A 72089-nucleotide genomic window follows, 5' to 3' on the forward strand; every position below is an offset into this window, starting at 1 on the left:
TATTAGACAATATTTAGATTATTTTGCAATAGAGAGATTCATATTTCCATACAGAAAAAAAGGCCAGGGGTTACCACTTTTCATAGAAACAATAAAATACAGTCTTTCTTCACATTAAATGGCACTCGTGGCAATATCTTGTCTAATGAATGACATTCACATGTTTATAAGTTTGAAAAAAGCCACTGAAAGTCCATCATGATTACATTTTTTTTTGCACATTTTATCAGATTTATTATATCACATGAGAGGCTCTCAGAGATATAACGCATTAAAGTCATTATCTGATTTTTACACCATGTTTTCATTCTTGCATTTTCAGTAACCAAGTATATTCCACATTCATGTGCGTGATCAAGGAAATATCCGAACCCATAGCCGTCAATAGTTTTATCCTAAAGATGCAAATTCGTTTTTTAAAGAGGTTCAGTAGATGCCCTTTCAGTTTGTGTCTCTGAAATGCTGAAACATACAGGACAGCAGGATGATTATAACACTCAATAAACCTAACATCGTTAATATTAAGCACAGTTCGCAGTTGCTTTACACTCAGTTCGCAATTGTAAAACAAGCAGTTTTTCCAAAACTCTACTCACAGTTCTCTACATTAGACACATCACTCAGAAATAACAGCTCTTGTGATTCATTTGGGAAACTGCCATTTAAATGCCATAATCATTTCCCGATTACCTACATCCAACGGGCATGTGTGAAACACTGATACCTTATTTGTTCAATAAATTTTGCCAGAGATGTGTGATGTTTTGCGTGTTTTTTGTGTGTAGAGTTTAGAGAAAAAGAGCCATAGTTTCAGAAATTGTAAGTCATTTTATCAAGCTGTAAAACTGGACTGTGTGATGGCTGTGGTGAAGCTGGAGCTTTCAGGATCATCAGAGAAACTTCCCGCTACATCATTGTGAATGTGGTAGTAATACAGGAAGAGGAAAAACCCTGGAAAAACCAAACAAACAAATGTAAGAGGAACATATTTAATGTAATTCACATACATCCAAGATATCATTAAAGTCATTTGTGTAATATTTTTAAAATGCGACTAAAAATAATCTTTAGGCCAAATGCTTTTGTTAAAATTAAAGGGTTAGTTCACCCAAAAATAATGTCATTTTTTACTCACCCTCATGTCGTTCCAAACATATTGTTGAAAAGTCGTTTTTTTTTTTTTTTTCTGGTGCACAAGAAATATTTGTGTCGCTTTATAATATTAAGATCGAACCACTGAACTCACATGAACTGTTTCAAATATGTTTATATTACCTTTATGGATCTTGAGATTTTGAATGACTTTGCTCTCTATAGAGGCCTCACTGAGCCATCGGATCTTATCAACAATATCTTAATTTGTGTTCTGAAGATGAAGTTCTTACGGGTGTGGGGCGACATGACGGTGAGTAATTAATGACATTATTTTCATTTTTTGGGTGAACTAACCCTTTAATTATTACAATAACCGCCATTATAACCCCTTATAATAATAAAATAAAATGGATACATTAATAAATGAATGGATGATTAAATATATAAATATATATATATTTTTTTTTAATGTAAAATTGTTTCAAATTTTTTTTTAAATTATATATATAAAATAAACAATTTTTCATTTAAAAAATCACTCCAAAAATATTTTGCTAAAATCTGTAGGAAAAACAAAACCAAAAGTTAGCATCACACACAATCATCCATGTAGGACTTGTGTGATTGTTTCTCACCCTGAAACGAGTTCAGCACAGTGAAGATGTAATATGAGGGAATGAGCATCGCTCCATAACTGAAGAACGCCACAGCCCACGTCAGGCCGAAGAGCAGGAACAAACTCAACACCATCATGAGCTGCTTTCTGAACGTCTTTCTCTTGCCGTCAGCTGCTTTTATGTGTCGGGCTTGGACAATCTTAGTGACGATCATGATGAAGATTCCTGTCGTGAAGAAGAAAACTAAAGCGTAGTAGCCAACGTTCACTATGTAGTGAATTAAAGGATCTGTAATCCAACACCTATAATTAGAAGAAAACAGACAATGTTGACATGATGACACTTTAAAACTTCATTAAAGAGGACCTATTATGCTCTTTTACAGAGTCTTGATGTTCTTTTTGTGCTCTACTAGAACAGGTTTTCCTGTTCGAATGTTGATTATTTTCCTCATATTCTCTATTGTTGCAGTTCCTCTCTTCCCAGTCTGTCAGTAACGCTCTGTTTAGTTCCTGTCTCTATGAAGCCCCTCCTACTGAAAAGTTCAGTGTGCTCTGATTGGTCAGCTGGAGAAGTGTGTTCTGATTGGTGTTTGGGAAATGTCCCGCCCCTTACCATAACTGCCAGTTTCAACACACTACTAACTAACTCAACTTATTATGTCTATGAATTATTTAAATGAGGAATATTGTGAAGAAAACTCAAAACTACAATGGAGTTCAGAAACACTGACACTGATATAGAGAAGAACTCCGGCTAGAAGGACTTTGGAACTTTGCAGAGCTTTTTCATGGATTACACACTAGTTGAACATGAAAAAAAGAACAGGTCCTCTTTAATTCATGCATTTGTAACATCAAAGCAACTTACATTTGTGTAGTTTTTCCAGACGTTGAGTTTATAATCATTGTTTTATATCCTCCTACAGAAATAACAGCTATGACTATCGGAGTCGGAAACACTGAAAACACACGAGACCAGGGTTATTGTAGTTTACCAAAACCATAAAAATTGTTACTGTAAATAAATGTTAACTGAACAAAACATATAAAACATACTTAATTTGTTACCAAGGCAACAAAGAACTAAAACGAAAGTAAAAATTAATTTAAAAAAAATATATATATATATAGACATTCTTTTTAAAAATCCAAAAACTGAAAAAAAATTACACCAATATATAAATATTTAAAACGAATACAATACTTTAAACTTCAACTACAATTAAAATGAAAACTTAACATATGAAATTACATTTAAACATTCAAAATATGAATAACAACTAGAATAAAATATTAAGTAACACTGACGGAAATAAATTGATTTTAAGTTTTCAGATGCTCTTAACAGCTCAAGAAAAGGACAAAAACACCATAATATAATTTTTTTTTTTTCCCCTCTCAGGTGAACTCGAGTTTACAGTCTGACTTGCTGGTCTTTGCCGTTCTTAAAGTATCAATATAACAGATGTTTTGTTGATGTAACTCACTCCAGCCGAACACGGTGATCTTCCTCATGTAGTTTGTGATGGTGACGTTCTGTCTGATGAGCCATAAGTACATATGAAGAGCTTGAATGAAGAACCAGGTGAATGTAGTCAGCATGGAGTAATGCATGAGCAGCGCTATGAAGACACACGCAGCCTTGACTTCTGTGTTGGCGACGCTCTCGTTTGACAAAAAAGATAAATTCAGGAGAAACAAAGCCACAAACATGTTGATCAAGATCTTCGTGGCCTGATTTGATTTGGCTTTCCTGTTCAAATATAAAAACAACCTGTATTTAGCAGATGCTTTTATCCAAAAGATGAACAAAAGCAATTGGTCAAAGTTCAAAGAACTTTGAACTTCAATTCTTTAATTACTATGTAGGGAAAACACCCTAGGAAGTAAAATTAGCTCAAATGAAATATTTAGGGAATTATAAAGAGTTGTTTAGATTACGACCGAGCAACTGATTCGTCCAGCGTTCATTTGCTCGAGCCGTAATAAGCTCTTGTAACGGATATAAATATCCAACAATCGTGAAAACACTGATTAGAGCACGGTAACTTGATCACAGTTTAAGACATTAAATCATAAAGCACATAATACAAGACACTTTCCTTTTAAAATCTACAAGAGATTTTATTTATTCTAACACAAACTAATCTAACACAAAGGCACGCACACACACACATTCATACGCGTTGCAGTAAGAAGGAAATGAGAGAGAAAGAGTTTTGAAAGAGAGAGAGAGAGAGAGAGAGAGAGAGAGAGAGAGAGAGTGAGAGTGAGTATCTGATTAACCGAATTCCTATCAATGCATTTCAAGGACCAGAACGAACCATGAATCATTCATTTATGCACCAGTTCAGTTTTGGTCTGGAGGTACTTGCTTGCGTTGACTTAAAGGTGAATCTCCTCGTCGTGCAGAGAGGGGTTTCCCAAGTCGATGATTGGTCCAGATCAGGTCCGTGTGGAACAATGAAGGAAGTCTCTTTGTCGCTGGAGTTGAAGCGGCAAAAGTCGTTGGTTGAACTTTGCGGCGAAACTTAGGACACGAGACTTTCAGCGGTAAAGGAAAATTAAGTAAAGAAAAGGAAAGTGAGTGAAGGTGGGATGGCTTGAATGAGCGGCTGGTCTGTTCTTCTTGTTACTCCATTGTTCTTGGTACTCTGGTCATGGTTTCTCTTACCAGAACTAACCAACTCCAGTTCGTTTACTAACCAACTTCTCTCCCTTCACTATCTTGCAATATGATCATTTAAACTTAGTTGTTTGTCACACCTCTGAGGAGTCTTGGCCAATCAGACATTGTCCTGTTTCAAGAGGGCCTTCCTCTGCCCCCAATAAAACATAAGTGTCACATCCTGGTCTGTCTCTGCTTTAGCAGATTGCCATTTTAACCTAATTGCTGTTAAATGGGATACAATACATTTTAAACAGATTTCATTCAAGTCAGGATATAGGAAAGGGGGAAAGAATCAAATTAAGTCCAAATAAGGCATACTTTCAATCATTCAGTCAAGAGTTAACACATTTAAATGAATTGTGAGTGTTTCTAAAGCCTAACTGTTTACAGGTAGTACTTGTGGACACATAATGCAAAATGTATGTAGTTAAAAGATGTTTGATAAGTCTGTTAAAATTGTTGGAACAATTTTGAAGCAGATTTATTTGTTCAACAGTCTCTTTGGCTTTCCTGTGAAGTAAGGAAACAAAAGGGGTCTGGATTGTCTCTCTGTCTTCTTGGGTGACCCTTTGGTATGTCGCTTCTGCTATCAGGAAGCATGTGTCGTAAAAGTAATCAGCCTGGCTTTATCTGCAGACGGTTCGGAGCCGGAACCTCAATTCTGAATTAGAATTATGTTTTGAAAGAATCATCTAAATGATTCATTTGTCTGGTTCGTCCACAGTTCTTACATATCCCCCCTTGGTTCGGCGATGTGTTGAGATGAAGACATCGGCGAACACTGTAGAAAAATGGACACGAAGCAGACACACACAAAGCAACAACAAAACAACACCTCCATGATTGACCACTATACTGGTGCAGGGCATTAGATTATCTGAGTACTGATGGATTAAGTTCAATTTTGGGAGTGTTATTCTACATTGTGTGATTAAATTGTTAGTTTCCATCTCTTCTAACTTATTCTAGGTTGTCTGGTGACATCATTTGTGGTAAAAATGATGTGACCCATCATGGAGCTCTCTCGGGCTCACATTCGAATTTTCAAATGGCTTTCAGACCTTAGGCGTGGTGCGTCAATCCTAATGTCATGACCTTGACCCTTTATGGGGCAGACAGGTATTTTACCTTATAAAGAAGAAGGGAAAGAGAGGAAGAGGAAAAAAAAAACAAAATAAAACACTTAAGTGTTTCCTGGTATGGCTAACACTACTGCGTGCATCTAAGATGTCATGTACCAGCTTAATGAAAGGTGTTCTACTTGTTGGGCAGATGGTTGCATGTTTCTTATGGTGAATGTAGCTAAGTCGATGTTGAGCTAGGTTCTGACACTAATATCTGTCTGTAGGAAGAGCATGTTGGTGAGTATGTTAATGTAGTGTAGTGTAAAATGTAATGTAGTGCAGTGTAGGTATGGTCAGATCTGGTTCAGTCTGTCTTGCTCCCCCTTTTCTTGAAGGGCTTAGATGAAGATTGGCTCTTTGCATCTTGGACTTGGGATGAGAGATCATCCCTAATTTGATGGGAGTCAGTCCAGTGAGGCAGGAAGTTCTTTGGCAGAAGGTAGGAGGAAGTCTGACATGGCTGTGTTGAGCTGTGGTGCAAAACTTTGTCTCCTACGTTGCATTCCTTTTGTAATGCCTTCTGGTTGTGACAGACTGTCTGACCTTCTGTGCTTACTGTTGTTACTGTTGCACAAGCATGGTTCTTGAGATGGGAACTCGTTGGGTTTATTGGTGGGTGATGAGTAACCAGAACTGTGTTCTCTGGTACTATTGAGTTTCCAGCGGTGTTTGGCTGCAAGAGACCGCTTCGTTCTGTGCTGTTGTAGAACAGATGGCAGTCATCTCCATTTGGAAGGTGGATCAGGTGATCACTGACCTTCCGTTCCGTCTCTAGTCATAACGAGGGTGACTGATCCTTGTGATCGTCGCTGTTTATGTTGTTTGCAAAGAACGCTGTAATTTGCCTCATCAGTTGTTCCATGTCTTCTGAGGTGGAACTGTCTTGTTCTTGGGCGTTCTTGTTCTCAGTGCTTTGTTTAACTGAGTGATGCAGAGGTGGGTTCCGCCGTCGCTTACCCACAGTGGATGCATTTGAATGTGTTGGTTGGTGGACTTTGGCTGTCCAGTTTGGATCCCAGATGTTTCTTTCTGGTGGGTTTCTTGAGAAGTGTGGCTGGTCCCATGGCATTTTCCAGCTGTCGGTGTGGAAGCTGTCAGTGGCATGGGATCACGTTCTCCGTGTCCTTTATGACAGGCTGTGGCATTGTCATGCCACTGGCTGTCTTGCAGTGCACGGCTTGAGTCTTGGCTGCCGGAGTTTGAAATTGTGGCTGTTTTCAAACCTTTCTTTGAGTTCATCTTCTGTTTGATGTAGGCCTTGTGTGTCAAGTCACGTAGCTGTTGGATTGACATTGTGCTTGGGCAGGCCATTACGCCAAGATGGTGACTTAGTCCAGGGTGCAGGTTTCTCAGGAAGAGGGTTTTGAAGTTCACATCCTCTTCAAGTTCAGGTTCGTGATGTGCACCTAAGTAGGCTTGTCGAAAACGGTGGTAGTAGGCTTGAGGAGTCTCTTGCCGACCTTGCTTAGTTTCCAAAGCGATTAACACACCATGTTCCGACTCTGGGCCTGTGAATTCTTTAATCAGTGTCTCACATAATAGCTGGTAGTTGTGCTTAACGTGAACAGGTTGTCGATCTAAGAAGCTTCGTACCTCTGGGCTGGATGTGGACCTGAGGAGATACAACCTGTCTCTGTCAGTCACATTGGGTCTCACCTCTAGGTAGAAGTCAATATCTCGGAGGTAAGTCTGGATGTTGTGGTTCTCCATGGAGTTCGGGTTGAACTGTGTGATGTTCTTAGCCAGCTTGTTAAGGTCTTTAAGGGTCATCTTGTGTGCAAATTTGGGGTCTGCATGGATGAGCTCTCTTTGGTTGACAGGGAAGAAATCTGTAGTGAAGGCCGGTGATGTTGTGGGTTGTGGCCACTCACTTCTTCCGTTGCATGGCAGTTCTTGGATGGGGACTCTGTTGTGCTCAGCTGTGGTGATGCTGAGGAGGCCCCTCCTTCTTGACTCTAGTTTCTGGGTGTGAACATGTTTAAGTTCATTTCTGACCATGTAGAGCTTGCCGTTGGCATCGTCTAATTGTTGGTTTAGATGGTCCATTTCAGTGCTGTACCATTTCAAATGGTCTTCCAGAGCATTGATTTTAAAGTTCTTATCTTTAATGTCAGAATTGGCATTTTCTAGTTGGTTTACCAGGTGACATTGGACAGTCTTTAATTCTTGCTTGTCACGTTCCGCAACTGCAAGGGCTTCTTGGAGCTTGTCAACTTGTTCCTTTGTTTCTTGCTCCACAAGTTTGTCTTGAGCTTTCACCTTGTGCTGGTCTGCGCAGCGCTGGATGTGCATCAGCTCTCTCAGGAACTCAGTGGTCTGACGTTTGAAGTCGTCTTGGACTTTCACTTCCAGCTTGTCTATGCGGCTCTGGGCACGTGTCAGCTCCTCCTGTAGGTGGGTGATGTGCTTGTCGCTTAGTTTCAGCTGGGCTGTGAAGGCAATGCTTAGAGAATTGGTTATCTTGCCTAGTTCAGTGTGGTCTTGGTTCTGGCTTGAATCATGCGTCGGGAATCTTCTCAGAATTATGATTATTATTAAAAATAATAACAGTTCAATTGTCTTTGGCATGAGGCAGTTTGTAATGCCGCTGAGCCAGGCGTCCACATCTTGGGCAGTGGGGTTTTCCGTCTGCGACATGTTGGCACGCTGGGGAGAAGAGACTGACACAGATCTGTGTGGGGTGCAAGCCTATATGTGGTGGAACAGCTAAGTGTCGTTCAGTGAATGTACACCAATCGTGAAGTGTGATGGCTACGTGTTGGTCTCAGAGTGTAGACAGGTAGGCTAGTGATGAGAAGGCTTTGTCACTCAACTGAGTAAGAGAGAGAAAAAGTTAAAACAAATTTCAATAGATGAAATTTTTCTATAAATATTTTCTATTAATGAAAAACTGTTTTCAACTCGTGATGTGAGGACTTTGTCACTCAACTGAGAAAGGGAAAAGAGAGAAAATGTTAAAACAAATTGTAAGTTTTTTTTTTCAATTTAGAGAAATATTTATTTCAAATAAATATTTTCTATTAATGAAAGCTGTTTCTAAAGCAAAAGAAAAGAAAATATATATATTATTGTTTATGTTCGCAAGGACAATAATACAATAATAATGCTGATACCTCTTTTCTTAGTTTGACAGGATTGACACCACACACCTTCAGTTGAACTGCTTACCAGGGATGCTGTGAAGGCAACGGTTGCTCAACACTTGTCTCTGTTAAATGTTCTTGGAGGAAATGTCAAAATTTAAATTGCGTTTACAAATGCAGGGAGTATGGAGAACACAAAAGGGTTTGATTAAAATCAAAAACCTAATGAATTGTTTCTTTGGAAAGATTGTGTTTTTCTTTCTTTAGAATTGATTGATGGTTCGTCCAAGCTTGATCCCTACAAATCTGAAGAATAAGATGGAAGAAAGGAGGATAGAACAGGAAAGACGTGAGGAAAAGGGAAGGGGAGGAGACCAGATCCACAAATGGCTCTGAAGCCTTTGTCTAATTACGAGTATAGAATTGGTAGTTGATGAACAACTAAACACATGAGAATAACATTTTTAGTAAAGAGAGGGTTGTCTCTGATTGATTTGAAACTCGTAAGATATCAATGTCTCCTATTGAGGCTCAGGTGTGTCGTTCCTAAGCTAGAATACGAAGAGGAAAGGAAAACGGTAAGAAAGAGAAAACAAATGACAATAATGGGATGAGATAAGAAAAAGGGAATTAAACAAAGAGGTAAATGAATAAATAAAGTAGAGTGGCTAAGTGTATAACCAAGAAAAGGAAAAGAAAGATATAACGCAATAAAATAATGAACAAATGTGAGTCAAAATTAGGAAAACTTTGGTGGAATAAGTTTGCTTAAACTTTTAAAGTTCAAGGCTTATTCATACCTGAAGTATAGATCTAAAATATAATTTTAGTTATGAAATTAGAAATAATGGAAATTTGGAAATGTAGAAATCATTTAAAATTACTTTCTAGAAAAATAGGGTTTCAATTTAAATTTAATTAGTTTTATTAAATTCAAATTTGACAATTAAAATTGTAAGCCAGTATTTCTTTTTCAAGTCAAATGCAGGTAAAACGATTAATAATTGTAAACCAATATTTTTCTTTTCAAGTAAAATATAGGTAAAGTAATAAGTGAGAAAGTAAAGGGGAAAATAAGAAGGAAAGACCAACAAGTGTACATAAAATTTAAGTGTTTTAGGTGGTTAAATCACTTTATAGTTGCTCACACAGACACTGCTTTCTCACAATGATGTTAACTAGCTTAGCTTCGAGGCTAAAGGCTTTAGCATATGAACTTCAATGTAAACAACTGCAGAGGTTAGCTTAGCAACACCGTGCGGTTTGTTTACAATGACGCTTTTCCGGAAGTGTTGGTTAAGACTTCCGTGCCACGACTGTAACTATGGCGACCAAACAAAATGATAGTGGCGAACATGTGAATTACATCAAATACATGTAACTGTACAAATGAAAGACACATGCACGTACAATCAAGCGTTACGTGAAATGTCGGCGCGTTTCAACTCTATAAATAAGAGACACCACTCGTAGCTGTTTTACGACGTGGGGCTTAGACTTAAAGTGATAGCTTTCTGCTGTAATAGATGGAAAAATCGCGACCTCGGCGGGTCTCTATTTGCACGCAAAATATAACAGTTTCAAATCACTTAAATTGCGCTCGGACACACGTGTTACACGAGCTCAAACAAGCAAGCGTATAGCGTTTAGCAAAAAGGGAGAATATAGCAGATTGAGTACAGTGGAACACGCACTATAATCAGTTTAGCTATAAATATAAAACAAGCAAGCGTATAGCGTTACTGTTTTACAAAGGGGAAAATAGCAGATTGAGTACAGTGGAACACGCACTATAACCAGTTTAGCTATAAATATAAAACAAGCAAGCGTATAGCGTTATTGTTTTACAAAGGGGAAAATAGCAGATTGAGTACAGTGGAACACGCACTATAATCAGTTTAGCTATAAATATAAAACAAGCAAGCGTATAGCGTTACTGTTTTACAAAGGGGAAAATAGCAGATTGAGTACAGTGGAACACGCACTATAACCAGTTTAGCTATAAATATAAAACAAGCAAGCGTATAGCGTTACTGTTTTACAAAGGGGAAAATAGCAGATTGAGTACAGTGGAACACGCACTATAACCAGTTTAGCTATAAATATAAAACAAGCAAGCGTATAGCGTTACTGTTTTACAAAGGGAGAATATAGCAGATTGAGTACAGTGGAACACGCACTGACACTTTAGCTATAAATATATAGTTTTAGAAACAGATCGAGGAACACGCTCGATCTTGCCGTTCTGTGAGGAGAGTATTCGTCCTGCACAGACTATTTTAACTAAATGCAGTTTAGTTTCAATTCAGCTCTCTGACACACAATAACGTTATTATAGCTATTTGAATGACGCTGGAACACGCAGACATCAGGATAGCTATAAACAAGGCATTCTAGAATTTAAGGAACACGCTTAGTTCTTACCTTATAGTATGTGTTATATAGATCTAAATTTACTGCAGACTGGAGTTTAGAGACAAGACAGCAGACTGGGGTTACAGCTCTCACTCATTCAAGCACTCGTTCAAACGGACCGCGCCGTGCGCGCTGCATACGTCACACAAACACTGAGGGGTTTAATAATTTGCGTTGATAAAAAGAAAAATGACTTGATATGTGCTCCAAATTTAGATTAAACTGCCCGAATTATACTCCACCATTACTGTAGGGAAAACACCCTAGGAAGTAAAATTAGCTCAAATGAAATATTTAGGGAATTATAAAGAGTTGTTTAGATTACGACCGAGCAACTGATTCGTCCAGCGTTCATTTGCTCGAGCCGTAATAAGCTCTTGTAACGGATATAAATATCCAACAATCGTGAAAACACTGATTAGAGCACGGTAACTTGATCACAGTTTAAGACATTAAATCATAAAGCACATAATACAAGACACTTTCCTTTTAAAATCTACAAGAGATTTTATTTATTCTAACACAAACTAATCTAACACAAAGGCACGCACACACACACATTCATACGCGTTGCAGTAAGAAGGAAATGAGAGAGAAAGAGTTTTGAAAGAGAGAGAGAGAGAGAGAGAGAGAGAGAGAGAGAGAGAGAGTGAGAGTGAGTATCTGATTAACCGAATTCCTATCAATGCATTTCAAGGACCAGAACGAACCATGAATCATTCATTTATGCACCAGTTCAGTTTTGGTCTGGAGGTACTTGCTTGCGTTGACTTAAAGGTGAATCTCCCTCGTCGTGCAGAGAGGGGTTTCCCAAGTCGATGATTGGTCCAGATCAGGTCCGTGTGGAACAATGAAGGAAGTCTCTTTGTCGCTGGAGTTGAAGCGGCAAAAGTCGTTGGTTGAACTTTGCGGCGAAACTTAGGACACGAGACTTTCAGCGGTAAAGGAAAATTAAGTAAAGAAAAGGAAAGTGAGTGAAGGTGGGATGGCTTGAATGAGCGGCTGGTCTGTTCTTCTTGTTACTCCATTGTTCTTGGTACTCTGGTCATGGTTTCTCTTACCAGAACTAACCAACTCCAGTTCGTTTACTAACCAACTTCTCTCCCTTCACTATCTTGCAATATGATCATTTAAACTTAGTTGTTTGTCACACCTCTGAGGAGTCTTGGCCAATCAGACATTGTCCTGTTTCAAGAGGGCCTTCCTCTGCCCCCAATAAAACATAAGTGTCACATCCTGGTCTGTCTCTGCTTTAGCAGATTGCCATTTTAACCTAATTGCTGTTAAATGGGATACAATACATTTTAAACAGATTTCATTCAAGTCAGGATATAGGAAAGGGGGAAAGAATCAAATTAAGTCCAAATAAGGCATACTTTCAATCATTCAGTCAAGAGTTAACACATTTAAATGAATTGTGAGTGTTTCTAAAGCCTAACTGTTTACAGGTAGTACTTGTGGACACATAATGCAAAATGTATGTAGTTAAAAGATGTTTGATAAGTCCGTTAAAATTGTTGGAACAATTTTGAAGCAGATTTATTTGTTCAACAGTCTCTTTGGCTCTCCTGTGAAGTAAGGAAACAAAAGGGGTCTGGATTGTCTCTCTGTCTTCTTGGGTGACCCTTTGGTATGTCGCTTCTGCTATCAGGAAGCATGTGTCGTAAAAGTAATCAGCCTGGCTTTATCTGCAGACGGTTCGGAGCCGGAACCTCAATTCTGAATTAGAATTATGTTTTGAAAGAATCATCTAAATGATTCATTTGTCTGGTTCGTCCACAGTTCTTACAACTAACAGGGCAAACTAGATTTTAAACTTTAAAATACTCTACCGTAACAGGAAATGCATGAACAGAGCGACGGACAGAAAAAACATGGAGATGCCGCAGCCGATAGAAGTGATGAAGCTCAATGAATCCACATACTGTGCTGTGATGTTTGCATTTGCATCTGGAGCAGACTGAGAGATCAGAGAAACACAACAGAAACAACCCTTTTAAAACTGATTCTTGTTTATTAGCAAGAATCAGATCTTTCAGTTTTAAATGCATTTTATTTGTATGACTTTAGTCATCTTTTACAAGGTCACTAGCTAAAAGACTCTGATATTGATTTCATGGGGTCTTTAAATGAAACTCTGAGAAGCTTCTCACCATCAGCACTGCAAAGAATGTCAGATGTGAACACGAGCACTTTATGGTATTAATGTTGATTTTTTCTGTCTCACAGCCGGACGTCGTCCATGTAAGATTTCCTTTGATGAAAAGAGAGTGACGAACGAAATTAATTATATAAAATTGATGGGAACTGATCAATACAGCCATAAATGAATTTACCTTTTCCATCCCAAGAACTGCAGGACGCCTCACCGACCTGTAAGAACATGTTTGATTTTTATTTTGTTTTCACAGTGTCTGATTATTATAACAAAATAAGATTCACAACAAAACCTTCATTACCAGATCTTTCTGTGTAAAGAACATTTCTATATTGTTGGTAAGGTTGGTGATATTGGCTCTCATCGTTATTCCATAAACCTCATTGTTCAAAACAGTGTATTTTTTAGTTTCATCCTAAATAAAATATAGAGCAAATCAAATAAAAATGTGTGAATACAATAGATAAAAAAAAAACTAAATTAAAAGAAAAGTTCACTCAAAAATGTCTCTCATGCTGTTATACTTTTTAAAAACTCTTTTCAAGCAACAATTCATAATTGACCCAACGTAAAGACCCCCTCCCCCCACTCCTGACTACTTTGTCGGACAAAATGGCGGATTCGGCGTTCTGATTGGTTAGATTGGTGAAGGGTCAATTGCAAAGAGGATTAAAACACCTTAGAAGCATCATAATAATAGTGAATATGACAGTGTACTTATGTCCAGCTCTTCTGAGATCAAGACATTTGTGCCATTATATTTGCATTTCACTTAATGTAATAATAACACAATTGTAATTTTTTGAGTGAACTCTCTAGTAAACATTCCTTAAAATGTTAAAACATGGAATTTTATTTTTATTTTTATTTTATTTTTTTGAGTACCTTTCCCATGTTTTTGAACCGTAGAACTCCAAGTAACGCCCTGCCATTGTTTTCCCGTCTTGATTTATTAAAGGCCTCACTGGGAATCTTTACAGACCAGGGAATGTCTGTCTTCAGGTCACTTTGACAGTCAACAACCTATGAAAAAAAAAAAAAAAGAATTAGCATAATAAATGAGAAATCATACAATCCTTTTATTGTTTCTCAAGTCTTACGTCTATCCTGTTTGGATCTGAAGAGTAGCACATGTCTCTGGTCTCTGTGTTATTGGCTTGTGCGTGAAGAAGACCAATAACATCCCCTTTGATGATCTGTGTGTTGCTTGTATTGTTTTTTCCCATCTGCTCCATTAGAGACTCCAGTTTGTCTAAGATGTCTCTGCAAAATTGATTTCATCACTTTGTATTCAGTAATGGAGTTTTAATTTTAAAAGTCACTTGTGAACCACACACTTACGATGCTTTTGATGGATCTGTTATCTCAGATGGTGTGAAACTTGCAGTTGGATTGTTAGTTGTCACAGTTGGTTCGAAACTGGTAGTTGGATTGTTAGTTGTCTCAGATGGTTTGAAACTGGTAGTTGGATCGTTAGTTGTCTCAGATGGTTTTAAGTTCATACTTGGATTGTTAGTTGTCTCAGGTGGTTCGAAACTGTTAGTTTGATTGTTAGTTGTCTCAGATGGTTTGAAACTGTTAGTTTGATTGTTAGTTGTCTCAGATGGTTTGAAACTGGTAGTTGGATTGTTAGTTGTCTCAGATGGTTTTAAGTTCATACTTGGATTGTTAGTTGTCTCAGGTGGTTCGAAACTGTTAGTTTGATTGTTAGTTGTCTCAGATGGTTTGAAACTGTTAGTTTGATTGTTAGTTGTCTCAGATGGTTCGAAACTGTTAGTTTGATTGTTAGTTGTCTCAGATGGTTTGAAACTGGTAGTTGGATTGTTAGTTGTCTCAGATGGTTTGAAACTGGTAGTTGGATTGTTAGTTGTCTCAGATGGTTTTAAGTTCATACTTGGATTGTTAGTTGTCTCAGGTGGTTCGAAACTGTTAGTTTGATTGTTAGTTGTCTCAGATGGTTTGAAACTGGTAGTTGGATTGTTAGTTGTCTCAGATGGTTTTAAGTTCATACTTGGATTGTTAGTTGTCTCAGGTGGTTCGAAACTGTTAGTTTGATTGTTAGTTGTCTCAGATGGTTTGAAACTGGTAGTTGGATTGTTAGTTGTCTCAGTTGGTTCGAAACTGGTAGTTGGATCGTTAGTTGTCTCAGATGGTTTTAAGTTCATACTTGGATTGTTAGTTGTCTCAGGTGGTTCGAAACTGTTAGTTTGATTGTTAGTTGTCTCAGATGGTTTGAAACTGGTAGTTGGATTGTTAGTTGTCTCAGATGGTTTTAAGTTCATACTTGGATTGTTAGTTGTCTCAGGTGGTTCGAAACTGTTAGTTTGATTGTTAGTTGTCTCAGATGGTTTGAAACTGGTAGTTGGATTGTTAGTTGTCTCAGTTGGTTCGAAACTGGTAGTTGGATCGTTAGTTGTCTCAGATGGTTTTAAGTTCATACTTGGATTGTTAGTTGTCTCAGGTGGTTCGAAACTGTTAGTTTGATTGTTAGTTGTCTCAGATGGTTTGAAACTGGTAGTTGGATTGTTAGTTGTCTCAGATGGTTTTAAGTTCATACTTGGATTGTTAGTTGTCTCAGGTGGTTCGAAACTGTTAGTTTGATTGTTAGTTGTCTCAGATGGTTTGAAACTGGTAGTTGGATTGTTAGTTGTCTCAGATGGTTTTAAGTTCATACTTGGATTGTTAGTTGTCTCAGGTGGTTCGAAACTGTTAGTTTGATTGTTAGTTGTCTCAGATGGTTTGAAACTGGTAGTTGGATTGTTAGTTGTCTCAGTTGGTTCGAAACTGGTAGTTGGATCGTTATTTTTCTCAGATGGTTTTAAGTTCATACTTGGATTGTTAGTTGTCTCAGATGGTTTGAAACTGGTAGTTTGATTGTTAGTTGTCTCAGATGGTTTGAAACTGGTAGTTTGATTGTTAGTTGTCTCAGGTGGTTCGAAACTGTTAGTTTGATTGTTAGTTGTCTCAGGTGGTTCGAAACTGTTAGTTTGATTGTTAGTTGTCTCAGATGGTTTGAAACTGGTAGTTGGATCGTTAGTTGTCTCAGATGGTTTTAAGTTCATACTTGGATTGTTAGTTGTCTCAGGTGGTTCGAAACTGTTAGTTTGATTGTTAGTTGTCTCAGGTGGTTCGAAACTGTTAGTTTGATTGTTAGTTGTCTCAGATGGTTTGAAACTGGTAGTTGGATCGTTAGTTGTCTCAGATGGTTTTAAGTTCATACTTGGATTGTTAGTTGTCTCAGGTGGTTCGAAACTGTTAGTTTGATTGTTAGTTGTCTCAGATGGTTTTAAGTTCATACTTGGATTGTTAGTTGTCTCAGTTGGTTCGAAACTGGTAGTTGGATCGTTAGTTGTCTCAGATGGTGTGAAACTGGTAGTTGGATTGTTAGTTGTCTCAGATGGTTTTAAGTTCATACTTGGATTGTTAGTTGTCTCAGGTGGTTCGAAACTGTTAGTTTGATTGTTAGTTGTCTCAGATGGTTTGAAACTGGTAGTTGGATTGTTAGTTGTCTCAGATGGTTTTAAGTTCATACTTGGATTGTTAGTTGTCTCAGGTGGTTCGAAACTGTTAGTTTGATTGTTAGTTGTCTCAGATGGTTTGAAACTGGTAGTTGGATTGTTAGTTGTCTCAGTTGGTTCGAAACTGGTAGTTGGATCGTTAGTTGTCTCAGATGGTTTTAAGTTCATACTTGGATTGTTAGTTGTCTCAGGTGGTTCGAAACTGTTAGTTTGATTGTTAGTTGTCTCAGATGGTTTGAAACTGGTAGTTGGATTGTTAGTTGTCTCAGATGGTTTTAAGTTCATACTTGGATTGTTAGTTGTCTCAGGTGGTTCGAAACTGTTAGTTTGATTGTTAGTTGTCTCAGATGGTTTGAAACTGGTAGTTGGATTGTTAGTTGTCTCAGTTGGTTCGAAACTGGTAGTTGGATCGTTAGTTGTCTCAGATGGTTTTAAGTTCATACTTGGATTGTTAGTTGTCTCAGGTGGTTCGAAACTGTTAGTTTGATTGTTAGTTGTCTCAGATGGTTTGAAACTGGTAGTTGGATTGTTAGTTGTCTCAGATGGTTTTAAGTTCATACTTGGATTGTTAGTTGTCTCAGGTGGTTCGAAACTGTTAGTTTGATTGTTAGTTGTCTCAGATGGTTTGAAACTGGTAGTTGGATTGTTAGTTGTCTCAGATGGTTTTAAGTTCATACTTGGATTGTTAGTTGTCTCAGGTGGTTCGAAACTGTTAGTTTGATTGTTAGTTGTCTCAGATGGTTTGAAACTGGTAGTTGGATTGTTAGTTGTCTCAGTTGGTTCGAAACTGGTAGTTGGATCGTTAGTTGTCTCAGATGGTTTTAAGTTCATACTTGGATTGTTAGTTGTCTCAGGTGGTTCGAAACTGTTAGTTTGATTGTTAGTTGTCTCAGATGGTTTGAAACTGGTAGTTGGATTGTTAGTTGTCTCAGATGGTTTTAAGTTCATACTTGGATTGTTAGTTGTCTCAGGTGGTTCGAAACTGTTAGTTTGATTGTTAGTTGTCTCAGATGGTTTGAAACTGGTAGTTGGATTGTTAGTTGTCTCAGATGGTTTTAAGTTCATACTTGGATTGTTAGTTGTCTCAGGTGGTTCGAAACTGTTAGTTTGATTGTTAGTTGTCTCAGATGGTTTGAAACTGGTAGTTGGATTGTTAGTTGTCTCAGTTGGTTCGAAACTGGTAGTTGGATCGTTATTTTTCTCAGATGGTTTTAAGTTCATACTTGGATTGTTAGTTGTCTCAGATGGTTTGAAACTGGTAGTTTGATTGTTAGTTGTCTCAGATGGTTTGAAACTGGTAGTTTGATTGTTAGTTGTCTCAGATGGTTCGAAACTGGCAGTTGGTTTGTTAGTCATCAAAGATGGTTTGAAACTGGTAGCTGGATTGTTAGTTGTCTCAGATGGTGTGAAACGTGTAGTTGGATTGTTAATCGTCTCAGATGGTGTGAAACTTGTAGTTAGATTGTTAGTTTCCTCAGATGGTTTGAAACTGGTAGTTGGATTGTTAGTTGTCTCAGTTGGTTCGAAACTGGTAGTTTGATTGTTAGTTGTCTCAGATGGTTCGAAACTGGTAGTTTGATTGTTAGTTGTCTCAGATGGTTCGAAACTGGTAGTTGGATTGTTAGTTGTCACAGTTGGTTCGAAACTGGTAGTTTGATTGTTAGTTGTCTCAGATGGTTTGAAACTGGTAGTTGGATTGTTAGTTGTCTCAGATGGTTTGAAACTGATAGTTGGATTTTTAGTTGTCACAGTTGGTTCAAAACTGGTAGTTTGATTGTTAGTTGTTTCAGATGGTTTGAAACTGGTAGTTGGATTGTTAGTTGTCACAGTTGGTTCAAAACTGGTAGTTTGATTGTTAGTTGTTTCAGATGGTTTGAAACTGGTAGTTGGATTGTTAGTTGTCTCAGATGGTTTGAAACTGGTAGTTGGATTGTTAGTTGTCACAGTTGGTTCAAAACTGGTAGTTTGATTGTTAGTTGTTTCAGATGGTTTGAAACTGGTAGTTGGATTGTTAGTTGTCACAGTTGGTTCAAAACTGGTAGTTTGATTGTTAGTTGTTTCAGATGGTTTGAAACTGGTAGTTGGATTGTTAGTTGTCACAGTTGGTTCAAAACTGGTAGTTTGATTGTTAGTTGTTTCAGATGGTTTGAAACTGGTAGTTGGATTGTTAGTTGTCACACTTGGTTCGAAACTGGTAGTTGGATTGTTAGTTGTCTCAGATGGTGTGAAACTGGTAGTTTGATTGTAAGTTGTTTCAGATGGTTTGAAAGTGGTAGCTGGATTGATAGTTGTTTCAGTTGGTTCGATGCTGGTGGCTGGATTGTTAGTTGTCTCAGTTGGTTTGAAACTACTAGTTGGATTATTAGTTGTCTCAGTTGGTTCAAAACTGGTAGTTGGATTGTTAGTTGTCTCAGATGGTGTGAAACTGGTAGTTTGATTGTTAGTTGTCACAGATGGTTTGAAACTGGTAGCTGGATTGATAGTTGTCTCAGATGGTTTGAAATGGCTAGTTGGATTGTTAGTTGTCTCAGATGGTTCGAAAATGGTAGTTGGATTGTTAGTTGTCACAGATAGTTTGAAGCTCGTACTTGGATTGTTAGTTGTCTCAGTTTGTTCAAAACTGGTAGTTGGATTGTTAGTTTTCTCATTTGTTTCGAAACTGGTAGTTGGATTCTTAGTTGTCTCAGATGGTTCGAAACTGGCAGTTAGATTGTTAGTTGTCTCAGTTGGTGTGAAACTTGTAGTTGGATTTTTATTTGCCTCAGATCCTTTGAAACTAGTTGTTGGTTTGTTAGTCATCAAAGATGGTTTGAAACTGGTAGCTGGATTGTTAGTTGTCTCAGATGGTGTGAAACTTGTACTTGACTCAGTTTGTTCGAAGCTGCTAGTTGGATTGTTAGTTGTCTCAGATGGTTCGAAGCTGGTAGCTGGATTGTTAGTTGTCCCAGTTGGTTTGAAACTAGTAGTTGGATTGTTAGTTGTCTCAGTTGGTTCAAAACTGGTAGTTTGATTGTTAGATGTCTCAGTTGGTTCGAAACTGGTAGTTGGATTGTTTGTTGTCTCAGATGGTGTGAAACTGGTAGTTTGATTGTTAGTTGTCACAGATGGTTTGAAACTTGTAGTTGGATTTTTATTTGCCTCAGATCCTTTGAAATTAGTTGTTGGTTTGTTAGTCATCAAAGATGGTGTGAAACTTGTAGTTGGATTGATAGCTTCCTCAGATGGTTTGAAACTAGTTGTTAGATTGTTAGTCATCACAGATGGTTTGAAACTGGTAGTTGGATTGTTAGTTGTTTCAGTTGGTTCGAAGCTGGTAGCTGGATTGTTAGTTGTCTCAGTTGGTTTGAAACTAGTAGTTTGATTGTTTGTTGTCTCAGATGCTTCGAAACTGGTAGTTGGATTGTTAGTTGTTTCAGTTGGTTTGAAGCTCGTACTTAGATTGTCAGTTGTCTCAGTTGGTTCAAAACTGGTAGTTGGATTGTTAGATGTCTCAGTTGGTTCGAAGCTGGTAGCTGGATTGTTAGTTGTCTCAGTTGGTTTGAAACTAGTAGTTGGATTGTTAGTTGTCTCAGTTGGTTCAAAACTGGTAGTTGGATTGTTAGTTGTCTCAGATGGCTTGAAGCTCGTACTTAGATTGTCAGTTGTCTCAGTTGGTTCAAAACTGGTAGTTGGATTGTTTGTTGTCTCAGATGGTGTGAAACTGGTAGTTTGATTGTAAGTTGTCACAGATGGTTTGAAACTGGTAGCTGGATTGATAGCTGACTCAGTTTGTTCGAAGCTGCTAGTTGGATTGTTAGTTGTCTCAGATGGTTCGAAAATGGTAGTTGGATAGTTAGTTGTCATAGATAGTTTGAAGCTCGTACTTGGATTGTTAGTTGTCTCAGTTGGTTCGAAACGGGTAGTTGGATTCTTAGTTGTCTCAGATGGTTCGAAACTGGCAGTTGGATTGTTAGTTGTCTCAGTTGGTGTGAAACTTGTAGTTGGATTTTTATTTGCCTCAAATCCTTTGAAACTAGTTGTTGGTTTGTTAGTCATCAAAGATGGTTTGAAACTGGTAGCTGGATTGTTAGTTGTCTCAGATGGTGTGAAACTTGTAGTTAGATTGTTAGTTTCCTCAGATGGTTTGAAACTAGTTGTTAGATTTTTAGTCATCACAGATGGTTTGAAACTGATAGTTGGATTGTTAGTTGTCTCAGATGGTTCGATGCTGGTAGTTGGATTGTTAGTTGTCTCAGTTGGTTTGAAACTAGTAGTTGGATTGTTAGTTGTCTCAGTTGGTTCAAAACTGGTAGTTTGATTGTTTGTTGTCTCAGATGCTTCGAAACTGATAGTTGGATTGTTAGTTGTTTCAGTTGGTTCGAAGCTGGTAGCTGGATTGTTAGTTGTCTCAGTTGGTTTGAAACTAGTAGTTGGATTGTTAGTTGTTTCAGATGGTTCGAAGCTGGTAGCTGGATTATTAGTTGTCTCAGTTGGTTTGAAACTAGTAGTTGGATTGTTAGTTGTCTCAGTTGGTTCGAAACTGGTAGTTGGATTGTTTGTTGTCTCAGTTGTTTCGAAACTGGTAGTTGTAATGTTAGTGATGGTGTTTGACAGTGGTGTGACAGTGGTTGATCTTTCATCAACACAGATGACACACATCCATGCATTCCCATTAAAATGCAGAACGTATTTGCTTCCTACATTCCCTTTAAGACAAGGAAATAAATAAGACATGGGTTTTAGTAATATATCTTTGTAACTGAGTCTCAAAGTTTAAGGTGATCTAATATATTGTTGTTAATTTATAAACCTATAAATGTATTGTAATTTCAGCATGCATGTTCATCTTCTTTCACAAATCTATTATTGACATACTCCACTCATGTATGAATAATGAGTCCTACAATAAAGATGACAACTGAGAAGTATAAGCAGATTGTGTTCACCTGTCTATTTATTTAGTCAAGAAATAACAATAAAGAATGTGAGATTATCAGTGTGCATTAAGCGAGAACATGCAGGAGCAAAGTCATTGTAAGCAAGAGCTGGAGAACATGTAGAATTAAAATAGTTGTAATGTTGTGTTAAGTTTGCTGGGTGTGAAACAGGCAACTGAAACAACTGATAAAATTTGAGACAGACTTACATTTGCATATATCTTCATCATATGTAGTGTTTGTACATATCTTTCCAGGATCAACAGAAGGGATTTTCAGACAACCTCAAGAGAACATGACAACACACAATTCAATATTAATATCAAATCATACAGCTAATTTTAAGTTAATTTTAACGTAAGAACTGTGTGACCTTGTGTAGCGAGATAAATATTACAAATAAATAATAGTTCAAGATAAATCCTAGATCGCAATACTAGACTATGAACTGCAATTGATGAAAAGACTCCATAAGTAATCCAGGCATGGAGGGTGTTTTATCGGGATAGGGAGGGTACTACAAATAGTAATTGGATGGTGCTAGAAAATAGAAAACGAACAAAAAATTCCAGCTTTGAGTACAAAGTACAGACAGTGAGAGAGAAAACAGTATAACCAGAAGAAAAAAAGAGGGGTTTAAAGTACTGTAACATTTTACTTTTGTATCAGTGAGGGTAATAAACTGCTTAAAATGACCAAAGCACTGGTAAGAAATGATAGGAAAGACAAAAAGGACAAGCAATCATTTATCAGTTTACATAATATAAATGATTATATTATGATTTTAATTGGGTGGAGGAAATTCAGCCATTAACAACTGTAATCTGCGCAGACTTGTATTCTGTTTTAACAAGTTTAAGTGGCATGTCTACATCTAGATAAAATATACTGTATGAGATTCTACAAAGTGTATTTAAAATTGACCAGTGTGGATTAACCGTATTGTTCTCATGGATTAACCGTATCGTTCTCAAGACACTAAAACACACAAAGGTGAGTAAAGATTGAGTAAAGCTGAAATTAAGATGTGTAGAATTAAGTCTTCTAGACTAAATGTGAGCAGGCATGTATTCATCTCACTTGTACAAAAACAGATTCAGTATTCCTCAAAAATGAACAAAAACAGTTACACTTTATTTTGATGCTTTCATGATCCCCTTTATACATTCTGTTGACTATAAGTAATGTTGCACCTATATGCCAACTAACTCTCATTAGAGTATTAGTAGAATTTTAGGGTTAGGGTTTAGTATTATAAGTTGACATTGTAAACCATGGACGTGATTAAAATGCATTAGGCATCATAAAATCCTTTCTTTTCTTTCCCCTTTTGTTCAAACTAAGTCACCAGCTCCAAAGAGTTGTGAAACCAGTTCTCTTCAAAGGCCATTATCACTTCAGCTCCCATGAAGGACCTTAGCAGAGACAGTGTCTGGAGCTCTTTGCAAGCATCAAGGACAGAAGGTGATTCCCTCTCCCCCGTCATCAGACAGTGCCAGCCATTTGCCCAAAAACTAGAGACATTGGAAAAAGGACATCGACTCCATTTTCACCCACAACCAAACTGTCACAACTTTATGTAGTATTTCTCCCTGTGTTTTATGTGTCCTTATGTTATATTAGCCTGCTTATGATTCTTTAGTTATGTTAAAGTAACTTCAAATTCTGATATCCAAGTGTATATGTCACTGCTTTAAAGGGTTAGTTCACCCAAAAATAAAAATTCTGTCATTTATTACTCACCCTCATGCCGTTCCACACCCTTAAGACCTTTGTTCATCTAAAGAACACAAATTATATTTTTGATCAAATCCTGCTGTGCAGCCAAAATAATGTACCAGTTATCACTGTAAAGCTGCTTTGACACAATCTACAGTACATTGTAAAAAGCGCTATGTAAATAAAGGTGACTTGACTTGACTTGACTCAGTGAGGCCTCCACTGACAGCAGGCAAAACACTTTCAGATGCCCAGAAAGGTACTAAAGAAATATTTTAAAAAATTCATGTGACTTCAGTGGTTCAAGCTATAAAGCGTTGAGAATACATTTTGTGCGCCAAAAAAACTACTTTATTCAACAATATCTAGTGATAGGCGATTTCAAAACACTGCTTCATGAAGTTTCGAAGCTTAACAAATCTTTTGTTTTGATCAGTGGTTCGGAGCATGTATCAAACTCCCAAAGCTTTTCTAAAATCACGTGACTTTATCACTTCGAACCACTGATTTGAAACAAAAGATTCGTAAAGCTTCATGAAGCAGTGTTTTGAAATCGCTCATCACTAGATATTGTTGAATAAAGTCGTTATTTTGGGGGTTTCTTGGCACATAAAAAGTATTCTCTTCACTTCATAACATCAAGGTTGAACCACTGTAGTCACATAAACTATTTTAAATATGTCTTTAGTACAGTGGTCTCAAACTGCCAGCCCGCGGGCCATTTACGGCCCGCCCTTCCCCTCTATCCAGCCCGCAACTCAGCTCAAAAATAAAACATAAAACTGGCCCGCTAAATTATTATTATTTTTTATTCTCTAGTACCTATCTGATATGCAAAGAAAAAGTTGTCGTTCTATGGGGCATTCACGTATCGCGTCAAATTAGCGTCTGCGCCGCATTCTCCTTCTTTCCAATGCGCTTTCCCTCCAGTGGCGTCTGTCGTTGCTATGCAACCATGAGCCGCGCTCTCAACCGCGTCGCTTCTATTATGAGCGCGCTTGCCGAAATTACAGTAAAAGCACTCGACTTTAAGTCACGAGCGTCGATTTAAACCACTGAAACGCGTCCAATGCTACCATGTCAAGAAACAGAAGAGTGTACAAATGTATTCAAGGATTGTATTTGTTCTGTACAGTGTAGTTCAGTGCAAGATTTTAATGTTATTTAAGCTAACATAAAGTAAGGGAAAATACTTCCACTAAATGTTAAAAACTAATAATGTATCTAACAATGAGAGATTTTTATTTTTTGGCTAAATAAAGTTGATATATATAGCTCCAGTTTTTTTGTTTATTTCTGACCCCTCAAGTTTCTGACGCCAAAAGTGTTGCTGGTTTTGTTCCTAAATTACTTTTTTTTTTATTCCATGCACCTTGTTGGATGTGAGAAGTTGCACCAATTAATTATTGCAATTAATAGTGTTATATTAGTAGTATTATAGCCTATTAGAAGGCATATATTAGTAATATTACATCAATAATAGTATTATATAATTATATTACACTCTGTAACAATGAGAGAGACACTGCTGTTTACATTTAGTATGGTAAATAAAATATTTATAGTATAGGTATAAAAATATTTTAGTAGGCCTAATGAAATTTAGAGTAAATGAGAAATAATGCAAAGGAAAGAAAAATTTCTGAAATGTTGCGCTTTCTTGCACTTGAATGTTAATATGGCCCTCCTATGAGGTGTCAATCACAGAAACGGCCCCCCGCCAATTTGAGTTTGAGACCCCTGCTTTAGTAGCTTTCTGGGCATCTGAAAGTGTTAATTATCCTGCTGTCAATGCAGGCCTCACTGAGCCATCAGATTTCATCAAAAATATATTTATTTGTGTTCTGAAGATGAACGAAGGTCTTATGGGTGTGGAACAACATGAAGGTGAGTAAAAAATTACAGAATTTAAATTTCTGGGTGAACTAACCCTTTAATGCCTTCATGCCTTTCTTGGTATCAAAAGAATCCTCTCTTCATTTCATAATTAATGGTGCATAGTATGCTATGATCAAATGCATCATAATATTTTTACCATGCTTTTGTGTAAAACTGCACAAATTCTCCAGACCAACATAGACATGCAAATAGGGTGACAAGATTGAACAAAGACTTTCTCCTGGTCATCTTTGATTGCTCACCTCACCGAAATTGGTGTGAACTGATAGGCATTTAAGAGTCCTTAGATCAGGTACATCTTTGCTCAATCTCTTTTGAGACACCATCGTTTCCTGTCTCCTTCTGGCAACTAAGTTAACTTCGATGGATTTAACATGGACGACCCAAAAGAACCCAAACGAACGCTTCAGCGCACTCCTGACAAGAATCTACCGCATCTGGACTTATTCAGCAACCAAAGTCAATGCAAGCACATGTTTGCAGCCTTTCTAAGTTATTGTGCCCCTTCTTTGATGTTTCTCATAGGTTGTGGTTAACTAATTGTAATCTTGCCATTCTCTTCTCTCTTTCTCTCTCTTTCTTTACAAACAGTGAAATGCAAACTCAGAATGTTATGCAAACCTCCCAAAATTAAACATTAAATAACACAAATATACTTTCCCTCGGTTTTACAAAAAAGGGCTAAGCCTAGTTTTAGATAAAAATGCATGTTTGAGATGTTTTAACTAAACGCAACTTACAGTGACATATCTTATTCAGTGTCATTGTTATCTCAGGATTTTTTTTTCTAAAGCACATTTTTAAAACCTACTGAAATGTGCATATTGAATTACGATTTAATCTATGCCCTGTCTGTTCATTTTTTAACTACTGTCTTTGCTGCTGGCATTTAGTGATATAATTCAACCATACCAATAATCAAAAATACTTTAGATAAGCATTCATGTTTTGTTTTTATTGCTGAAGTAAGTGTGTTATCTTTTCTTATCCTGCATTTGTTTGAAATGTTTGTTTGAGTTGTGCCCTCTACTGTACATATATGAATTTGCATTTCTTTCAGCCTGCGAGGCTTATTTATTTTACTTTTGGTTTGAAAGAGCCTTTACATTTGCCAAAAGTAAAACTTTTTTTGTTATTAAAAGACAAACAAGCAAGCCCAGCAAAAGTAACACAAAAGTAACATAACGTAAAAGTACAGAAGTAACTAAGAAACAATTAGTTACTTTTTAAGGGAATAACACAATATTATAACGCATTACTTTTAAAAGTAACTTTCCCCAACACTGTAGTTACTTAGTTACTATAGTATAGCAGCTAATGTCTCTCTCGCACATTCAAAGAAAATGGCTTACTTCTGCTATTCTGAACAGTTGTGGGGCACCAATGACTTCCACTGTATTTTTTTCCCTATAATTTGGAAGTCAGTGGTGCCCCACAACTGTTTGGTTACCCATATTCTTCAAAATATCTTATATTGTGTTCAGCAAAAGAAAGAAATTCATACAGGTTTGGAGGTAAGTAAATGATGGCAGAAGTTTAATTTTTGGGTGAAATATTCTACAAGTTTTAGTGTTTTAGGATCTGTTTTTTGTTTTCATTGCCAACAGTGATGACAGCAGTGATCAATCATAGTGAAACACTAATTTTTTGGACTGTATATTTGTTCATATGTGAAAAAGAACAACCCAAACACACACAAAAAACCTCAAAACCTTCAACACTTCATCTGTTGTAGGGCAACACGTACCTGCCGCTGGTGTAGAAGTAACATCTAGTAATAACCACAGCTTTATGTCTGCAAACGTCTCATCTATGCTGACTTCACATTGCCCCTCATTGGTTGTATTGTTGCATTTGCACTGTCCTAAAACCAGAGACAACACTCTAAATTTGTTGCAAAAATACTTTTTAAGACCATTGAACTCAATAATGGTTTATAAATAAAAATATTATTTTTTATTTACATTTTACATTTTCAAATCAACATACTTATCTGGTGTGAAGCACAACAGACGATCATCAGCCACAGCCAATTCTGCTTTTGCCGAGACATAATCCCCAAAAAATCCTGACTGAGGCACAAGTGTTGAATTTTCTTTTTAATAGATATTGGTAGTAAATTTTAAGAGCATTTTCTTATTACATTCTTGAAATGAAATGTCCACAGTCCAAGAAGAGAGAGAGAGTTTCATCCGTTTACATGTGAAGCTTTACGGTTATGATTCACCGCTCAGAGACACTGGAACAATGACATACTGTTCATTTGCATACATGAAAATCATGATTATTTTGTGCTTTAACTGTGAATTTCACTGTTCATTTACATTCAGGTCCAGTTTATCAAGTCAAATATTTTACAGAGAACTATATAAATATAGCAAATAAATTATTATATTATAGTTTATTATATAGTCTTTATTAGACAATATTTATATTATTTTGCTTAATATAGATTCATATTCTTATACAGAAAATGCCAGGTTTTACCTGTTTCCTGTACCTGTAACAATAAAATACAATATTTATTTACATTAAATGGCACTTGTGCCAATATCTTGTCTAACGGATGACATTCACATATTTGACAAAAGTGAATACATGTTTTTGGTCCACTGGAAGTCCATCATGATTAACGAATTTTATTTACACATTTTATTAGCTTCATTATAATCACATAAAAGGCTCTCATTGATGTAACACATTGCACATCCTGATATTGCGGAGTTAGATGTGTTCCTGGGTCAACATATTTTGTTGATCCTGGAACAACATTCTAGTCTGAAAATTTAGTCTTAACCCTATTCCTACCCCCAAACCTAATCCCACCCATAAGTTATCCCAAAAATCAGAGGGAAATGATAGATTAATAACACTGATGTAGAAGCACCAATTCATGATTTTAAGCCTAAACTTGACATAATCTGTAAACTCAGCAATATCAGGTTATGCTAACACATTAAACCACATTAAATAATGCAGAAGTGATTAGCTGATTTAGACACCATGTTTTCATGTCTTGAATTTTAATAACCAAATATGTTCCACATTCATGTGGCATGATCAAGCAAATATCTGAATCCGCAGGCGTGTCAAATTAGTTTCATTCTGAAGATGCAAATTTGTTTTCTAAAAGAGGTTCAGTATAGTTTGTGTCTGTCTGTCATCCATACGCTCAAACATACAGGACAGCAGGATGATTATATCACTCAATAAATCTAACATCACTAATATTCAGCACAATTCAGTCCTCTCACAATAACAGACGGTTTCGGTAACGATCATCACAGATATTTGTCTTTTATTTTGAGTGATTTCAGTAAAGTTTTAAAAATAATTTAATGTACATACATAATTTTAATAATTTCTCACTCATTCATTATTTTGATGAAAAATACACAGTTTACCCTTAAACAATGACTATACAAATCAGTTTAAGAAATATCTTTTTTTTTCCTTTTTTTTTTATTATGCAAACAAGGGATGTGCCATTATTTACATGTGATAAATATAAAACAACAGAGGCAAACAAATGTGTCCCGAATCATGTGGATGTGGATGGAGGTGTATAGTTGTGGTTGGTTTCAGGTCAGCAGATTCATGACTGTTGGAAGGGAATGAGAGATGACCGAGAGGGGTGTCTAGTTTGTTGTTTTGGATGGAAGTAGACAGGTTTTCCATGGAGATGTAGTCTATAAGTACGTTTTTACAAGATGCAATATGTATGGCTTTCCAGTTCATGAGGACAGTTTTCTTGGCGATAGTTAGTGCCACAAGGAGTTATTGACTGTTTATGTTGTTTAAATTGATTATGGATATGTCACCTAATAGGCTATACAGAGGTAGGGAGACACTGGGATGTGACATCCCACAAGTACAGTTAGTACTGATGTTTTTTCAGAATTTTTTAATTGGGGTGCAATGCCAAATGACGTGAACATGTGTCTAGGTTATTTTGTTTACAGTGTGATAAAGTTTCTTAAGTAAATCCCATTTTAAACTATTTCCATCCAGTTAGGTGAGATCTATTAAGTACCTTATACTATATGCAAGTTGGCATTTGGATATTTTTTCAGATTTGTGTCCAGAAATCGGCATCGGGAGCAATGGATAAGTCTGATTCACATTTAGCATTTGGTAAGCTTAATGTGTTATCTGCTTTTGATATTATTCTGTGTATTTTGGAGAGTATTTTTTTGAGGAAATTATGTTAATTAGCTCTGTGGTTGAAGGGGAGAGGTTCTAGATTAGTAGTTCGAATGTCGGTTTTTGATTGGATAGATTATTTGATATGTGGGTATTCCAAAAAACATTTACTCCTGATGCCATGTTTCTGGATCAAGTAGGAAAATGAGGCCTAGTCATTATTATGAAAGATGTGTTGAAGTTGTGTGATGCTCTTCTCTGCCCTTGTGCAGAAGTTAATCAGCTTTTTATTCACTGTAAAATCTGGGTTATTGCAAATTTAGATGGTGCAAGAGGGGTGTTTGTGATTTGATGAGATTTCCACCTTGCTGTCGGAGCTGCTACTGTTGTTGATGTTTTTTGGTAGTCTAACTGTAGAAGAGTAGTGAATCTGAAATATGAATGTCCTTCCAAAATGTTTGTTAAACATCTAACCATATGTTTTCTGATGGGTTAGAATGAGTCCATTTCTATATATTTTGAAGCTGATTGGCCAGAAAGTTGTGGTAGAAATGTGTTTTTTGGTTTCTGTAGGGTAGTCAGTTTAATTCTTGTGGTCTTATTTTTCTAGTAGAATTTAGTAATGGTCGGGTCTAGTGATTTAAACCAGGTGAAGGTGGGTTGTATTGGAATATTGAGAATAAAGAGTTTAGTTTAGGCAGTATTGTTATTTTGATGACTGATCTTCTACACAAAATGGATAGTGGTAAGTTCATCCAGCATCTGTTGTTTTGAGTAATGGGGTAAAGTTAAGTCCAAACAGCTCTGACAGCCTGAGGAAAACATTGCTAAATGCCTAAAGATGTGATGTGATTGGTGCGTAGAGGGATAGGTGGTGTATGGGATTTAACATCCAAGCTGTTGGAGTGTAATGAAAGAATAGAAGAGTGTTCATGTTAGCTGGCAGTTTTGATTTTTGTTTTGTTTCACTTATGAATCGAGTGGTGATAAAATGGACCAGAGGTGTTTGCAGAACTCAGCAGGGAAACCATCAGGACCTGGTGCTTTATTGTTCAGTATGAGTTTAAGGCAGAGATGCAAACTCGAGTCTGCGACTTGGACTCGAGTCGCACTTAAGTCGCCAAAATAAATGACTTGCGTCTTGACTTGGACTCATGAACTACTAACTCAAGGCTTGACTTGGACTCGTGAACAAATACCTGAGACTTGACTCGAGGCTTGACTTGGACTTGAAGACAGTCCAAGGTGTTGTACAGCTACAGAGGCACTGGTCCTTTTCAAGAAGTACATGTCCTTTTCATTTTTTAAATTTATTTTTGCCCAAGTATTTGATTATGCATATAATATCCAGATTTACCATCTTAAATTGTATTTGGATTGAACAAACATAACCCTGTCCGTCCAACTCATTTCCACAGATCGGTTTAAGTTGCAGTGTGTTATTATATCGCATTATCACATACAAGACATAGGTTTTGTTACCACCAGCACTCACTGGCAGACTACATTTTCCAGCATTGCTTGAGATCTACAAACTACGGCAACTCATATAGCTCAAAATACACAGAGGCTTGTGAACATCTCTGGTTTGAGGGCAGTGAAAAGTTCATGTTGTCTTATGGCTGGGGTTAATGTCCTTATCACAATATAATTATCCATCAATGTATAATTTGTCCATTGCAATGGTTGCCTTTTTTCCTTCATTTATCGTCTGTTTTCCGATTGGGAAAAGCTGCTTTTGATTTTCAAAAATGTCCTTTGTGTACAAGTATGTTTTTCGGGAATATTGAGTTTGTATAAATGCCATCTGGCATACATTGTTTATTAAGGAAAATTTAATTTATGACAATCTGTTACATATGTGTTAAAAAGAGTAGAGCATCAGCGCCCCCTCCTGGCTGAGGGTGGTTGTGTCTGTGAATTTGTTGATTGTTGGAGCTATGCCTAACAATCTTCTCTTTAACCATGGCTTCATTGAGTCTTTAGTAATTTACCTTTCTGCTTCTTCAAAATCCCAAGTGGTGGCTCGGCTACAACACTGTTCATGGGGCTGCAGAATCTGTTGTAGTGTACGTCAGTATATTCCTCAAGGTGATGCAGGTTATAAAACATTATAGTCCAGTTTTGAAATGGGAGAAAGTCCCAAAAAAGGAGAGTTTTAAACACACTTTATTTAAATCTTTAAAAAGTCAGCAGAACAACAAATCATATTATCCAAAAAAGAAAAGAAAAATGAGGTGCAGGAGACCAAAGCTTATTGCAACATGGTAGTAAAAATCAAAACTGTGCAAATAGCTTCATTAAAACACCATTTATGCAAAAATCTTTCTAAATCATTCATCATTTTATAAAACTTGAAATCAAACATAACCCTTACTTTCACAATTTTTTTTAAAACAAAAACCACATGTTGTCCTTCAATACCCTCTATTTTGTTTTTCCTGGTTATGTGAACAGCACATTTGGCTTGCCCAATTAAAAAATTAAATAAATTACTTTTTATTCTTTGTGCCACGCTATACTTGGGGCCAAGAATAGAAAATCTTAGAAGAAAAAAGTCTCCCCAAAATTCACAAAAAGAACATCAAGAAAACAAAACAAATCATACAGTCTTGAACATTCTAAAAAACAGTGAAAAATTGTCTCCCTCATTTTACAAAAAGGACAATTACATGTCCTGGAGATTAACAAAGGTCTTACGTGTGAGGGTGAGTAACAAATGACATTATTTTAATTTCATGTTCTGCTATGAGCTTTCCTTTTCCCCTCTTTGTGATTCCTGTCCATTGTATCATTTGCTGTACAATTAAAATCCCCTCCAATAAACATTAACTCTTCCTCTTTACAGTTTGGCAAAATATTGCTTAATTTATCAAAAAATAAACCCTTTCAGAACCATCATCAGGAGCATACACAAAACCATTTTTTTCAATCTTTGAAGCTAGACTGATTCAAATTCATCATTCAATAAATTTCTGGACAATTTCCTTCAACCTAAAGACTTCTTGTTCAGTGAAAGCTCCAGCCTCTTTCATTAAAGCCCTGGTTGAATTGATAAACAACTCACGATCTGTAAAGTAATCCTCTACATTCACACCTTTCATGCCTTTCATTGTCTGAAGAAACCTTTTGATTGTGATGTGTAAGCGCTGCAGACAGATCTGATGACTCACAATCACTGTCCACAGCAGACTCTTCAACATTACTCAACTCTGAGTCCACTTCCCTCGCATTACCAACAACTATTCCAGTAGCTTTTTTACTAGACCTTTTATCTTTTCCTTTGCCCTTAGTTTTCCTTTTTAAGTACACTTTGATCTTCTGTCATGGCAACATCCAAAGCATCTTCCAATTTGGCCTGCTCACTGACCTCAAAACAACACCTTCATTCGATTGTGGCCACACTCTCATTTTTATTGTTTCCACAATCGCAAATTCCATCTTTATCAAAACAAGATACTTTATCACTCATTTGTGCTTGAACTGTATTGCTAAGTGCTTCATCTGCATTGTGATTCTGATCTGCACTCTTCTCAGGGCACATAAGCTTTCTGTGTCTTGACAGTTCCCTTTCAATCACTTTGTGTTTAATAAAAAGTGGGGCATTTGACAATATTACTCTTTTCGCTGGTTGTACTAAAGCGCACCATAGAGCTCACTCCAACACACACTCCACGCTCCGTCCACTTACTCACAGCTTGCACTCGAGAAAGAGAGAGAGAGAGAAGAAAAACAGATAAGTGAATCTTGATCATAGAGTTATTTACAGTCTAGAAGCCAGTAGCCGCCATCTTGGATCACGTACCGGATCTTGTTAGGTCTCGCATTACGCAGCCATCAATCATCACTTACAGCTCATCTCAGCCGAGAAAAAAACAAACTATGAGACAACAACATCTTAAAACTCAATTATAAATATTTTCCACAGCATCAATTCTGGATTGAACAATGGTTGTGGTGGAGCCGGAACTTTCTGGATCATCAGAGAAAACTCCCGCAACATCATTGTGAATATGGTAGTAATACAGGAAAAGGAAAAACCCTGAAAAACATATTTCAGCTAATTCATATACATTTCACATATAATTAAAGTCATTTGTATAATCTTTTAAATATAAACAAAAACCATAACTAAAAGTTTGCATCGCACACAATCATCCATGATTGTTTCTCACCCTGAAACGAGTTCAACACGGTGAAGATGTAATATGAGGGAATGAGCATCGCTCCATAACTGAAGAACGCCACAGCCCACGTCAGGCCGAAGAGCAGGAACAAACTCAACACCATCATGAGCTGCTTTCTGAACGTCTTTCTCTTGTCATCAGGCGCTCTTATGTGTCGGGCTTGGACAATCTTAGTGACGATCATGATGAAGATTCCTGTCGTGAAGATGAAGACAAAGGTGTAGTAGCCAATGTTCACTATGTAGTGAATTAAAGGATCTGTAATCCAACACCTATAATTAGAAGAAAACAGACAATGTTGACATGATGAAACTTTAAAGCTTCATTAAAGAGGCCATATTATTCATGCATTTGCGATCAGAGCAACTTACATTCTTGTGTTTTTTCCAGACGTTGTGTTTATAATCACTGTTTTATATCCTCCTACAGAAACAACAGCTATGACTATAGGAGCCGGAAATGCTGAAAACACATGAGACCAGGGTTAATATAGTTCACCTAAACAAAAAATCATAAAAAAAAATTTACTGTAAATTAGGGCTGTCAAACGATTAATCGCATACAACATACAATTTTGAGTTTGCCTAATTTATGTGTGAGTACTGTGTGTAATTATTATGTATATATAAAAACACACAAATTAATGTATATATTTAAAAGAAATATGTTATTTATGCACAAAATATTTTTAACTGAACATGACTATAAAAAAAAAACTTATTTTGTTTCAACTAGTGACCCAGGCAACAAGTAACTAAAACTAAAATAAAAATTAATGAACTATATAGACAGAAAAGAAAATCTAAAAACTATAAAGAATTAAAATGAAAACTTAAAATATAAAAATAAAATTGATCCAATACATTAATAAAAACTAGAATAAAATTTTAAATAATACTGATGGAGATCTGAGTTTTCAGATGCTTTTAAAGGAACAGCTCAAGAAAAGGACAAAAAGACCATAAAAGATAAAATATGACGCAATATATTTTCTTTTTCAGGTGAACTCGAGTTTACAGTCTGACTTACTGGTCTTTGCTAGTCTAAGGTGTCCCCAGAATGTGTCTGTGAAGTTTCAGCTCAAAATACCCCATAGATTTTTTTTGATAAATTTTTAAAAAATGTTTAATTAAATTTTAATTTAATTAATTTTAGGGCATCATTAACTATGCACTGATTCAGGCAGCGGCCCCTTTAAATCGCGTGCTCCCTGCCCCCCCCCCCCCCCCCCCCCCCCCGGCTATAATACAGTGCATTTACAAAGTTCACACAGCTAATATAACCCTCAAATGGATCTTTACAAGATGTTCGTCATGTATGCTGCATGCATGCTTCGAATTATGTGAGTAAAGTTTTTATTTTGATGTTTACGTTTGATTCTGAATGAGTTTGAGGCTGTGCTTCATGGCTAAAGCTAACATTACACACTGTAGGAGAGATTTATAAAGAATGAAGATAATGTTAAATAAAAATAAAAAAAACAATAAAAATTAAAATAGCGACGGCTCTTGTCTCCATGAATACAGTAAGAAACGATGGTAACTTTAACCACATTTAACAGTACATTAGCAACATGCTAACAAAACATTTAGAAAGACAATTTACAAATATCACTAGAAATATCATGTAATCATGGATCATATCAGTTATTATTGCTCCATCTGCCATTTTTCGCTATTGTTTTTGCTTGCTTACCTAGTCTGATGATTCAGCTGTGCACAGATCCAGACGTTAATACTGGCTGCCCTTGTGTAATGCCTTGAACATGGGCTGGCATATGCAAATATCGGGGGCGTACATATTAATGATCCCGACAGTTACGTCGGTGTTATGTTGAGATTCGCCTGTTTTTCGGAGGTCTTTTAAACAAATGAGATTTACACAAGAAGGAGGAAACAATGGAGTTTGAGACTCACTGTATGTCACTGAACTCTTGTTATTCAACTATGCCAAGGTAAATTAAATTTTTGATTCTAGGGCACCTTTAAAGTATCACTATAAAAGGTGTTCCCTTTCAGTTAGTCACGTTCGACGTACGTCAGTAGTGACCGACGAATTGGGATATCGCTTAGAGAGCCCTATCAGCTTCGTGTAAACTAAAACAAGCCAATGGAATTGGCGTGCGATATTTGCATAATGCGCACCGCCCCCGTCAGGTGTATATAAATAGGAAGCAGATGCAATCGCACTCTGTCTTTCGCTGAGGAGCCATACAGTGGTGTCCTGTTTAAGAAGACTCCTTTCTTCGTGAAGAGAAACTAAACTGCCTCAGAAGAGGATTCTCAGCAAGCCGTGTGCTGGTAGTTACGGCGCTTCAGCGAGGTCGCAAGCTTCCGAGGATCCGAGCTATAGCTCTCAACTGCTGTTTTCACAGCACACGCCTAGAGTGAAGAGTGTGTGTTGCGATTTGGGCCGGTTCCTCGGTGTGCCCAAGGAGTGGTGTACCTGGCACATCGCGTCACTCCCTGTGTGCTTCAGCACGAGCGAGTTGACTGTTTGCCCTTCTAAAAGAGCTTACAGACGAACCCTGACAGTATGTCATTTCGTCTGTGCGTTACTGGGTGCGGTCGTTCCCTGGTCCCTGCTGATGGGCACAATCGCTGCATCTCGTGTTTGGGCGTTCAGCACGCTGAAGCAGCTTTTGTGGATGGTTCATGTTCCCATTGCGGGCACATGACTATCGCGGTGCTGAGGTCGAGACTCTCCTTCCTGAAGTCTCAGGAAGCGGTGGTCCCCTCCCCTATGTCCCGTTCGACCGTTTTTTCCGGCCCGGGCCGGAATGACGGTTCGGCGGTGTATAGGAAGGGTGACCTGAGGATTACGGTCAGGGCTTCCCCGCAACCCATCGTGCCACCATTGGTTTCCGCTGGGCCCTCTACGGACTGTCCAGCCGTTACCTTTGGTGCGCCGGCGGCGGATCAGATGTCGATCTCTGCAACGGAAGGCGAGCCAGAGTCCTCGGGAGAGGAAGATCCGGACGCGCTGCCGCCCTCCGGGACGGTAGCGTTGCCTGAGTCGGATCCCGAGCTGGCGTCTGTGCTCTCCCGGGCCGCCTTGTGCGTCGGGCTCGAGTGGAACCCTCCACCCTGTCCCGGCCCATCTCGGTTGGACGATTGGTACTTGGGGGGGGGGGGGTCGCGCTGGTCAAACCCAGCGTCCCGCCCCAATGCCATTCTTCCCGGAAGTGCATGATGAGGTGACCAGGTCTTGGCAAACACCGTATAGTGTTCGTGCCAGGCCTGGCCCCGCGTCCGCCTTCACCTCCCTGGACGGCGGGGTAGCCAGGGGATACGCGAGGATCCCGCCAGTCGAGCGGTCTGTTGCGATGCAGTTGTGTCCAACGGCCACTGGCTGGCGTGGTGAGCCGCGTCTCCCGTCCCGGGCCTGTAAATTCTCAGCCGGTCTGACTGAGAAGGCTTACAGTGCCTGTGGGCAGGCTGCCTCCGCCCTGCACGCGATGGCCCTTTTGCAGGTTTACCAGGCAAAGGCGCTGTCGGAGATGCCCCAGGAAGGTCCTGACCAACAGCTGCTGGGGGAGCTGCGCGCTGCCACCGACCTTGCCCTCCGGGCAACGAAGGTGACAGCACGCGCTGTTGGTCATGCGATGTCTACCCTGGTAGTCCAGCAACGCCATCTCTGGCTGACCCTGGCGGACATGCGGGATACCGACAAACAGCGGTTCCTAAATTCCCCAACACAAGACGCACCATTTTTTAAATATACAGTTGAAACACAATACCATTGCAACACAAAGAGCCACATGCCGGGAAGCAAGAACAAGATCTGCTGTATGTCCTCCATTGTTGTTTACTGTCACTTTCTTCTTTGCGTGAGAATAACATCGAACGTTGCTTTACAGCATACACCACACCTATCAAGTAAGGATACTGTTGAAGGTGGAAACGCAAGCCGGATCAGGGTTTACCATCCCGAATCGCACTGTACTGAAACGAGCCATTAGAGCGTGCCTGTGAAAATTCCATGCCACAGAAAAGACCGGAGAAAAATAGCGGCGGGCTCTCCAAATCACCAGCCACGAATAAGCCGGTTTGGGAAAGCCAGACAAAATACATCTTTACTGAAGGGGTCAGTGTGGGAGAGATCGTGATGTGGTCAAGAAAGAAGATCATGCCCAATACTTCAAAGGATAAATGGAGCACAGATCAGCTAGTATGACCACCGGACTCAGACTCCAGTGATGATTTGAATCAGCCTGCTGTGGAAGCTGAGGGGCAGCAGTTATACGGACAAGGACTGTGGACTGTTTGTATTAAAAGGTGCAAACAGTGAGTATGTATGTATGTGAGTATGTAAAAATGTAAAACCATACATGGTAATGATCCGATGTAATGGTGTTGAGTTAAAGATGGAGGTTGATACAGAAGCAGCCATGACTATCATTTCAGAGACTTTTTACAGAAAGGGGTTCAAAAAAATGTAACCTTTGTTAGCATTGTGATGTAACCTTGAGGACCTATTGCTCAAGGGCAATTTCAGGTTACAGTGACATATAAGGAACAATCAGAAAAACTGGTCTTACTGGTGTCTAAGGGTAAGGGAAAAAGCCTCATGGAAAGAAACTGGATTCAGCGCTTACCGCTAGACTGGTCGAGAGTGAATTATGTGGTTGATCCAGTAAGTGTCCTGAGAAAATCTTGAGAAATGCTTAAAGGTGTTTAATCCTGACCAAGGAGTAATTCCAGGGGTATGCAGGTAATTCAGGTATACCAGCAAGTAGAATTAGATCCGCAATCTAAGCCATACTTGACGATTAACTTTGGAATTGTATCAGATAAATTGCTATGGTGTGTCTAGTTCACCAGCAATTTCAGGATCAGGAATGAGTGCATCCAGTACCAGGAAAGGTCGAGGCTATTGAAAAAGCCCCGGCACCTAAAAATCTGACTGAGCTCAGAGCTTTTTTAGCACTGCTTTCATACTATGGCATATTCAAGGAGAACTTGTGAACCGTATTAAACCCATGACTGAATTATTACACAAGGACCAGTGGCCAAAGGCCTGTCAACAGTCGTTTGAAGAAGCTAGAAAGCTGTTGATGTCATCAAGTGTGTTAACACATTTCGACCCCCAACTTCCCATATGTGTGATGCATCTGCATTGAGTAGGGGTGAACTATTCCCAAACTGAAAAGGAAGCCTTAGGTATAATTTTTGGGGTGCAGAAGTTTAGATACTGTTTGTATGGTAGGAAATTTCTGGTCATCACCGATCAACAGCCTTTAGTTAAGATTTAGGGGCTGAAAATTTGACTGCCTACTTTAGCTGGCGCTGAGTTGCGGAGGTGGGCATTACTTTTATCAGCTTACCAATATGATATCAGATACAAGTCGTCTGCGGAACACGCAAATGCTGATGGCCTTTCACGATTATCTTTGGGCGTGACATGACCTACAGAGTTCAAGGTCTCGTGTATTAAGGCGATTCTGATTAAAAAGACATCAAATTAGAAACTGACAAAGACGAAGTTCTAATGAAACTGAAGTCGTTCACAGTAAAAGGTTGGCCAAAAGGGTGTCAGATGAAAATTCAAACCTTTTTGGTATAGATGTGAAAAGATCACATTAGCGGCTGACTGTCTATTGTTGGGGTTTTGAGTAATTGTACCCAACTCGCTAAGACATCAACTCTTAAAAGAACTACACAAGTCATTTACATTTACGGATGGTCAAGAGTAAGACTGTAGCCAGAAGCCATTTTTGGTGGCCTAAATTGGATAATGATACTGAAAATATGATTAGTCACTGCAAGGTATGTGCATTACATCAAAAGATGCCTAACACTGTACCTGTGCATCCCTGGAAATGGCCTGAATATCCATGGGAGAGAATGCATATTGATTTCTGTGAAAAGGGGAAGCATCAGTTTCTATTGGCTATTGATGCTTATTCAGGCTGGCCAGAAATCAAGTTGATGACTAATACTACTGCCAGAGCAACAGTTGAGGTTATGCGTTATATGATTGCCAACTATGGATTACCTAAGGTAATTTTTTCAGATAATGGAAATGAATGGGTTAAAACGTCAAATCGTCAGCATACCATCCTGCCTCAAATGGTTTAGTAGAGAGAGTGGTTCAAACCTTTAAAACAGTCTTTGGAAAAACAAAAAGAGTTGGACATCGCACTTCAACATTGTATTGACAAATTTTTATTAATTTACAGAAATGCTCCCTTGGGTTTTACAGGGAAAACTCCATCCTAATTGTTTCTGAAAAGAAAAATTAGAACGAGGTTGTCTCAGATACAACAAACAGTAAGTACAAAAAACAAAGTAAACTCATGTGAGAGTAAAAAAGGTAAAGGGTACAGCAAAAGGTACTTGTGAAACAGTTCATGGGAGGGGAAGAGAAATTGAAAGACTTGTTACTTATCCGGCCTGTGTTGAGGGAAAGTCATACAAAAAGCATGCAGATCAGTTAACAGCAGCAAAATTAATGACTACTGAACAGGATGCAGAAGCACTTTCAGCAAAGAACTTGTTACACCTCACAAACAATGTTGAACTTAAGTTCTGTGTTGAGACAGAGTAAAAAATGTAATGGTTGAACCAGAAATATCGAAAGAGTCTGTTCATACTCGACCCTGTTAGGTAAAAAAAAAAAAAAAAAGTGTTCAACGGAGGTTAAATTTGTAAAGAAAAGAACCTGAAAAGGGGGGTACCTGATTGTTTTGTTGTTGTATGGCTATTTGAATTTTTTTTTTTTTTCTGTTGTGCGTTTTGTATTTCAGGGGAGGAATATGGTGTATTTAATGTTAAGAATCATATAAGTGTGTTTTTTCGGAAATACTGAGTTTTTTTGTTTGTTTATTAAGGAAGATTGTGTTTGACAATCTGTTACGTATGTGTTAAAAAGAGTAGAGCATCAGTGCCTCCTCCTGGCTGAGGGTGGTTTTGTCTGTGAACTTGTTGATTGTCAGACACCTTAATCTTTAATTATGCTAATTATAAATATTTTCCACAGCATTCATTCCGGATTGAACAATGGTTGTGGTGGAGCTGGAGCTTTCTGGATCATCGGAAAAATTTCCCGCAACATCATTGTGAATGTGGTAGTAATACAGGAAGAGGAAAAACCCTGAAAAAAACCCAGTAGAATATTTCAACTAATTCATATACATTTTACTTATCATTAAAGACATGTATAATTTTTAAAAATGTAACCAAAAAACATAACCAAAAGTTAGCATCACACACAATCATCCATGTAGGACTTGTGTGATTGTTTCTCACCCTGAAACGAGTTCAGCACAGTGAAGATGTAATATGAGGGAATGAGCATCGCTCCATAACTGAAGAACGCCACAGCCCACGTCAGGCCGAAGAGCAGGAACAAACTCAACACCATCATGAGCTGCTTTCTGAACGTCTTTCTCTTGCCGTCAGGTGCTTTTATGTGTCGGGCTTGGACAATCTTAGTGACGATCATGATGAAGACCCCTGTCGTGAAGAAGAAAACTAAAGCGTAGTAGCCGATGTTCACTATGTAGTGAATTAAAGGATCTGTAATCCAGCACCTATAATTAGAAGAAAACAGACAATGTTGACATGAAACTTTAAAGCTTCAGTAAAGAGGACCTATTATGCACTTTTACAGAGTACTAGAACAGGTTTTCCTGCTTGAATGTTGATTATTTTCCTCATATTCTCCATTGTTGCAGCTCCTCTCTTCCCCGTCTGTCAGTAACGCTCTGTTTAGTTCCTGTCTCTATGAAGCCCCTCCTTCTGAAAAGCACAATGTGCTCTGATTGGTCGGCTGGAGCAGGGTGTTGTGATTGGTCAAGCGCTTCGAACGTGTTTGAGAAATGTCACACCATAACCTCCAGTTTCAACACACTACTAACTAACCCAATGGAAACATTTCAGGGAGTTCAGAAACAGTGGCTATGTTTTAATGCACCAATTTTCGTCAATGCAAATGAATTGGATCTGTTTACTGTCACAGACACGCCAGGCTCCACCTCACCACAGTACCCACGCACTCAATCACCAGCTTATTAATCACCGCCACCTGCACCTCATTCACTCTGCAATCACCAGCACTACAAAGCCACCACTCTCACACACACTCACTGTCCGGTCTCGTTTGCACTACGCCATGTATATGCTTACCTTAAGGACTCCCCTTCAACATACTTACCTGCTCCAGCGATCTCCTTCATCTCCTTCGTCTCCTGGTCCCTTCGTGTGCTTACCCATCTGTGTGTGTGAGTGTCTCCAACGTCTCCCTCCATCTCAGCTCAACTCCTGGATCCACAAACCACACAAGGACAGTATTACTTTATATTCATCTCTCAAGAACCTGATAACAGCCATTACCACTCTGTGTTCCACATATTGTTCCAATAAACTCACCTGGATTGCTTTTACCTCTGCCTCCGTGTCTATATCATAACAGAAGACCGGACCATAACAACTAACGGCATGAGTACAAACGATCCATTCCAGGAACTCGTGGACGTGCTGCGTCGAGCACTCACACCACAGCCCTCAACATCGTCATCCCACAACACGGCTGTCTCCGCACCCACCAGCACCACTCCTTCACCTGCATTCACCGCCAGTCCCATGGCCAAACCGGCGCCCTACTCTGGATCGGCGGAGGAATGCAGCGGATTTCTTCTCCAATGTGAGCTGGTCCTGGAGATGCAGCCGCACCTCTACACCACAGACACGGCTAAAATAGCGTTCATTATTTCACAACTGCAAGGGAAGGCTCTGCAATGGGCAGATTCGTTGTGGACCCAGAAAGGCCCAGTCGTCCAATCCTATTCGGCGTTCGTCTCCCACTTCCGGGAAGTATTCGGGAAACCTCTGACTGATTCCTCGACTGGTGAGAAACTTTATAATCTAAAGCAAAGAAACCTATCTGTTAACGAATATGCCTTGCAGTTTCGAGAACGCTAGCCGCCACCAGCGGATGGAACGAGCAAGCCCTCATCACCACGTTCCGTCAGGGGCTGGAACCCTCCGTGCGGCTGCATCTCGCTGCATACGAGGACTCCATGGGATTAGAACGCTTCATCCAACTCGCCATCCGCGTGGGGTCCCGTATGCAGTCGTGCATTCAAGAACACCAGGGCCAGTCATCCACCACTAACCTCCTCCGTCGGTCCGAACCCGTCAGCTCCCCAGAACCAGCCAACGAACCCATGCAAATTGATCACTCTCGTCTCACCCCTAACGAAAGACAAAGAAGGCTGGCCCTGAATCTCTGTCTCTATTGCGGAACAATGGGGCATAATCTCTCCACATGCCCAATCCGTCCTCCTCGACCCGTGGTGAGTGCAATATTTCCCTCCATTCAGAAAATGAAACCACTCACTACAACTGTAACTCTTACTGCTGCTAACATCTCTGTTCCAGTGGTGGCGCTCCTTGATTCAGGGTCAGCCGGAAACTTCATCTCAGGCACCCTCTGTAGACAACTCAACCTTAAAATCTCTCCTTCACCGACGAGCTATCAAATCCACTCCATCACGGGCAAACCCCTAAGCCGCAGACACATCCGTCACTGCGTGGGCCCACTACAACTCAGCATCGGTATCCTGCACACTGAACACATCCATTTGCTGGTTCTGGAGGAATCCACCGCTGACGTGGTTCTAGGGCGCCCGTGGCTGGGACAACACAACCCCAACATCTCCTGGCGCACGGGCGAAGTCCTGAAGTGGGGCGATCACTGCTTCCCAGACTGCTTCCCAGCGCTTCCTGTTCCAAAACCTCCACTCTCCAAGTCTCTTCTCGTGAATGCCACGTCCATCGAGAGCCCTGTTGAGAAGCGCTCCGTGGATGTTCCCCCTGACTACGCCCCCTTCAGCGACGTCTTCTGCCCGCAACGCGCCTCCAAGCTTCCTCCACACCGGCCATGGGACTGCGCCATCGATCTGCTGCCGGGTGAACCAGTGCCCAGGGGACGCATATACCCCCTGTCCATACCGGAGGAGAAGGCCATGGAGGAATACATCAAGGAGGCACTCGAACAAGGTTACATCCGCCCGTCTACTTCCCCTGCTGCTTCAAGCTTCTTCTTCGTGGCAAAGAAGGACGGAGGCTTGAGGCCATGCATCGATTACCGTGCACTCAACAAGATCACCATCAAGTTCCGATACCCACTTCCCCTCGTCCCAGCGGCCCTGGAACATCTCCGCGGTGCCACTGTGTTCACCAAGTTGGACCTCCGCAGCGCGCTATAACCTCATCCGGATACGTGAGGGGGACGAGTGGAAGACCGCCTTCGTCACGCCCACTGGACACTACGAGTACCTCGTGATGCCGTATGGCCTGGTCAACGCCCCCTCCGTATTCCAGGATTTCATCCACGAGGTGCTCCGGGAGTTTCTCCATAAGTCCGTTCTGGTTTATATAGATGACATCCTCATCTACTCCCGGAGCTTGGCCGAACATCGCCACCACGTTGCGGAGGTCCTCCAGCGCTTACGGCAGTTCCATCTCTTCCTCAAGGCTGAAAAATGCTCATTCCACCAAACCTCCGTCCAGTTCCTGGGGTACGTGATTGATCACAGTGGCATCCGGATGGACGAGGGGAAGGTCTCCGCCATACAGTCCTGGCCCACTCCTACCACCATCAAAGAACTCCAAAGATTCCTAGGTTTCTCCAATTTCTATCGCCGGTTCATCAAAAACTACAGCACAATCGTCAGTCCACTCACCAACCTCCTCCGTCACCAGCCCAAGTCTCTGTCCTGGTCTCCATTAGCCACCGCGCCTTTGAGACCCTGAAGAAGGCCTTCACCACCGCTCCCCTCCTCGTCCACCCTAACCCGGACCTCCCGTTCATAGTAGAGGTGGACGCATCTACCACCGGAGTGGGAGCGGTCCTTTCACAGCAGCAGGGGACACCAAGTAGACTCCATCCATGCGCCTTCTTCTCCCGCAAGCTCAACCCGGCGGAGGTCAACTACGACATCGGTGACCGCGAACTCCTGGCCGTCAAGCTTGCCCTTGAGGAGTGGAGGCATTGGTTGGAGGGAGCTACTCACCCATTTCAAGTCCTCACTGATCACAAGAATCTCGAATATCTGAAGGCCGCAAGAGACTCAATCCTCGCCAAGCTCGCTGGGCTATGTTCTTCTCTAGATTCAACTTCTCCATCTCCTACCGTCCTGGTTCAAAGAATACGAAGGCTGACGCCTTATCTCGCCTCTATGCTCCTGAGGAAAAGCCCGAAAAACCTGATACTATTCTGCCGGAGTCCATCTTCATGAGCCCCATCCAGTGGTCCGAAGAAACCATTCCCTCCGCCAATGCCTCCACACGCACTCCGCCGGGTTGCCCACCGGGCTTGCAGTACATCACACGGACACGTCGCACTCCACTCCTGCACAACGTTCACTCTTCACTTGGCACTGGTCACCCGGGGGGTCAAGGAGACCCTCTCGTTGCTCAAACAACGCTTCTGGTGGCCCAACATGGCCAACGACGTCAGGAGGTACGTGCAGGGCTGCAGGGAGTGTGCCATCTCCAAGAGCCCACGCCATCTTCCCACCGGCAAGCTCTTTCCTCTGCCCGTTCCTGAGAGACCCTGGTCACACCTGGGAGTGGACTTCGTCACCGATCTCCCCGAGTCTGACGGTCACACATGCATCCTGGTGGTGGTAGACCGCTTCTCAAAGTCCTGCCGTCTGATACCCCTGGAGGGTCTACCTACCGCCATGGCCACCGCAGAACTAATGTTTAATCATGTTTTTCGCTATTATGGATTACCTGAAGACATCGTCTCCGACAGAGGACCCCAGTTTGTCTCACACGTCTGGAAAGCCTTCTTCTCCCTCCTGGGTGTGACCGTCAGCCTATCGTCTGGATACCATCCTCAGTCGAACGGGCAGACGGAACGGAAGATCCAGGAGATCGGCCGCTTCCTGCGTACCTTCTGTCACGGCCACCAGAACTCCTGGAACCAGTACCTGGGTTGGGCCGAGTACGCACAAAACTCTCTCCGCCAAGCCTCAACGGGACTAACACCCTTCAGTGCGTACTCGGCTACCAACCCCCGATGTTCCCCTGGGACGGGGAACCCTCCAACGTTCCGGCAGTCGACTACTGGTTCCGGGAGAGCGAGAGGGTGTGGGACTCAGCTCACCACCAGCTGCAGAGGGCCCTGCGCAGACGCAAGATGGCAGCCGACCTTCGACGCTCCGAGGCTCCTGTCTACCAGCCGGGGCAGAAGGTCTGGCTGTCCACCCGGGACATCAGGATGCGTCTGCCCTGCAAAAGCTGAGTCCCCGCTTCATTGGCCCGTTCACCATCCTTCGGCAGATCAACCCCGTCACCTATCGTCTCCAACTCCCGGCACAGTATAGTAGAATCCATCCTACATTTCACGTGTCTCTACTTAAACCTCACCACCCTTCTGTTGTTCCCTCCACAGAGCCTGACGTGGCAGCCGCCGAGCCCCCCTTCCACTTCTCCTAGAGGACGGCACAGCCTACGTGGTCCACGAGATCTTGGATTCCCGGCGCCGTGGTGGTAAACTCGAATACCTCGTGGACTGGGAGGACTATGGTCCCGAGGAACGCTCATGGATTCCCAGGAACGATATCCTTGATCCTCTTCTGTTACAGAACTTCCATACCAACCATCCAGACAGACCTGCCCCACGACCCAGGGGAAGACCACCACGACGTCGGGGTCCGCGGCCCTCAGGAGCGGGCCGTGGGAGGGGGTACTGTCACTGAACACGCCAGGCTCCACCTCACCACAGTACCCACGCACTCAATCACCAGCTTATTAATCACCGCCACCTGCACCTCATTCACTCTGCAATCACCAGCACTACAAAGCCACCACTCTCACACACACTCACTGTCCGGTCTCGTTTGCACTACGCCATGTATATGCTTACCTTAAGGACTCCCCTTCAACATACTTACCTGCTCCAGCGATCTCCTTCATCTCCTTCGTCTCCTGGTCCCTTCGTGTGCTTACCCATCTGTGTGTGTGAGTGTCTCCAACGTCTCCCTCCATCTCAGCTCAACTCCTGGATCCACAAACCACACAAGGACAGTATTACTTTATATTCATCTCTCAAGAACCTGATAACAGCCATTACCACTCTGTGTTCCACATATTGTTCCAATAAACTCACCTGGATTGCTTTTATCTCTGCCTCCGTGTCTATATCATAACATTTACATGTACTCTAAACATTGTAATCTGATTTAAAAATCCGTTTATATGTGTTTTATATACATTCCGATTAAAACTTTTGCGCACGAGAAAGAATAGACCACCCCTTCCAATCCGATCAATTAAGGTGTTTACATGAACGTTTTTCAATCCGATTGAGCCATCAATCTGATTACAAATGGATTATTTGGGTGCATGTAAACATAGCCAGTGACACTGATATAGAGAATAACTCCCGCTGGGGGGACTTTGGAAGCCTTTTCATGCTCAAACAGCAACATTACATACTAAAGACAGATGAATATGGGAAAAAGCAGAACAAGTCCTCTTTAATTCATCAGAACAACTTACATTTTTGGGGTTTTTCCAGACGTTGTGGTTATATTCAATGATTTATATCCTCCTAATGAAACAACAGCTATGACTATCGGAGCTGAAAATGCTGAAAACACACGGAGACCAGGGTTAATATAGGTAACTAAACAAAACCATAAAAAATGTGTAAGAGGAAATAAAATGAATTTTAACTGAGGTTTTAAAAAAAAAAAAATCTAACAAGGCAACATTTCTCATTTTCATTTAGTTTAACTTGTACTAAATTAACTAAAACTTTAATAAAAAAAAAAAAAAAGTAATAAACTATATAAGCATCTTGGGTTGCAAACCCAACCCAGAAACGAGATGCTGCATCTTGGTGTTGATGCTCGGCTTGACCACTGTCTGGGGCATGTGTAAACACACAAATCTATTGGCAGACAGCAGTCAATGATGTCACACACGGAGCGTCATCAACTCTTTTGTCTGAAGGAGGCGTGCAGATATGCCCTGAAGTATGGCAACAAAGACTAGGTGCCTCGTTCCCCTCCTCAGGGAACCGGGTTGCATTCTCAACACAACATGTTGCCTTTTGAAGTGGAACTTTGACGCTGCATCTTGGTGTTGATGCTATGGGAATCACAATACCTACTACACCATGCTGAGGAAATGCCTGCCCACTAGGTTGAATATGCACAAACAAAGTGAGCAAAATATTAAGTGAATCTGCAGAACTAGGCAGAGTCAAAAAGCGTGTCAACACCTAAGTGCATCCTATGTGACTTGTACAGAAAGTTGCACAGTGTCTCTGTTCCCTAAAGCAAGTGCCTCAAACAGAACATATTCTGGCCCGAGAGCATCTGTCCAAAGGGGCATATCCCTACTTCAAACCCCAACAATAATCGGGGAGGGAGGTAAACTCGATAGAGGGAGGCATCTCGGACTGCCCACGTAATCTGTTTACCTCGCATCAACGCTAAGGTGGTGCCTATCTAGGGGGGAGCATTTAAGTCTACTTAAAACTCTAATCTGAATAATTTGAGAGGGCGGTATGTTAAGTTTTCAGATTCTTTTAAAGGAACAGCTCAAGAAAACGGAAAAACACATTGAAAGTTGAAAATATGGGTGTACTCGACTTTATAATCTGCTGGATTTTGTTTTAAACAATGTTAGTTTCAAGTGAACACTTGTTCATATAACTCACTCCAGCCGAACACGGTGATCTTCCTCACGTAGTTTGTGATGGTGATATTCTGTCTGATGAGCCATAAGTACATATGAAGAGCTTGAATGAAGAACCAGGTGAAAGTAGTCAGCATGGAGTAATGCATGAGCAGCGCTATGAAGACACACGCAGCCTTGACTTCTGTGTTGGCGACGCTCTCGTTTGACAAAAAAGATAAATTCAGGAGAAACAAAGCCACAAACATGTTGATCAAGATCTTTGTGGCCTGATTTGATTTGGCTTTCCTGTTCAAATATAAAAACAACCTGCATTTGTAACATGCATTTAGCAGACGTTTTCTTCCAAAAGATGAACAAAAGCAACTGGTCAAAGAACTTTGAATGTTTAAGTTAAGTTATAGTTTAAGATACTCTACCGTAACAGGAAATGCATGAACAGAGCGACGGACAGAAAAAACATGGAGATGCCACAGCCGATAGAAGTGATGAAGCTCAATGATTTCACATACTGTGGTGTGATGTTTGCATTTGCATCTGGAGGAGACTGAGAGATCAGAGAAACACAACAGAAACACACAGATCAGCTGGATGATCATTTCCACAAGTCATCATGTTATACTTCAAAAGAAATCAAGACACACAGGCTCCAAAATGATGAAGGAATATGTGTTCAACTTTCCCACAATACCAATGTCAGATTTCAAAAGTCTGAAAATAAAGTAATTGCTCATCAAATACTCCCAAGATTAAATGATCTGAGCTACACCTTCTTCATTTTATAGCTCTAGTTAGATTTCTTTATGGAAATTCTAAATGGCATAATCCAATCCCAGCTTATAAAAACAGAATGAAAACAATGAAGTTTGATCATTTTTAGGTACACTATGTAACTTTTGGCCAGTTAAAAAAACAAAACTGCATGCATTTTGTGGAAGAGAATAGAGAATCAGGGTAAGACAAAACATGTTTTGGAAGAAGGATCGATTATGCATTGACTCATTATTTAAATTGTTAATTTTAAACAAAAAGTTACATAGCATACCTTAAAATTAGATAATATATAAACAAAATTCAAATGTTTTGGTTTAACCTATACTCACATATACAGTAGTTAATCCCCCTTATTTTTGCCCAATCTTTTTAAATTAAAAGATCAAACTTGCTACCATACTAATACTTTCAGCAAGTCTAAAGAATGTATTCTCGATTTATTTATTTATTTGTATCTATAAACAACACTTCCATCTTTCACTTTTGTTTACTACAGTAGACTCACATCTCAAATCTTTTTGTTTAAGTAAAAAATAAATAATGTGACAGATCATTTGAGGTTTAGTTTGCTTTTTGGTTTTTAGTTTTAGTTTGGCATTGAGTTAGGGACCTATCAGAATGATAATGCCAGAAATTGGTATTTATTTTCATTTATTTTATTCATTGTTTTTCCTCTTGTTTGTTACATGTGTACTTTTCTGTTGATGCTCTTTTATATTCTTTATAAGGTTTTTTTTAGACTGTATTTTCTGCTTCTTTAATTAAAACAAGTAGGTGGTATTATTAGAGGAATGTTATTATTATTCTGGAAACATTTTTGTTGTCAGTATATGAGATTTTCCCAGAAGAGAGAGAGACTTTAAATGATAAAATGAAAACTATCCCATAATTTACCCACCCTGAAGCTGTCCTAGGTGTACATGACATTCTTCTTTCAGTCAAACATAATCAGAGTTAAATTTTAAAAAATATCCTGGCTCTTCCAAGCTTTATAATGTGAGTTAATAGTAAAGGTGCATCTATCCATCATAAAAGTAATCCATACAGATCCAGGAGGTTAAAAAAAGCCTTCTGAAGCAAAGTGATGCATTTTTGTAAACTATAATTACTAGCTTCCGGTAACATCTGTCCATTTGTTCATGAGAGAGTCAAGTTCATGACATAAGATGTAGGTGTAGCGTAAATTTAGACGCCTCACACGGTTCAAACATATAGGGATGTGCAACAACCTCGACATTTTCTCTTTAAAAATTCTTGTTTTAGACTTCTAATTCGTGACTGGTGTTCCAATGTCTTTCAGCTGAAGGCAGATAAAACTGGTCACTAGATGACGCCATACCGGCGAGTCCACTGATCTATATTAATTAAATATAGATCAGTGGGCAAGTCATGGAATTGAGATAAGATTTGTCCAAGAAATTGCTAGATTTGTTGCTAGGCAAAAACTCTCAAAAGGGGCAGGGAAGTCGCTAAATTTAGAGACAAAATTGATAAATTGGCAGCACTGGAACTAACCCTTTAAGTTTCTTTAGTCATCTTTTACAAGTTCACTAGCTAAAAGACTCTGATATTGATTTCATGGGGTCTTTAAATGAAACTCTGAGAAGCTTCTCACCATCAGCACTGCAAAGAACGTCAGATGTGAACACGAGCACTTTATGGTGTTATTGATTTTTTCTGTCTCACAGCCGGACGTCGTCCATGTAAGATTTCCTTTGAAGAAAACAGAGCAGTAAATTAAATTAGTTATATAAACTAACTTGATGGGAACTGATCAATACATCCATAAGTGAATTTACCTTTTCCATCCCAAGAATTGCAGGACGCCTCACCGACCTGTAAGAACATGTTTGATTTTTATTTTGTTTTCACAGTGTCTGATTATTATAACAAAAAATGTTTTGCAGCAAAACCTTCATTACCAGATTTTCCTTTTTAATGAACATTTCTATTTTGTTGGTAAGGTTGGAGATGTTGGCGCCCATCGTTATTCCATAAACCTCATTGTTCAAAACAATATCATTCTGAATGAGAAACCATACAAGAATTAAAAAGCAGTCATCAATAATCAAATATAAACATGTGAATAGAACAGATCGAGAAACATTTGTCCCTCAATGCACACAATACCTTATTTCCCATATTTAAGAACCGTAAAACTCCAACAAATGCAGTTCCATTGTTTTCAAGACGTGATTTGTCAAAGGCCTCAGTAGGAACGTTTACAGACCAGGGAAAGTTCGCGTTCAGGTTTTTCTCAACAACCTGTGGAATTAAAATAAGAATTAGCACTGATAAATCAAGAATCCTAACTGGACATGCTTTAATGCTTCTCAGGCCTTACGTTGATCATGTTCTGATTTGAAGAGTAGCATATTTTAATGTTTTTGCTTTCTGTGTTCTTGGCTTGTCTTTGGAGAACACCAATAATATCCCCCATCACAATCGCTGCATTGCTTTTATTGTCTTTTTCCATCTGATCCACCAGGGAATCCATTTTCTCCATAGTCTCTCTGCAAAATTGATTGAATCACTTGGTATTCTGTACTACAGTTTTAGACTTTATAGCCACTGGTAACGGCACACTTACGATGCTTTTGAGGGTTCAATATGTCCACTGCCGTCTGTTACATTATCTGCCTTTACATTGTAAGTTATCTCGGGTGGTGGAACAGTGGGATCTGGATTGTTCATGGTGGTGGATAATGGCGGTCTGATAGTAGTTGAACTTTCATTAACACAGATGACACACATCCATTCACTCCCATTAAAATGCAGAACATATTTGCTTCCTTCTTGCCCTTCAACGCAAAGAAAAAAATAAGGAATGGATTTAAATTATTTTCATGTTTAATGGGTTATATCAATTTTTCTTGCGATAAAGTATGTTTATGAGCTGCTAAATTCATAAAAAAAAATAATTACATTTAAAAATGAATTAAACTAAATTAATTCAAACTAAATCCTTACAATGATCTCATGATGGGAACCCCTAACACTTCTGTATATGAATCCCTAGACTGAACCCTTTAAAGTTCTTTATAGAATGTATTCTTGCCATAATTGCACTAAACAATATCAACTCCTCATGAATAAATTACTCAAGCTTGTCAAAGCAAGTGCATTTTATGTTTAAAAAGACCTTAATGTTACCCTAATCTTATAACTTAATGATTTTCATAGAAGAAAAGACATATGCTGTCAGCTTGCATGGTGCACTATATTCATTTTGATTTAGAAATCAAACTTTGATGCGTGTGTGAAACAGACTTACCGCTGCATGTATCACTGTCATATGTAGGGTTTGTACATCTCTCTCCAGGATCAACAGGAAGGATTTTCAGACAACCTCAATAAATTATGACAACACATAATTCATAATTGTGTCAGACACAGTGTTATGATTTGAAGACTTCTGCTTTGCATATTGTGAACAGCACAGAAGGTAAAAAGAGGCCAACAGAAATAAAACGTTTGTGAATGTCAATCACAAATGTTACTAGACAACCAGTAGTGCTAACAGTCTCGACTGCTCATCACGGCTATTATCTGGGTTCACAAAACCTTTCAGGCTCGGGGTCGGAAATTACTCACTGCTCTTGATTGAATTACTTGAGTAGCTTTACTAAGTAGGAGTGTGCGATATTGACACATATATATATATATATATATATATATATATATTTTTTTTTTTTTTTTTTTTTCTGGGATTTACTCTAACGATATTTGGACGATATTTTGAGTGTGTTATTGTGCTGGTAACTCCTAAAGATTTTGATATTCTTCATATTTTGTGTGGTGGTCAGTTCACAGCAGTGCCTGAAATTATTCTTTCCAATATGTTTCAATTGATTTTTAATGTTTATGGGCATTTTATCTTTATAAATTCATTTTTTAAAACCTGATTATATGCATGCATCATCTTTTGTGTCAAATTTTCAAATGTAATCACATTTATTTATAATAATAAGACATGCAGTTACAAATGCATAAATAATGTTTTGATGTTTTAAACATAAAATGTTGAATATTTATATTTGAAATTATTTAAAGCATGAAAAGATACATTAAATGTGAAATTAATACTGCCACTAGGTGGCAGCAAGTCACCATTAATAAGGGAGTCATTGAGCTTCAACTGATTCAATCAAACAGCTGATTCATTCAGGAACGAAGCATTGATCTTAATTAGAGGGTCAGTGAATCATTCATTCAACTGATTTGTTCAAAAAGTTGATTCATTCAGTAAGGAAACACCACTGAATGTTTGCTGTGACTTTGTTTTGAACTATTTTCATTGGCAAAATAGAGCAAAAACATGCAATATGGTGTCTAAAATGTAAGTCACTTAATATTAACTTCTTGTTTATTAAACTTGTATAAAATCAACATCACATCTGTTATCATGCTGATATCTGTAGAAAAACGTCACTCTTCGTGTGATAGTTATTAACTATATTAAATTATATAAATTTAAGTTGTGTGCACACACTGCGGACACATAATTATGTTCAAAAATAATATAAAAGTGAATTTTGAATGAGTGTGTATATCCACGGGCTAATTTCGTGCTACAGGCAAAACAAATGAAAAATGTCAATTTTGGTCAATTTCAGGTTTTCACAAAAATGCATTCATTAAGCCTTCATATAGCGATCCATATGCTCCAAATAGCAATTAAACATCTAAAAGTATCTTTATTTGTGCATTTTCTGAGAGGAGTAACTTTCCTTTCACCCTGAAAAATGCTGTTTTTCTTTGCTCGCTTCTAGACAACTGGTGCTTCCTCTCAGAACAAGTTTGGTATCATTTTAAAGTGCAGCAGAACAACTTTTTGAATATTCATAGCCAATTCTCGATGGCATGAGTCTGAACCAATGAAATGTGATTTTCAAAGTCATGCTAATGTAAACAGAATGATCTTACTCACATCGACTGACAGATCTGAAGCATGCAATCCCGATATACACACATACACACAGTATTTCAAAAAATCTGTCTTGGCGAGTATTCATGCAAACATTATCTGTTATGTCTTTAGTGAACGACTGGTTAACAGTTGGGGAAAAACATCTGATGTGTAACATTATACAACCCCATTTCCAGAAAGTTGGGACATTTTGTAAAATGCAATAAAATCCATAATCTTGAACCTTTTTTTTACTGACAAAAGTACAAAGAAAACTTTTCCAGTGTGTTCCAACTTAATTTTATTTTGTAAATATTATATTTAAAAAAATAGATTTTGATGGCTGCAACACATTCTAAAAATGTTGGGACAGAGGCAAAATAAAAGTGAAAAGATTATAGAATATCCAGGTTAAACTCTTTTGAAACAATTAGCAGGTGAATTGGTAATAGGTGAGGTTTAGGAGAAAGTTACATATCTGTTCAATGCAGGAATGCTGCTGAGTTCTCTGGGCCCGAGCTCATCTCAGATGGTCTAAAAGACAGTGGAAATGTGTGCTGTGGTCAGTTGAGTCCACGGTTCAGCTTGTTTTTGGAAAAAACTAACATAAGAGTTAGTCAGTTCTCAGTCCCAAAAATGAAAGGGACCATCCAGTGTGTTGCAGCCATCAAAATCAAAATTTGTTTACAAAATACAATCAAGTTGTTCAGTGAAAACATGGGAAAACTTTTCTTTTATACATTTGTCAGAGTTTTTATAAAAAAAAAAAAAAAAAAATATATATATATATATATATATATATATATATATATATTACAGTCCAAAAGTTTGGAACCACTAAGATTTTTAATGTTTTTAAAAGAAGTTTCGTCTGCTCACCAAGGCTACATTTATTTAATTAAAAATACAGTAAAAAACAGTAATATTGTGAAATATTATTACAATTTAAAATAACTGTGTACTATTTAAATATATTTGACAAAGTAATTTATTCCTGTGATGCAAAGCTGAATTTTCAGCATCATTACTCCAGTCTTCAGTGTCACATGATCCTTCAGAAATCATTCTAATATGCTGATTTGCTGCTCAAGAAACATTTATGATTATTTTCAATGTTGAAAACAGTTGTGTACTTTTTTTTTCAGGATTCCTTGATGAATAGAAAGTTCAAAAGAACAGCATTTATCTGAAATACAAAGCTTCTGTAGCATTATACACTACCGTTCAAACGTTTGGGGTCTGGAAGAATTTTTATTTTTATTTTTTTGAAAAGAAATTAAAGAAATGAATACTTTTATTCAACAAGGATGCATTAAATCAATCAAAAGTGGCAGTAAAGACATTTATAATGTTACAAAAGATTAGATTTCAGATAAACACTGTTCTTTTGAACTTTCTGTTCATCAAATAATCCTGAAAAAAATATTGTACACAAATATTTTGTACAATTGTACACATTAAATGTTTCTTGAGCAGCAAATCAGCATATTAGAATGATTTCTGAAGGATCATGTGACACTGAAGACTGGAGTAACGATGCTGAAAATTCAGCTTTGCATCACAGGAATAAATTACTTTGTGAAATATATTCATATAAAAAACAGTTATTTTAAATTGTAATAATATTTCACAATATTACTGTTTTTAACTGTATTTTTAAGTAAATAAATGTAGCCTTGGTGAGCAGACGAAACTTCTTTTAAAAACATTAAAAATCTTAGTGGTTCCAAACTTTTGGACTGTAATGTATATATACGTATATGTTCCTATAGATATGGGTTTTGACTTGGCTTGTGCCAAATTCGGTGTTATTAACAGGGATTTTAAGGTGATTTTGTTTTGGAACATTCAGAAAACTTTAACTCGATTTTTCTCAAAATTGACTTTGCTGACTCTATCGACTTCAAACAGGTGTAGCTAAGTCATTTTTTGTCAGATTCTAACAAATTTGAGAATAAAATAACTAATTTTGCCATCACTGGTCATATATACTGAATTTGATCTTTTAATATAACTGTCTTAAAACATGTTCACGTTTAGAAATTTCGAATGTCCCTATTTTTATGTTATTTAAAAAAATATTTGTATTAATTTGGCTATATATCGTGTCGTATAGATACTTTTCACAAAATTCCTTCAGTTCTTTATACAGCATAATCTTCATATAGTCCTTATCTTGATATTTATGCTAATATATCTAAATATATATGGTGATGTGTTGATAAAAAGGCCTTGTATTGGACTTTCCTGGTGAAATGACCATGTAAATACGTGAACCAGACTAACCAGCCTGATGTATAGGCCTACACTATAGAAGAGGGCAAAATCTTACCTAGTGGTCTTTGGTTATTTGCATTGCAGCTGGTGGTGGTGCTAGTTGTTACGGTGTTGGTCACAAAATGATCTTGATCAAGAAGAGAAAAGATGGAATTAATACAACACTTGCTAAATATCAATAGCCTAAAATAGTCTGTGGTTGTACTGTACCATGATCTGCTGTTTCTCAAGAACTATATACAGACTCCATTCAAATAGTCTGATTTGTATATAATTTCAGTCTTGTGTTTGTTCTATATTTGCTTTGCGTTGATTGACAGAACGTTCAGAATCCAAAATATCACCAACAGCGATGGCGTCATAATGACTGACAGCAGTGTTTTCATGAGTGATCGCAAATGTGTACTTGTACTCGTGCGGTCTTGTGACAATACTCACCTCTTGAATTCAGGACTGATGATGGCAGACATTCAGATTCATTTTGTAAAAACCACATTTTTATGTCTTTAACCATCTCTTTCATTCTGACTTCATATTTCTCCCAGTTGTTTATGTTGAAAAAGTATGTTTTGTTTGAGGTTTTGCATTGTCCTGGAAACATTTTAACATTTTACATTTGTTGAGACAATTTTTAGTTGAGAATGTTTTTTACATAAGATATATGCAGCAGTGTTGTTATCAATAACTAAAACGATTGTTTTCATCCACTGAAAATATAAATGTATTAATATAAATAACTAAAACTAATAAAAGTGACAAAATAACATACAATTATTTAAACTTTAACTAAAATTAAAAATATTAATATTATTATAAATAATTATTCAAAAAAGATTATAATAGTATATAAATAATAAAAAAACAGCACTGTTACCCTGGGAAGTGGTGTTTGGTTTGACATTCATTATGCAAAAATTCCCTATCAGTGTTTCAGCAGCTGGTGGACATGTCAGGTTTACAGCTGGAATAAAAAGACGTTATCTCTATGAATTTGTCAGTCATCACAAGCACTTTCAGAAAATAAATATACAGTATATTTCACATCTACCTGTGCAAGTTGATCTATTTAAGTATGTCAAATTGTCTCCAATGATCATTATTTTCGAGCAGGCTGCACAAACAGACACAATATTATGAGGATATGCGCACCAAACAACATATCCATCAGCATTATAGACTTCCTTTTAAAGTTGATCCATGTAGGCAACATACTTATCTGGCTTGAAGCACAACAGACGATCATCAGCCACAGCAAATTCTGCTTTTGTCGAGACATAATTCCCAAAAACAGCCTGATGGAGACACAAGAGTTTGATTTTGTTTTCCACAGATATTAGAAATAAATTTTATAGCATTTTCTTATTACATTCCTGAGATGTCCAAGAGGAGAAAGAGAGTTTCATCCGTTCACATATGAAGCTGTACAGTTATGATCCGCCGCTCAGAGACACTGGAACACTGACATACGGTTCATTTGCATACATGCAAATCATGTTTATTTGGGCTTTAATTGTGAATTTCAGTCTTCTTTTACAGTCAGGTCCAGTTATGTAAGTATAGGAAATAAATACAAATTAATACATTTAATAATAGCCAGTGAATTCTTTGAAAGAATGAAATTCTGCATTCTTTCACAATAAATGACACTTGTTTTGTCATCTAATGAATGATATTCAGAAATTTTACAGCTTATTTGATGTGAACAGATGTTTTTGGGGGGCACTGAAACGTCATCATGATGAATAATGACACTATTGTCTTTTTAGAGCTGCTTTACAACATAATTGAATTCTATTTGCATCATTGATCATTGTATAAAACTGCTTTAAAACAATGAAATAAAGGTGAGTTGAGAATGATGAGGAATGACATGAGAGGTATTTAGATATATAACAGAGCATCAGTGTTTTAACATGTATATTTTTATTAAGCAAATATACACATCCGTGTGCATGATTTGCCTTGAAATATTAAATCAAATAAGCATGCAAATCTCTGACGCATGGACTTCAGTTTCATTCTGAAGATGCAAATTTGTGTTCTGAAAGAGGTTCAGTATAGTTGGTGTCGCTTTGATATCCATGTGCTCAAACATACGCATCACTAATATTCAGCACAATTCAATCCTCTCACAATAACAGACGTGTATTATTAAGTATTATTAAGTATTAGTGGATTAGTAAGTAGTATACTACAGGGCTGTTGAATGCTTGAATCTGATTGACGAACGTTCTAAGGTGTGTAAATATTTCCAGGAAAACTCACGGCTAAAGTAGTTCCAGGCAGGTCTTGACCGCATCACATGTCCAGATATCACTTCGCCACATGTTTTCAGTCCTTACTGCCGACGACAGCAAAGGAAGCAAAACCCACAACTATACTGACCAAGTAAATGAATATAGTAAACGATAGGATCAAAACCACCAAACTATTTCCATTTTTTTGCCACAAAATTACCTTTTTTATATGTAAAGAAAGACATAACCTATATAGGCCGCAGGAGCTTGGTACACCTCTAAACCATAGCCCAGTTCCACCAGTGCACTGGGACCCCACACTCCATGGTCCAGGTCCTCCCACACTCCATGGTCCAGGTCCTCCCACACTCCATGGTCCAGGTCCTCCCACGCTCCATGGTCCAGGTCCTCCCACACTCCATGGCTCAGGTCCTCCCACACTCCATGGTCCAGGTCCTCCCATGCTCCATGGTCCAGGTCCTCCCATGCTCCATGGCTCAGGTCCTCCCACGCTCCATGGTCCAGGTTCTCCCACACTCCATGGCTCAGGTCCTCCCACACACCATGGTCCAGGTCCTCCCATGCTCCATGGCTCAGGTCCTCCCACACTCCATGGCTCAGGTCCTCCCACACTCCATGGTCCAGGTCCTCCCACACTCCATGGTCCAGGTCCTCCCACACTCCATGGCTCAGGTCCTCCCACACTCCATGGTCCAGGTCCTCCCACACTCCATGGTCCAGGTCCTCCCATGCTCCATGGTCCAGGTCCTCCCACGCTCCATGGTCCAGGTTCTCCCACACTCCATGGCTCAGGTCCTCCCACACTCCATGGTCCAGGTCCTCCCATGCTCCATGGCTCAGGTCCTCCCACGCTCCATGGTCCAGGTTCTCCCACACTCCATGGCTCAGGTCCTCCCACACTCCATGGTCCAGGTCCTCCCACGCTCCATGGCTCAGGTCCTCCCACACTCCATGGCCCAGGTCCTCCCACACTCCATGGCTCAGGTCCTCCCACGCTCCATGGCTCAGGTCCTCCCACACTCCATGGCTCAGGTCCTCCCACACTCCATGGCCCAGCTCCTCCCACGCTCCATGGCCCAGGTCCTCCCACGCTCCATGGCTCAGGTCCTCCCACACTCCATGGCTCAGGTCCTCCCACACTCCATGGCTCAGGTCCTCCCACGCTCCATGGCTCAGGTCCTCCCACACTCCATGGCTCAGGTCCTCCCACACTCCATGGCTCAGGTCCTCCCACACTCCATGGTCCAGGTCCTCCCATTCTCCATGGCTCAGGTCCTCCCACACTCCATGGCTCAGGTCCTCCCACACTCTATGGTCCAGGTCCTCCCATGCTCCATGGTCCAGGTCCTCCCACGCTCCATGGTCCAGGTTCTCCCACACTCCATGGCTCAGGTCCTCCCACACTCCATGGTCCAGGTCCTCCCACGCTCCATGGCTCAGGTCCTCCCACACTCCATGGCCCAGGTCCTCCCACACTCCATGGCTCAGGTCCTCCCACGCTCCATGGCTCAGGTCCTCCCACACTCCATGGCTCAGGTCCTCCCACACTCCATGGCCCAGGTCCTCCCACGCTCCATGGCCCAGGTCCTCCCACGCTCCATGGCTCAGGTCCTCCCACACTCCATGGCTCAGGTCCTCCCACACTCCATGGCTCAGGTCCTCCCACGCTCCATGGCTCAGGTCCTCCCACACTCCATGGCTCAGGTCCTCCCACGCTCCATGGCTCAGGTCCTCCCACACTCCATGGCTCAGGTCCTCCCACACTCCATGGCTCAGGTCCTCCCACACTCCATGGTCCAGGTCCTCCCATACTCCATGGCCCAGGCCCACCTCTGCCACGCCCAGGTCTTCTCATGCCCCACGGCCCAGGCCCACCTCTACCAAGCCCAGGTCCTCCGATTCCCCTGCACGGGCCTGGCCCACCATCCCTCCCCTAAGACCACCCTCCTGGACTGTAGTTTTTTGATTTATGTTGGGCATCAGGAGCCGCCCTTAGAAGGGGGGATTCTGTCATGTCTTGTTTTGGTGTTGTTTCATGTTCACGGTTTATGGTTTATTTTTATTGTTATGCTTTGTTTCATTGCCTTGTTTGTCTTCTCATTCAAGGGCTAAATGTCACGTTATTTGGGGTCGATTCAACCCGCGGACATGAAAAACAACCCACAGAAACAGTGTAAAAGTGGCCCAATTCCGTGGGAAAACCGTGGATTTGGCAACACTGGACTCAAGCTTCCTTTACTCTGAAATGATGTTTTGGAATTTGAAGAAAGTAGTCCTACACACAAGAGCATTTGAAGGACAAATACCTTAATTTCCTACTTGTTCAACAGTCAATGAGCTTATATGTGCAATATGAATAACTTAAAATTATTTTATTGTTATACATTAAATGAGCTGTTATGTCAGTGAGGGACCTGTTCGATCACTCTCTCAATGGTTGGTTAATTGCTCTAGACTCCGTCCACTCCTCCTCATCCTGCACCAATTGACCCTTCGCCGGGAGTTTGATTGACAGGCGATCTAACCAATCATAACGCAGAATCCACCATTTTGTCTGACAAAGCAGTTGGGGTTAACCTTGGTGGACTTGAACTTGAAAAATTATGTTTACTATTTTTCATTGATGTAATTGCTTGACTAATCTCAGTTTCAAGTATCGGCTGATCAAGGATGGCCTTGTCCTCCTCAGCTATAGTTACATTGTCAAGAAATACATGATCACAAGGATTGTCTGAAGAGTATAAGGATAAATAAAATAATCTGAATTGCTCATTAATGTCTTTGGGGTCAAGCTTAAATTCTCCATCCGCAGTTTGTATTTTTGTGTCAGGCACAGGTTGATACAATTCAAAGTATTTAATCGCCTGCACCTCTCTAGGACCAAATTGGCCAAAATGTATCCTAATGTGGATCCCAACTGTATGTGTTGTCACCAAGCCCCTGCTTCTCTGGCTCACATGTTCTGGTCATGCCCAAGCATAGGCGCATTCTGGTCTGAGATATTTAATACATTCACCTACATTTGTAAAAAGAATATTGATCCAGACCCTATCATTGCAATATTTGGGGTGGTACACAGTAGAGTTGGGGTCTCAAGAGGCCAATCTCAATTAATAGCATTCTGTACACTGTTAGCTCGCCGACTAATTCTTACAAATTGGAAATCTCCCTTACCCCCAAAACACTTGCGTTGGGTGTCCTTCCTCCAGCTTGAAAAAATAAGAACTACTTGATTTTGCTTGAAAAATTAAGAACTACAGTCCAAAACTCAGCAGAAAGGTTTCAGAATGTATGGCAACCTTTCTTGGATTATTATGAAAATGCATTTGATGCTAATTCTTTAGATTAAAAAAAATTTGGTTCTCATCTCCTCTTCTCTTTTTTTTTGTGTGTGTGTGTGTGTTCTGTGTGCATTCTCAGTACTTGTACGAACCTTGGATGCAAATCTGCGACGAAAGGAGATATGTGAGATAATGTATACAAAGTATGAGGTTTGTGGATGGGGATGCCTTGTATGACATAAGAGAATGTATGTTGGTTGGTTTGTGTTATGTACATTTAAAACAATAAAAACACTTTGAAATAAAAAAAAAAAATACAAAAATACATTTACAGATGCAGATACAGTTTTTTTCATTTTACTATTATAAATTAAGCATGAGAAAAATTCAATTTTCAATTCAATTCACATTTATTTGTATAGCGCTTTTCACAATACATTTCAAAGAATGCATGTCAACATTACAATATTAGAAGAATGCAGTTAGCTAATAATGTAATAATTTGTGCAATTAATTTACAAATACTGTTAGCATTTAATTTTAGGGTAGAAGCAATGAGCTCCTGGAAAAATGAAATACATCAACAATAATTAGGATATATCAATCAATATCAAAAATAAGTATGAACTTGGTATGCACCACAATACAGTATACTGTCAATTGCAGTAAAAGGGAATTCAGCATCCTGTGCACATTTGGCCACATTTCATTACAGTATATACATTACTATAGCAGTATTGGTCTTCAAGACTATATCCCTAAGCAGTCATTTCTCAGCTCTGCAGAAATACAGTACACATAACAAATGGCTACAAAGAAAGTTGACAATCACAAATAGACCTTTATCCACGATGAAAGTGGAGCGGGCGGTGAATCAGCTCGCCAAACAGTTACGAAAATGAATCTCAGACATATTCGGATAGGATCACATTTCTCACAGGACTTCTGATTTAGCCGAGAAGCAGTAATTTCCCAATGGAAAAACAATTCGTAAGTGAACTTGGCTGCGCTGTGTTTTTGACTCCCAAAGAACCGGTTCATAAGAGTCATTTGTTAATGAAGATGACTACACTGGGTGCGCTGCGTGCAACCATCATGCACAGTTTATTGAAAGATGTTTTTTCTTGCCATTATTTTGCATTATTCTGTCTTTTTTAGGTCATCACATTGAAGCTTTGACTACACTGCTTACATTTATATTTTATTCTGTGATTATTTTGGGGTGGCAAAGCTATTTCTTAGGGTGGCAGTTGCCAACCCGGTAGATCCGCCCCTGCTGTCACGACACAAAATGGTATTTGTTTAAATTTCTTTAAAAATCACAAAATTTGAAACTTGAGACTGTTTCATATCATAAGTAACCTTCTCTGTCTTGTCTGTCAATATGTTGTCAGTGTCCTCTTTGCTCCGTGATGTATTAAAACATGATGTGTGGCATGACTTGTTGGACATAGCAACAGTAACTAAAGGAGGCGGGTCTTTGCGAATGTCTTAGTCTTTTTATTTATACAAAAACAAATATATATATTTATAAATAAATAAATAAAATGACAGATTTAACACCAACAAAAAATGTTCTAGGCTACTAAAACCTTTTAAGTATTTTTTTTCCTGTTAAATATCTTTAAAAAGTCTCCTTAAAACAACATTTATTAATATGAATGTTTGTTTTCGGGCCACCTATCTTGAATTTACAAAATGCATTCCTCCAGATACATTACAAACATACATTTACATGAAGAAAGTCTCAATGTAAAGAGCAAATATAGAGTAACGGCGCCCTCTAGTTTCATTATACATTCATTTCCCATGTAAAGGATTTTACTGAAAAAACATCAGTTTAAAGCTTTAACTCATATATTGGCTAAAATATTAAACTATTAGAGATTTAAATTAATGCGCTGAACTAATTTCTACCCTAAAAAAACAAGAGTTTTTTCGGTAACACTTTATTTTACACTTACAGTGTTCTTGTTACACATATAAATTATGCATAATTACATGTGACTAACCCTAAACCAAACCCTAACCTTATAGTAAGTACATGTAGTTAATTGTTATTACTCATTACTTTAATGTATAATTACACTGTAACACTGACACCACAAAATAAAGTGTAGCCGTTTTTTCTCTCGTAATGAAATATTTCAAACAAAAGGTGTTTTCATGGAAATGTTTTAATTAACCAATTTATATTTTTCCATTTGTCCTCAATATCACTTTCCATCCTTTTTGTCTTTTGTAAAATCACTCTTACTAAAAATAAATAGTTCCTTAATGACATCATCCTCCAGGAAGTGACATCATTATGGAGGGAAACATCAGTGGTTTTCTGATAGATTCTGTGATGTTAGTTGGTTTATCTCATAAAACATTCATCCTGTTTGATCAAATTGCATGAATCAGTTTGATAATATCAACATTTCACACAATCACTAAACTTAGCTCTTTATTTAATATTCCTTATCAGTGTGTATTACGATGAAGAGTTTTGATTTCTGAAAACACAAGCACATGTTTGTTTGTTTGTTTTTAAGTTTTAAAGAATTAAAACCATCATAAAGTGTGAAATGACCGTCATTTCTGTTAAAGCAGCTGCACAGAAGCACATCATGACAGATATAAATGTTTAAGCACGACTTCACGTTAAAGAACGCATCGATCGAGGCTGTTATTGAGCGTCTGACTGTGATGTCATGGCTTCATTAATGGGCTGCTGTCTGTTATTCACTAATTAACATGTTTGCCTGTGATTGTTTGCCCATAAAGCTAACATGGGTCATTTCATTATAGGATTTGAGGGAAAATCAATTTTGAACCTAGACTTTTTTTCTGTCTGCTGTTTTCTTGAGCAACAAGAATTAGGTGTGTGTGTGTGTCTGTGTGTGTGTTTTTGTGTGTGTGTGCATATGTGTGAGTGTGTGTGAATGTGTGTATGCATGTTTGTCTCTTTGTGTGCGCGTCTGTATGCATGTGTGTGTGTGTGTCCAGTACAGGTTTCTACATGCCCGTCGAGCAGCTGTCTGTGTGAATGGAAACAGGGACAGACCTGTCAATCATCATTCAACAGCTGCTTCATGTGTGTGAGTGTGAGAATGTGTTTTAATTAGTGTATGATAATGTCCAGACAGCTGACCTAAATAAACCAGCAGGGTGACCAGGACCAACCCAGAATAAAGGGGTTTATTTTACAATAATGATCAGATGACTGCAAAGATTTTTGAATGTTTTTCAGTCTCTTCTGCTCATGATTTCAGCATTTATTTGATCAAAAATACAGTAAAAATGTGAAATATTTTTCCAATGTAAATCAGCTGTTTTCTATGTGAATATATAGTAAAGTGTAATTTATTCCTGTGATTTTCAGCATCATTACTCCAGTCTTCAGTGTCACATGATCCTTCAGAAATCATTCTGATATGATGATTTGCTGCTCAAGAAACATTTCTGATCATTATCAATGTTTGAATATAAAGTTCTAAAAGAACAGCAGAGAATCTTTTGTAACATTATCAATGTCTTTACTGTCACTCTTGATCAGTTGAATGCGTACGTTCAGACTCTTTTGATTGAAGTTGAGTCGAAACAGAACCAGCAGCAGCTCAATCACACTGACTCTCAATCATTCAGGGCTGAAAATAAATGTGTTTTGATTTACAACTCGAGCAGCTGTGAGCCGTATTCAATGCTAAAGACATCAGTGTGAACCGATCGAGAACAGACGGATCGAAATGATTGTCTGCTGCTGTCCTGAATCCTGCTCTTTTAGTGCCGTCACTGTTTTATAGCCCACCGTAAAACCCGTTTAAATAATGTCTTTTCACAGCTAAAGGACAATTACACTGGAGGAAAACTGTGATTTTTCTCTGAAATTAATTTGGAGCCTGTCTAGATTTTATTTCTTTGCATTTAACTTTTTAATAACATAGCTTTTACATTTACATTAATGCATTTGGCAGACATTGTTCCCTAAAGGGACTTACTTTTCATTGAAGGCACACATATTTATTTATTTATTTATTTATTTATTTATTGGTATTTTTATTTTAATTAATTACTTTATTTATTATTTTATTTATTTGTATTTATTTACTTATTTTTATTTATTCATATTTAATTATTTCTTATTATTTGTTTTATATTTTATTATTTTTTTATTTTTTTATTGTATTTTTATTTATAAATAATGTTTTTATTATTTACATTTAGTTTTATGTATTTTAATCTTTTATTTGTATTTATTGTTTATATTTTATTTATTTTATTTGTTTTTTATTATGATTTTTTTATTATTTTAATTAATTAATTTTTTATTTAATTATTTCTTATTATTTATTTTTATATTTTATTTATTTATTTAGTTTTAGTTTTATTTATTTAGTGGTATTTTTATTTACTTTAATTAATATATCTATTATTTCCATTTAGTTTTTATGTATTTTTATTTGTTTGTTCTTATTTATTTATTATATATATATTTTTTATTTCTTTATAATGTATTTATTTTATTTGTTTTTTATTATGATTTTTATTTTGTATTTATTTTAATTTATTTATTTTTATTTTTTTATTATTTCTTATTATTTATTTTGATATTTTATTTATTTGTTTAATTTTATTTTTATTTACGTTAATTAATTTTTTATGTATTTTTATTTGTTTGTTCTTATTTATTTATTTTTTATTTATTATATTTTTTTACTTGTTTATAATGTATTTATTTTATTTGTTTGTTTGTTTTTATTTTAATTTATTTTAATTTAATTTGTTTATTGGTATTTTATTTATTTTAATTAATTAATTAATTAAATTAGTTACTTTTTACTATCATTTTATTTGAATTCATGCATCCCCTAATTGAAACCATGACTCTGGCGTTTCTAGTGTTAAGCTCTTCTTTGAGTTACAGGAAAGCTGTTTGAGATATGTGAAGATATGTGCTTATGCATGTTGATATGGATGTAATTTCAGATTGATCTGTGTCAGTCAGAAATACTTCTCCTCTCTGATATAAATCTGACTGAATCTCCCGCAGATCGAGTCCCTGAGAACCAGAGAAAATGAGTAAACATAATTTATGACCCCAGGAGCTTTTAAATGGCCGAAACAAAGCAGCCGCTCATGTTTCTGCCATTAATATTTGATGGGTTTTCTTTTACAAGGTCACAGGGTGGCACTTTACACTGGACATCAGCCACAAACAAACAAACAACCAGAGAAATGACCATTAACTCCATATTCATAATCACACAGAGATGATGAGAGCGTGTGGAGAGTTTAACTCGTCACGGGAGACACGGATGCGCAAAACTCACGTTTAAATGTAAAGAATAAGAAGGTCATGTGACCAGTGGAAAAACCCCGAGCGAGTCGAGAGCGTCTCCACTGTGGATTGTTTTTACTGATGTTATCCAGGGAAGATCCACGTGTTATTTGTGATTTGATCAGTGCTGGTTTTCAAACTAGTGCGAATGAAACTGCTTCTGCTTCATGTCAAATCACACGTGCATGAAGCCGTTTCTGTACAGGTTTGATTGGCTGGATTAAAGCTTCTGCTAAATGAACAGATGAAAGGTAAGAAACTAAAACAGGTGCAACACTTGCTCTCTTCGAGGAGTCCAGACTCTGAATGAGTGCAGAAGACCGGGGCAAGTTGTCACATTTGTACTCCAGTGAAACTTTTCAGAGTAAGAGTGATTTGCAAACTATTTCTGTATAGACACAAACCATAAAAAATATATTTACACTATTATTGCCCAGCAACAAAAAAACCTACAGGGGCATGTTGTCACAATTTATGGGGCAACTTCTGTTTATTGACACTGATTTGAGAATATCTTGTGTTAAAGTAAAATGAATGTTAACTGAAACTATACACTTATTTTATTTCAAGTTGCCAAGGACAATTTTCTCATTTTCATTTAGTTTAACTTGAACTAAAATAACTAAAACTAAAACTGAAATAAAAATCAATAAAAACTCAATAGATATATTTTGAAGAAAACAAAAACCAAATAAAAATTAGAAATTGCACAGCGAAATTACTAGAACTTCAACTAAAATTAAAATGGATAATATAAAAACTTATACTTATAATAAATAAGTATTTCAGTCTTAATAAAAAATATTAAAACAATACAATTAAAAAAACTAATATTATTTAAAATAACAAAATTGCTTAAACTTTAACTAAAATTAATATGAAAATAAACAACAATATTTTAATTTGTATATGTATTATATTTCATTAAAAAATTAATAAAAACTATAATAGTATTTCAGTCATACTCAATTAATACAGGATATCATGAATCCCGACCTAATGTAGACATTTAAAAAAGTATAACATTTAAAATATAAAAACAAAAATTTACTTCAAAATATTCTTGTAATTTTTACTAAATATAATATTTTCTTCAAAATGTTAGTAAAAACTCTTAACAGTGTCCCAGTAATGCTAAAATAAATATTATGAATCCTGACTTGATGAAAACTAATCAAAATAACTAATACATGAACTAAAATGAAAATATAAAATTAAAAAGGTCCCACTTTATATTAGGTGTCTTTATACTGTGTACTTACATTTAAATTAATCATGTGATACAATGCATTTATTGTGTACATACATGTTTTACATTGTACTTATATTTTAAAACAAAAATACCTGCATGTAATTACATCTGTAATTATAATTACACTGTTGACCTGACCCTCTGTGTCCTCCTCAATAGCAGCACAAGTGTTTTACAGTACAATATGAACACAATAATACACTGTACTCGTAGTAGTTTAGACACCTAAAGTGTAAAAACATTCAACTATAATGCATGTATATAATAATCAGTCGTGGAGTTTGTGCTGAACTTCATCTTCTCTTCATTATTTGTTCATCAGTGTGGGTGTTTTCATCTTTTGAGTGTGTTTGTTGGTCTCTGCCCAGACGTGCCGTCATTGCAGGCGATGACATCATGCAGTCTGGGGGAGTCTCGGGCGTCTGCAGACCTCCTGGGTTCTGGACGCACAATCACGGGACAAAAGACACCTGAAGCGCTGCTGTACCGCGCGCGGTAAGGCGAGGACGGGCCCTTCATCAGCGGGGGGTCAGAGAGCGACACTCGTGTGTGAAGAGCCCTGCGGGGTCACAGGTCACAGGACAGAAGTGCAGGAATGTCACAGAAGATGATTAGAAGTGAGGTGTGAAAACTAAAACTCATCCAGGGTTACTGAAGTTCACTCAAATTAAAATCCTGTTATATGTTACTAAAGTTCAGGAACTTAAGTTTCATTTATTTTATTTCCATTCTAATGTATTTCATTTCTATTCATTTCTTTTGATAAAAAATAAATTTACTCTCTCTCTCTATATATATATATATATTTATATATATTATGTATACTGTATATATATATATATACACACATGTTTTTTAATTGTCAACAAAAGTACTAAAACTGACATATATAATATTTACTTTCAGTATGAAGGCTATATAGAGATATTACAAAAACTGACTTGATAAAAATGAAATTTACTCTCTATATTTATATTTTAAATGTATATTTATAATATTTATATTTTACTTATTTTATTTGTGTTTAATTATGATTTATTTTTATTTTTATTTTTAAATGTATTTATTTTTATTTTATTTAATTATTTGTTATTATTTTGTTTTGATATTTTATTTGTTTGTTTGATTTTATTTACTTTAATTAATGTATTTATTATTTATTTGTTTATAATGTATTTATTTTATTTGTTTGTTTGTTTTTATTTTAATTTATTTTTATGTTATTTGTTGTTCTCTATATATTTATATATATATTATATATACTGTATATATACATACACACACACACATGTTTTTTAATTGTCAACAAAAGTACTAAAACTGACATATATAATATTTACTTTCAGTATGTAGGCTACATAGAGATATTACAAAACCTGACTTAATAAAATTGAAATTTATTCTCTCTCTATATGTATATTTTAAATGTATATTTATAATATTCATATTTTATTTGTGTTTAATTATGATTTATTTTTAATTAATTTATTTATTTTTATTTTATTTTATTATTTGTTATTATTTTTTTTGGATATTTTATTTATTTGTTTAATTTTAATTGTATTTTTATTTACTTTAATTAATGTATTTATTATTTATTTGTTTAATGTATTTATTTTATTTGTTTGTTTTTATTTTAATTTATTTTTATGTTATTTGTTCTCTCTATATATTTATATATATTATATATACTGTATATATACATATACACACACATGTTTTTTAATTGTCAACAAAAGTACTAAAACTAACATATATATATATATATATATATATATATATATATATATATATATATATATATATATATATATATATATATATACATAGAGATATTACAAAACCTGAACTAATAAAAATGAATAAATCTATATAAACATATTTTTTTAAAAAGCTAATAAAGATGACAAACACATAACAAAATTACTAAAACTTTAACTAAAGATTAAAAAACATAAAAAAATATATATATAAAAACTAATTTTAATAAAACAATAATGTCATATAAATATTAATACAAACTCTACTGTCATCTAATAAAATGCCACTGCACTGTAATCTGGTGTTTTTCTCTGTCCCAGATTTCTGCTGTGAAAGTTTAAGGCAGTTTTTGGTTGGATGTGTTTGTTTTTGTTAATGATGTAATAATCTGAGAGTGATGCTGATCTAGAGCTGTGAAACAGAGAGATGACCTGCTGAGAGCGAACCACATGACACATCCCCAAACAAAGAGGTTTGAGATGCAGGGATGACTTTACTGGGCTGGAACTCACACACACACACAGTCAGTGTGTTTGTGAACAGTCAAGGCTGAATGTAATTGATGTGTAAATGAGAACAGAGGGCTTCACAGCGGGACGGGTGGATGATGATGTCATGCTCAGGCGCAGGTGCTCAGGGGTCTTCAGAAGCGCGGGGTCAGCGTGTTTGCGTTAGCGTTTGAATAGAGCAGATTATCAGTGCAGGTTAGAGGTGACGGAGCCCTGCGGAGCCGAGTGGGTCTCTGGAGCACAGGTGTCAGTGTGTGGGAATGAGCTTCACCCGTCCAGCACAACATTAACAAACTATTACTGGCTCAAATTGACTTTTTTCACAGTTTTCCTGTTCAAAGTTATCTGGTATTTAATGATGTTCTCAAAACATTCACACAATGGAATTTTTTTGAATTCCATCTTTTTAAATGTTACTTGTTTCAGAATGTTCAGAGAACATTCCAATAATTGACATAGTTGCTAAATGATCAAGTGGAATGTTTTTAAACATTTTAAACGTTTTCATAGCTTAATTTTTGTTATCTGGGATTGACAGTGAAAAATGTTCAGGTCATAGAATTAAACTAATCAAAATAATAAATAAAATAATATATTATGCTTTTTTTTTAAAAAAAAATTATAATAAAAAATAGGCATCATTTTCTTTATGCAAAAATTAAAATAATTTAAAAAATATTATCTCCCTAAAAAAAAAAATAGACCTGGATATTTTAGAGTGCTGATATTTTTACATTTTAATTTATGCAGTAAATCATTATTATGTTTACGTCAGTAACCTGTAAAAAATCATTTACAAGAGTTTGATTTCTCACTATTGTTAAAGATTCTATTAAACACTTTATTACTTTAACAAAAAAAAAAAAAAAAACTTTTTTGGGGATGTAAGATTACTTTTATGAAAAGATTTTCCAAGTTATAGATTTTATTCCCAAAATATTAGCATTTTATATACTATTATAAACATTTATTAATATTTTGAATTTAAATTTTATTTATATTTTTTTAGTTTTCATTTTAATTTTAGTTAGCTTTGAAATTGTATGTGCTTTTGTCATTTATATTAGGTTTTTTTTATATTTCTATTCAGCTTTTAATTGAAGTTTTAGTCATTTCAGTTCTTCAATGTAAACTCGTGTTTAAATTATTTTTTTTGTAGAATATTATATTTTATTTTATTTCAGTTTTATTACACTAGTAATAAAAAAAAATAATTTAATAGCTTTATTTGTAGTTTTAGTTAACCTTAACAATGGGTTATTCACACAAACACACACACACACACACTCACAAACTTGTATATGTGGTTTACGGGGACTCTCCATAGACATAATGGTTTTTATATTGTACAAACTGTACATTCTCTCCCCTACACTACCCCTCACCTCACCCCCCAACACACACACACACACACACACACACACACAAATAGAGTTAAAAGAACAAAAATTGATCCAAAAGTAAGTTTTCTGATTTGAAGCTCTTCGGAGTAACTCAGCCCTGCTCACGGTCTCCAGGTGGATCTATTGAGTGTT

General features: G+C 37.8%; 3 protein-coding genes across 4 annotated transcripts in view; all 3 read right to left on the minus strand.

Annotated features, from left to right (window-relative positions):
* Positions 1-3427, minus strand: part of LOC137006309 (mucin-3B-like) — an 18453-nt gene extending 15026 nt beyond the window's left edge. Inside the window, exons 1-3 of the mRNA XM_067366942.1 lie at positions 3202-3427; positions 1731-2000; positions 847-951 (exon numbers count right to left, since the gene is read on the minus strand). Of these exons, the coding sequence (XP_067223043.1) occupies positions 847-951; positions 1731-2000; positions 3202-3427 (601 nt within the window). The remainder of the gene's footprint in view (positions 1-846; positions 952-1730; positions 2001-3201) is intronic.
* A 9408-nt stretch (positions 3428-12835) lies between these two features.
* Positions 12836-37181, minus strand: LOC137006310 (mucin-2-like). Its single transcript, XM_067366943.1, has 8 exons — positions 37160-37181; positions 33919-34009; positions 33536-33819; positions 26965-27081; positions 14507-21368; positions 14266-14428; positions 14051-14188; positions 12836-12967 (listed from the first exon to the last, which is right to left on the minus strand). The coding sequence occupies exons 1-8, from the start codon at positions 37179-37181 to the stop codon at positions 12836-12838; spliced, it is 7809 nt and encodes a 2602-aa protein (XP_067223044.1).
* Positions 37182-39743: 2562 nt separating this feature from the next.
* Positions 39744-57590, minus strand: LOC137006940 (adhesion G-protein coupled receptor G6-like). 2 transcript variants are annotated; one of them, XM_067368105.1, is made up of 18 exons: positions 57537-57590; positions 57383-57462; positions 57219-57281; positions 57045-57131; positions 56609-56761; positions 56226-56297; positions 52259-52333; positions 51575-51785; positions 51329-51497; positions 51115-51249; positions 50907-51008; positions 50784-50820; positions 50600-50697; positions 48630-48757; positions 48233-48408; positions 47065-47155; positions 40798-41081; positions 39744-40642 (listed from the first exon to the last, which is right to left on the minus strand). In XM_067368105.1, coding segments are annotated over exons 1-18 (2100 nt in total). In that variant the 5' UTR covers positions 57539-57590; the 3' UTR covers positions 39744-40505. The 2 variants fall into 2 exon arrangements, with proteins under 2 accessions (XP_067224206.1, XP_067224205.1); XM_067368104.1 differs by having other exon boundaries at positions 48233-48498.
* Positions 57591-72089: the final 14499 nt, after the last annotated feature.

This window comes from Chanodichthys erythropterus, chromosome 18 (assembly GCF_024489055.1).
Source record: "Chanodichthys erythropterus isolate Z2021 chromosome 18, ASM2448905v1, whole genome shotgun sequence".
NCBI lineage: Eukaryota > Metazoa > Chordata > Actinopteri > Cypriniformes > Xenocyprididae > Chanodichthys > Chanodichthys erythropterus.

Excerpts from the sequence above, each read along its gene's own strand:
- LOC137006310 (XM_067366943.1), bottom strand. The coding sequence starts at position 37,181 with ATGGCGTTGCTGGACTACCAGG. Across the intron at positions 34,010-37,159 it reads GGCGTTGCTGGACTACCAGG|CATTTCCGGCTCCTATAGTC; the intron begins GTAGACATCGCA and ends ATGTGTTTTCAG. Across the intron at positions 27,082-33,535 it reads CGTGTTGAACTCGTTTCAGG|GACAGTGCAAATGCAACAAT; the intron begins GTGAGAAACAAT and ends CTCTGGTTTTAG.
- LOC137006940 (XM_067368104.1), bottom strand. Across the intron at positions 57,282-57,382 it reads TTGTGCTTCAAGCCAGATAA|CCTGCTCGAAAATAATGATC; the intron begins GTATGTTGCCTA and ends CTGTTTGTGCAG. Across the intron at positions 48,758-50,599 it reads CGTTCTTTGCAGTGCTGATG|TCTCCTCCAGATGCAAATGC; the intron begins GTGAGAAGCTTC and ends CTGATCTCTCAG.